Source organism: Anoplophora glabripennis, unplaced genomic scaffold (assembly GCF_000390285.2).
Source record: "Anoplophora glabripennis isolate ALB-LARVAE unplaced genomic scaffold, Agla_2.0 scaffold1341, whole genome shotgun sequence".
Classification (NCBI taxonomy): domain Eukaryota; kingdom Metazoa; phylum Arthropoda; class Insecta; order Coleoptera; family Cerambycidae; genus Anoplophora; species Anoplophora glabripennis.
The window spans coordinates 1-51,201 of NW_019417421.1; the positions used below are offsets into that span (position 1 = coordinate 1).

Below are 51,201 nucleotides of genomic sequence, written 5' to 3' on the forward strand. Positions count from 1 at the left end.
GGAATAAATGGAACGGAGGAGAATCTGACTGTCTCAGAACGAGTTAATGGCAGAAAACAACGAGAAAGTCTAGTTCCAGTTCAGCAGGCCTGCCAACTTCAAGATCGTCTGAGAACTTTGAAATTTCAAAATACAAGGTAGACCATTTTATTTAACTGCAGTTAAGGGGTGTATTTTATTGGCCACATATTTAAAAAAACGATGATCAATGAAAGAAAGATATTTAAAACAAATTTTAACAAATTTAAAAACAAAAGTTTCATTTAACCAATCAAAATTGAAAAGTAATATAAATAAAGAGATCTCAAATTCTAATTCTAATATAAGTCTAGATTAAGAAAATTTGTATAACTGTATATCTGAACATCCATTGTAGTAAATATAGCTGACACTTGTTAAAATTATCCGATTTATTTATTATTCCATGTGTGATATTTGAGGAAAATCTATATAATGAGATAAACTAAATTTATGCCAAAGAAATAAGTAGATTCTTGTTTGAATGAAATATTGAACCCGCCTCCTGCTTGAGGGAGTTGCTCACATAAAAATAAAATAAAAATAAAGTGTATAATAGAGGCCATTTAAGCATTAACAGGTAAATATAAGACTTGTGAATTGTATTTACTTCTTTAACATATATACTACACTACACATAACATACTTTATTGACACACATATACAGGGGCTATTCAAAACGTACTCAAAACATTAATTTCCAAAATTGGACATTCATACATAAAATTTTAACTAACACATAAAACAACATTCAACACAACAATATATATATATATATATAATAACTTGAAAACAAAAAAAATCTATATCGTTTCATTTAATTTTCTTAGTAAACGGAGACAATTACAAACATTTCTGATTAGCGTCGTCTACCGTTGCACAGAAAAGTAATATTTTTATACAGGGTGTCCCGAAATTCATGCAACAAAATTTGGTCATATATTCTTAAGGCAAATTTAGGAGACCCGTATTTTTTCTTTTTGCCAACTGGACCCCTCTTTCGGAGTTACAGCCCCCTGAAATCTGCCCGTAAGAAGTCTATTTTATGTCTCAAAACCATGTTGTACGAGAATCACTTAATTTGGTACACAGAGGTTTTATGACGTGGAATCTCACAGTGCTACGTTTTTTGGCGAGAAACCCCCTTAAGACACTTTTTGTGGGCCCCCTTTGTCTTTGGAAACAAAAAAATTTGGTCGCAAATTAGATTTTTTTTTAATTTATTAGTTAGCTAGAAAGCCATTGAATTTAAAAACTATTTTCTCTCTTGATATTTGTTTCGTAAAACGCAATGTTTTTGAGGAAAATGGCGAATCATGATATATATTTGATCGCATTTTGACTTTTTTCTCGAAAACATTGCGTTTAAGAAAAAAGTATAAAGAGACAAAAAGTTTCTAAATTGAATGGCTTTCTAGTGGACTGATAATTTTTACGAAATTTAAATATGCAACCAAATTTTTTTGGCTCCAAAGACGAAGGGGCCCACGAAAAATTGTCTTAAGGGGGTTCCCCGCCAAAAAACGTAGCACCATCAGATTCCACAAGTCATAAAATCCCTGTGTACCAAATTTAGTTATTCTCGTACAATAGAATTCTGAGATATGAAAAAAAGATTAGTCTTAGAGGCGGACTTCAGGGGGCTGTAACTCCGAAAGAGGGGGCCACTTGGCAAAAATAAGAAATACGGGTCCCCTAAATTCGTCTTAAGAATCTATGACCAAATTTTGTTGCACGAATTTCGGGAAACCCTGTATATACCCATATCATAAAAATAAATTTTATTAATAGTTCTTTAAAATGAGATGTCATTTCTTGAAATCATTAAGGCGTTTAGAAGTTGTTACATTTAAGACTTTCAAGATGGCGTCCTTTATACTGGGGTTGATATGGTAATAACAAGTGAAAAGTTCAAACAAAACTTATGAAGGGTATAACAAGTTACAAACTTGAAAATATTTTAAATCAATTTTTTTTGGCCGTATTTTTTAATAGATTTTTTACTCCATAATCGTAGCACATCGAGTTTCCTATATACAGCCGCTCCGTACTGTTAATGGATCACCCTGTATATATATTTTGTGAATAGACTGTCTATGTTAAGGAACAAAATCTTAAAGTATAATCGGGTATGCCAAAGCCAACACAAAAATGTAATTTCATTTTTATTGCTCGAGTTTTCAGAATAGATTATTCCTTCTTTAGGAGAAACTACAATAGAACATGTTTAGGTAACACAAAAATATTATTGATTTAAACCTACAACAAAAATTATCAAGTCTAGAACAGACTTTCTTAAAAAAAAAACATGAATTAAAAGCTTTAATGAAAATTATTTAAATTAACAATATTTAAATTTTTTGACACGTAACACATAATTTACGTACATATCTCAAAGTTGAAATTTATTGTTCGCACTGCCCGACGCGCGGTTGCACTCCTGCAATTTATAGACACCATTTTATTTAGCTAACTTAATTTTAATGTAATTTTAAAAAGATGCAGAAAAATTGAGAAATTACAATTTTAAAGGATTTGCATTTCGTAAAATTTTTACAAAGTGTTATTCCAATGCTTGGTGACCTATCGACCTAATTACATTACCATGAGCCACCACTGCCAACAAATATGGCCGTCAACCAAGCTGTCGATTTTTAATAAGATATTATATAATATTGCTTATTTTTGAAACAACAATACTTTACACTTATCTTATTTGTTAGCTAACAATTTAATACGTAGTAAAATAAACACAAAAATTCACATAAGTAAATATTTGTGCGTGAGGGAAGTAACAACATATAAAAAAACAAGAGAATACTAATAATTAAAAAAAAAATACAATTCACATTCATAAAATTTTAATCCTCTGCGTCTTACACATTTCGGAAAAATTGATGGACTGACTATCTATTCCTCTATACTTACAAACTTATAATAAGTCATCATAGTGTTAACATGTATTTTTATTATCCAGATCAACTCAAGAAAAACCATCAAATGCAATGGTAGATTTGTTAGATATTAACTTAGCAGATCTTCCTGCGACAGATCCTTGGGGAATATCACAGCCACAGGTGAGTTTATGAATATTTTCTGTAATAAATAAAAGCTAAGTTGAGCCTATTTTAATGAATCTTAAGTGTAGAAATATTGAAAAGAAAAGAAAATTTGTAAGAATGATCTCTTATTATTTTGCAAACCATGCGAGAGAGAAGAAAACTATGCTTTTTGGCTCCAGTTTTATAAAAAAAAAAAAAATAATACCACAAACCATAGCTACCCGTCTCTCCATTTTATGGGTATATAGTGATGAATGATACCTGTAGTAGAGTAGTTATTAATGTGATAACTTCAATAGTTACTCTCTAACTTGGACAGTTTCCAAGTTTACTCATTAAGTTTGTTTTGTCTCATTAGTTTATTATCTCTTATTAGTTTATATGGTGTCCTAAATAGATAAAAAAAAATTAAGTTGGTCCTTAGGTTAAATAAAAAAAAACTAACATCAATAATAGTAAAATTGTACTGAATTTGGATACAATTATGCAAAAAGAACCCCAGAATGGATTCCTAGTGGTATTTCAAAGAAAAAAGCTTTCTATGCACAGAAAAAAGTTATTAGTTTTTCGAGATATTCCAATGTCGTATAATTTCAGACAATTGACATATTGACACATTTCAGACAATTGAATATGATATACACTAAGAAATATAAACAAATGGGGTTTAACAAAACAATAAAAGAGAAAAACAAGTAAATAACAAAATTTAAAATATAGGTCAAAAAGGTCATGCAAATAATAGAGTTCAGTTTTATTTTAATTTCACGTAATTTTCTTAAGATGAGGAAAAAATATCAGTAAAAGTACATTAATCATTATGTGTAAACCTCTTTGTAGTATTCTTGTGTGAAATTTCTATCATTCTACTTGGCTTGACAAACCCATATTTTTCAAATTTTTACTGTAATATAATTTGTAGTACTAAAGAGGTAGGTACCTACAAGGATACAGGTAAAATGGTTATTACAAAAATATTACCATCTACTGACTGTGTAGATACCAACCAGTGGAAATTTGACTGAAGTTCTTGTAGATTGTTTGCCTACTTCATACTTTACAAACATAAAGTGGTAAAATGTTGTCAAGTGAAAGTTCAAAAAATTCGTTAGAAACTTCAACAAATGCTAATATTTGATATAGTTACCTCTGATTATAGTTATCTCTTCGGTTTAAGGTTTGTTTATAAAATCAGATTTCACATGCACAGTATGCATTCAGTCACACCAGTTGAGGCAGCCCACCAGACAACCAGTTGTAATGCAAATGTGTGTTTTCTCATAGTTTGTCCCTTCTTCAAGTTAGGTATAAACAAAACATGTTTTTTTCTTTATTTTTTGAAATTTTGCCACCTGTTAAAAAATTTTCACCAAACAGATAAGTCAAGGGTTATCTTTATGAAAAAGTTTTGCCTTACCAAAAAATTTCACTGAAAAAACAGACAAATTGAAAAACCTATCACTTTATTTTTTTTATTTGTTTTTTTTTTCAGTGAGATTTTTTGGTTAGGTAAAACGTTTTTCATTAAAATAACCCTTGACTGATCCTTTTGAAGGGTTTTACTTCACTAATTTTTAAAATTCTTGCACAGGTGGCAAAATGCCTAAAAAATAAAGAAAATAATGAAAACTATGTCGCAAATAAATAACTTCAGACATAAACATATGTAATCTAATGTTTTACAAACATTTTAATAATTGTCTACCGTATTTGTATTATTTTATGAAGGAAGAAAATATTACAAACATTTTCATTCAAGCGCTACCAGTATAATGAAGTAGACAAGTTTGTAATCTTAAAAGTCAATGTTTTTTCCAATGACATTTCTCATTTTTGGATCAAACAATAAAATTTTGAAATTTCATTTTTAGCCTCACCTTCAAAACCTAATTATAATATTCATTGTTTAATTTTATAAAAAAACTATATATATATATATATATATATAAACCAAGGTGTCAAATTACAAATCACGGTGTCAAATTTCAAAACAAAGGTGTCAAATTACAAAACACGGTGTCAAATTACAAAACACGGTGTCAAATTTCAAAACAAAGGTGTCAAATTACAAAACACGGTGTCAAATTACAAAACACGGTGTCAAATTTCAAAACAAAGGTGTCAAATTACAAAACACGGTGTCAAATTACAAAACACGGTGTCAAATTTCAAAACAAAGGTGTCAAATTACAAAACACGGTGTCAAATTACAAAACACGGTGTCAAATTTCAAAACAAAGGTGTCAAATTACAAAACACGGTGTCAAATTACAAAACACGGTGTCAAATTTCAAAACAAAGGTGTCAAATTACAAAACACGGTGTCAAATTACAAAACACGGTGTCAAATTTCAAAACAAAGGTGTCAAATTACAAAACACGGTGTCAAATTACAAAACACGGTGTCAAATTTCAAAACAAAGGTGTCAAATTACAAAACACGGTGTCAAATTACAAAACACGGTGTCAAATTTCAAAACAAAGGTGTCAAATTACAAAACACGGTGTCAAATTACAAAACACGGTGTCAAATTTCAAAACAAAGGTGTCAAATTACAAAACACGGTGTCAAATTACAAAACACGGTGTCAAATTTCAAAACAAAGGTGTCAAATTACAAAACACGGTGTCAAATTACAAAACACGGTGTCAAATTTCAAAACAAAGGTGTCAAATTACAAAANATCATTCATTAAATATGTTAATCGTTACCTTACTGCTTTTATACCTCTGATTTCGCCAATATTAAAACGGTCGTCTCTTTTTAAAAATTCAATTCATGATCATAAAAATATAAATTTTCCGTAAAATTTGCGAGGTAGCTTTCACAAATTCTGTTTCACACATACTGCTTTAATTCGAAGGGAAGGAAGATATTAAATGATTATTACTAAATAATAATTTTACTTAATAAAGGAATTCGATGATTAAGGAATATAACTCGTAGACTTGAAAATATTTTATGCGACGATGTCACTGACAGACTCACACTACTGACAGTGTTGACAGAGCATCTTCTTCCTCCAATTTTATTCCTTTACACAATCATCTACACATAATTTCACTACAAGGTGCCCCTTATGGCGTCACAGCCGTTTTGAAATATTATAAAAAAATCAGTTTTAAATAATTATTTTAAAACTGTTCTGACGCATTTCTTAATCACTAATTGTGCATACACACTAATTGGTACCTACGTGTAGAATTATATGATCTACTTTTTGAAATTTGGTCAACAACCCTATTGTGTTGACCTAACTGCTAACGAAGTTAAAGTGCTTAACTCGAGTAAAAGGTTAAGATGGACATGTGACAACTGTTTGGAGTTGGGAGTTGATTTACATTCATTGCAGGTGACTATAATTAATGGAGCTAAAGAGTGAGATTTTGTAACTGAAGAAATCATCTACTGAGATGATTTTTTCTACTTTGGATAACAACCAGTATGAAGAAATAATTCAGGAAATCAGCGAGAGACAAAAAAGGAAATCAAATGTTGTGGTGTATGGCATAGTTGAACAAGGTACTGCAACTGCGGAATTGCAGACTAGAGCTGCACAGGACAAAGAGCAAGTACTTATTCTTAGAGCCATCTCTGCACCAGAGGATCGAAATTTGAAAGCAACTCGCATTGGACGGTATAATTCTGCTATCGGCTCTCTGCGTCCGATTAAAATTTCTTTAAGGGATGAATGTTTAGTTCACGAAATCATTCGTAAAGCTAGGAACCTAAGGAATATGCCTGAATTTAGGGATGTTCGCATTTGCTTCGATCAAATACCCAGACATATAGCGTATTACCGTTTGGTCAAACAGAAGTTGGATGAACATTTAACATCAGGCGAAACCAATCTGAGAATCAAATACGGGGTGGTCCCGCGGTAATGGGCCAAAATTTATGGGTTGATTCCCCAAGCAAAAATATTGCGATTTAGCCGAACTTACCATAGTCCAAAAGTTGATATTTAAAGAGATACAGGGTGTTAAATGTAAAATATCATTTCAGTTTTTTTTAATTTATTAACAAATGCAAATATCCTCACAAAATTTTGGGGATTGGAGTTCTTTGAGTAGAGGAATTGAAATCTGTTCACATTTTGTTTAAAGTTCATAGAGGGCGCTAGCTGCAATAGATTGAATGTGTTAAAAACGACAACTTTTTTGTACTTTAAGGTATCTCATCTTTGGTATAGTTTTTCCGAAGTCAATTGAAGAACCAATAACTTCAATGTATGTACCAGGCTCGGTCTCTAAGTAGCAACTCGGCATTGAAATATTTGAAAAACTTGTTCCCACATTTATTTAGCCATAACCATATACAGGTCTGGTCGAATGAAACGTGCAGGTGGTAGAAATGTATACGCTCAGTTGAATAATGAGCGTGTGGGCAAAGAGCAATACGCACTGTTGCTCTCCATTGCGTCATTAAATTCAGTTGTCGACAAGTCGCCTGGCAGTGGCAGTGCGGCAATGCGGAATTTGATGTGATTCACATAATTTTAATTTATTATAGGCACCGTTCTATTAATCATTCATATTACAATTGCGAAAGGGAAAAATAAGAGGGATATTTGGTTTACTAATATTATTACATGGCATTTTGGAGACCAACCAATTTACACTTGGAGAAAAAAAAATTGTTACCTGTACTTTTATAAGTGGAAATGGTAAAAGGGCTTATAATAAACCTAAAAAAAATAAATGCGTGAGCAGGGGCGGCGGAGGGTTGATTTGGGGGGTTGAAAAGTTATGAAAAATTGTATCATTGCTATTTCTAGCAAAAGTTGACGTCAAACAAAAAAGTATCCAATACAAAAGTTGTAGATCATCCGTGGACTCGAAATAGTCAGATTTAGGCTAATTTACTTATATCCGAATTCGCTTTATTTGACAGCTAGATGGCCTCAAAGTTCGTGAAATTTTTTAAATTTTGTATATAACTCAAATAGGTATTAATCGATTTTAATTATTTTTGGGGTGTGTACTCTTGTTTTCAATATATGACAAATTAGTGGTAGAAATAATTTATTAATTTTTGTGTTACTTAAAAACTAGTCTGACGTCATAAGGGCAATTGAACAAGAAGCTAGTAGCGATCCTATTGCATAATTTTGAAGAAGAAGAAAATATATCAAAATTGTCCATCAAACCCTGTTTCCTGTTCTTTAAACAAAAGTGACAGTAGTGACACTAGTGACAGCAGTCTATCAATTGAGAGTAGTTGTGATAGTTATTATTAATTTCCTGATTGTAATGGATTTAACAAGAAAAGTGCCCATTTTTTAATTTGTTTATAACTATCGCATTTATTGTTAAAATTTTATAAAACCTATGACAAGTTGAGGGTTTTGTCATACTTCAAAAGTGTGCCAAAAGTGGGCGGTGTAGGTGCAATAGTTTTCGCACAATTCTGTTTGTTTTTAACCACATTCCACATTCCACATAGCCAATTACATTATCTCCATAAGATTCCCGAACTGGACTATAATTTTCCGTAAATAAATAGGTAAGTATTTATATTTTTTATTATTTATTATAAATAAACACAATAAAATCATTCATTAAATATGTTAATCGTTACCTTACTGCTTTTATACCTCTGATTTCGCCAATATTAAAACGGTCGTCTCTTTTTAAAAATTCAATTCATGATCATAAAAATATAAATTTTCCGTAAAATTTGCGAGGTAGCTTTCACAAATTCTGTTTCACACATACTGCTTTAATTCGAAGGGAAGGAAGATATTAAATGATTATTACTAAATAATAATTTTACTTAATAAAGGAATTCGATGATTAAGGAATATAACTCGTAGACTTGAAAATATTTTATGCGACGATGTCACTGACAGACTCACACTACTGACAGTGTTGACAGAGCATCTTCTTCCTCCAATTTTTTTTCCTTTACACAATCATCTACACATAATATCACTACAAGGTGCCCCTTATGGCGTCACAGCCGTTTTGAAATATTATAAAAAAATCAGTTTTAAATAATTATTTTAAAACTGTTCTGACGCATTTCTTAATCACTAATTGTGCATACACACTAATTGGTACCTACGTGTAGAATTATATGATCTACTTTTTGAAATTTGGTCAACAACCCTATTGTGTTGACCTAACTGCTAACGAAGTTAAAGTGCTTAACTCGAGTAAAAGGTTAAGATGGACATGTGACAACTGTTTGGAGTTGGGAGTTGATTTACATTCATTGCAGGTGACTATAATTAATGGAGCTAAAGAGTGAGATTTTGTAACTGAAGAAATCATCTACTGAGATGATTTTTTCTACTTTGGATAACAACCAGTATGAAGAAATAATTCAGGAAATCAGCGAGAGACAAAAAAGGAAATCAAATGTTGTGGTGTATGGCATAGTTGAACAAGGTACTGCAACTGCGGAATTGCAGACTAGAGCTGCACAGGACAAAGAGCAAGTACTTATTCTTAGAGCCATCTCTGCACCAGAGGATCGAAATTTGAAAGCAACTCGCATTGGACGGTATAATTCTGCTATCGGCTCTCTGCGTCCGATTAAAATTTCTTTAAGGGATGAATGTTTAGTTCACGAAATCATTCGTAAAGCTAGGAACCTAAGGAATATGCCTGAATTTAGGGATGTTCGCATTTGCTTCGATCAAATACCCAGACATATAGCGTATTACCGTTTGGTCAAACAGAAGTTGGATGAACATTTAACATCAGGCGAAACCAATCTGAGAATCAAATACGGGGTGGTCCCGCGGTAATGGGCCAAAATTTATGGGTTGATTCCCCAAGCAAAAATATTGCGATTTAGCCGAACTTACCATAGTCCAAAAGTTGATATTTAAAGAGATACAGGGTGTTAAATGTAAAATATCATTTCAGTTTTTTTTAATTTATTAACAAATGCAAATATCCTCACAAAATTTTGGGGATTGGAGTTCTTTGAGTAGAGGAATTGAAATCTGTTCACATTTTGTTTAAAGTTCATAGAGGGCGCTAGCTGCAATAGATTGAATGTGTTAAAAACGACAACTTTTTTGTACTTTAAGGTATCTCATCTTTGGTATAGTTTTTCCGAAGTCAATTGAAGAACCAATAACTTCAATGTATGTACCAGGCTCGGTCTCTAAGTAGCAACTCGGCATTGAAATATTTGAAAAACTTGTTCCCACATTTATTTAGCCATAACCATATACAGGTCTGGTCGAATGAAACGTGCAGGTGGTAGAAATGTATACGCTCAGTTGAATAATGAGCGTGTGGGCAAAGAGCAATACGCACTGTTGCTCTCCATTGCGTCATTAAATTCAGTTGTCGACAAGTCGCCTGGCAGTGGCAGTGCGGCAATGCGGAATTTGATGTGATTCACATAATTTTAATTTATTATAGGCACCGTTCTATTAATCATTCATATTACAATTGCGAAAGGGAAAAATAAGAGGGATATTTGGTTTACTAATATTATTACATGGCATTTTGGAGACCAACCAATTTACACTTGGAGAAAAAAAAATTGTTACCTGTACTTTTATAAGTGGAAATGGTAAAAGGGCTTATAATAAACCTAAAAAAAATAAATGCGTGAGCAGGGGCGGCGGAGGGTTGATTTGGGGGGTTGAAAAGTTATGAAAAATTGTATCATTGCTATTTCTAGCAAAAGTTGACGTCAAACAAAAAAGTATCCAATACAAAAGTTGTAGATCATGCAAAAATCTACAACTTTTGTAGAGGTCACTTTTTAACATAACCTTAAAATTTCCGAGAAAAATGCGAAAAACAGGTTCTTTTCTGATTTTTCGTTATTTATTTCTCATTTCCATAAAAATGATTTAATTTTGACGAAACTTGGTGAAAGTATACCTTTCTCTGTCTTAAATTACCTCAATTTTTTTAGATAAAAAATCAAGAAGTTTCTGAGATATTAATTTTTTCGGCCCGACACTTTTTCAAAGAAAAATTCTACTTAAAAAAATCATCGTACAAAGTTCTGCCCGTAATCATTTTTTTCGTTTTGTCATATACTTTTTGGTTAAATAAAAAAAATCTGTAATAACATTTCAAAAACATGCAAAAATGCAAAAAAATAAAAAATGACGCAACAATGAATTTTCCAGTTATTGATAATTTGTTTAAATTAAAAAACATTCAAAAACTGATTACACCATTCAATTCTACAGAAAAAAAAATAAAACAAAAACTGTCTCATTGTTTGACCCAAAACTTTATTTTTGTACAGTATTGCTATAAACATCTAAGTCGAATTACAAATGCACAAATGATAAATTATCTCAGGATGATTTGAGATTTCAGCAATATAAAGTATTAACTGCAAAGTCTACTGTTGACGCGAATTCCGACAACCCGAAATTTTGCAAAATCGTTTACTTTCTTCTGGCTTTATTTGAAAACGAATTCTAAATGAATTGCATATTTACATTGCCATTGCCACTTTTTTCGCTCTATCCAATGACGTCAACATTTTTGTAATCCCACGTTTGGTCTTCGACGGGCCATCATCAGATTAATTTTTTTAAATATATCGCTGCTATTTTTATGACAAAATCTAGTCATTTTTAATTCTGTATTAGATGATATGATGTAATCAAAAAGGTTTTTAGTTATCATTAAAAATTTTTCCAGAGTACGGCTCTGAACGCTTTCAAAATACCTGTATCTATTAGAGGAGAGAGAGAGAGAGAGAGAGAGAGAGAGAGAGAGAGAGAGAGAGAGAGAGAGAGAGATAGGAGAGAATAAAAGTCAATACAGCACAAAATATCCAACAATTTTTTTAATCCATAATTTAAAAAGTTGTACCTAATAAAAAAAAATAATACGAATTTATGAAATATTTTATTATTTCTAATTTGTATTGCTAACAGTAGTAAAAAATTGTTGGATATAAATAGCAGCGACGTATTTAAAAAAATTATCCCGATGATGGCCCCTCGAAGACGAAACGTCGGATTGCAAAAATGTAGATGTATAGAACGAAAAAAGTGGCATTGTAAATATGTAATTTATTTTAAAATTCGTTTTCAAATAAAGACAGAAAAAATTAAACAATTTAGCAAAATTTCAGGTTCTTCCGGAAGTTGTTTATGGAGAAACTATAAACACTTGAGAAGAACTGCAGCTGCAAAGTCATTTCACATTAAGGATTTATACTTTAAAGTAAGACAATCTTTTAATAAACGCATTGATAAGTGTATTGAAGTTAGAGGTGGATATTTTGAACAATTATTTACAAAAAGGCATATGTTTTACTAATGTTTACTATTTTACTGTTGAATTTGATATCAAATATGAGATACCTTAAAGTACAAAAAAGTTATGTCGTTTCCATCACAATCAACCTACGGTAGCTGGCGCCCTCTATGAACTATAACCAAAATGTGAACAAATTTTAATTCCTCTATCCAAAGAACCCCAAACCCCAAAATTTTGTGTAGATATTTACATTTATTAAGAAATAAATTAGAGATGGGTAACGCAGCAAAATTTCCTACGTTGATGCACTAATTCAAGCGCACACTTGTGCGTTAACCCACTGCGTTAACTCAATTGCGTTATAACGCAATATCGGTTCAACTGGCGGATGACGCACCTAGCGAGAAACGCAGCGGTGTCATCGTATCACCACTACACCACCCGACGCGTGACTCGCTACACAGCTTCATCAGCTCAGCTCACTGCTCAGTTTAGTGACGCTGGACAATCTTGAAAAAATATCTCAAATAGTATTCCTAAATTATAATTTAAATAACAAAAACTGATTTAAATAACAAGAACACTATATTTTTACATAATTTATATTTATCTTTTTTATAGTTAGTATTTTGAGAATTACCTATATTTTTTGCTATGTTTTTATGTGTTTTAAATTTTATTCTGAACCAAAGAAGGTTTAAGTTAATTATTTTTGTATAAAAGAATTATTATTTTGTTTCTGTTTTTCAATAAAAGTTAAAAATTAAAATGCATAATTTTTCACATAACTGCAATTAAAAATTTTAAATAACGCAGGCGTCATCTACCCCCCTCGTACTCGCTTTTATATTTTACACAACACGCAGAGACAGTGACAAACATGATGACAATCCCAACCCCCAAGTATACAGGGTGTATTTAAATGGAGGGGTACAAATGATACCAGAGATTCCTTTGGTGAAAATAAGTCGATTTAACCTAACATACCTATATCCCAAGTCGCATAAAAAAAAATATACAGGGTGTCAAAGTGAAAAATAAAAAATGGTTTTTTCCTTAATAATTTTAGTCAGAAATGGTTCAAATTTTCAACCGAGAGGTTTTTTAATAATGGGAAAAATAATATAAAAATGATTTTTGAGTATCGAGTATGAGGCGCCCTCTGCAGGCAACGTTATGCATTGAATATGTAGTAATTTTTTTGTTAACCCCCGCATACAGCTTTTAGTAGGAAAATATGAAATATATGACTATTTTGAACAAAAAAGGTATACTCATTGAAAATGGATAAAGCCAACTGTTTAGCAGATATTTTGAATTTCATAAATTAGTGTTACAGATTTATACCTCCACGAATACCAAGATACTTTTGTTAATAAATTCAAAACGCATTGCCTCACAGTAATTATTAGTTGTGGATCTGTATTTTAAAATTCGACCAAAAGGGGGCGCAGGAAACAATTGAGACAACATTATTTTTCCTGTTTTAAATTTACTCTACTATTTTTGTGTATTATTTTAGCATGTGTGAATACATTTGTTGCATAATTTCTATTTAATTGTTTTTTCGGTATCCTTATTAAAAAACCACATTTTCTTGTGCATGTGAAATTATTTAAACCCTGAATTAAAGAAATCTCATATAAAATAACAGTTCAGCTGAAAAAATATTGCAAAATACTTACCTGTTTATTGTTAGTTTAATAATAATTATTAGAAAAAAGAGCAAAACAACTAAAACCAAGATACACTTAACAGTCCATAGATAATTTAAAAGAAATAATTGGCTGGCAATAAAAAAAACAATATTTTTAAAGGATATTTTCGAAGTAATTTCGATTTTCCTGTAAGTATAGTCTAATTCTACGAATAAAATTATGACCAGCTCTTGAAAAAATATGTATGGCATTCTTTACTTCCTCAGCTGCTGCAAAAATTCTTTGACGTAGCGTCTCCACACTATCAATTGGGTTGGAATAAACAACATTTTTTAAGTGACCCCATAAAAAATAGTCCATGGGTGTGAGATCCGGTGATCGCGTAGGCCATTTAACTGGTGCATCGTTCCCTCGATCTCCCAGGAAAATTTAAATTTAACCATTGTCCAATAGCTAACAAACATTGTTTAACAGCTATGAGCAGGAGCTCCGTCACGTGCGTACCACATGTGTTCACAGATAGCTAGTGGCACGTCTTCAAGCAATATTGGGAGTTGCTCATTTAAAAATCTCAAATAATCGATTCCGCCGAGATGCCGAGAAAGAATACACAGACCAATAAGATAATCTCGATTCCTGCCAATACATTTAAACTAAAATTATGTTGAAATTTGGATGTACAAACTTGGTGAGGATTTTTGTCAGACCATGAGTGAATTGACGCTTAATTACCAAACAAAATACTGGATAAAATATTTCCGTTTTCCCTTGAAATGTTCATATACCATTGACAAAAATCTATCCTGTTAGGCAAATCCGCAGCAGTCAATTCCTGCACAGGTTGTAGATTGTAGGGTTATCATCATTTGCAATTTTCCAAATAGTAGTACCAATGTGAAACGTTATACTGTGTCGCCAATTTTCTGATACTAGTTTCAGAATTCTGATCTTGTAAATTGCCAAGGACAACTTCTTCAAGTTCTACATCGCGAATAAGACGTCTTCTGCCAGTACCTTCAGGATGAGGTTGAATGTGTCCGTTTCTTCGAAGTCTTCTTTCTACCGCCGCAAAAGTTTTTCTAGCAGGAACACGAAGATTGGGATATATGTCATGATAAAGTCGTACAGCAGCAGCATAGTTCTTGTAACATTTAAAAAATACTTGCAACATATCGACATACTCGTCATTAGTATACATGATTTGCTATTTTATTCAAATCCAAAACTATTTAATATCTAGGTTGCAGGTAAATAGTGACTAAAATAAATTTTTAACACTTTAAACTAATGCTTCAAAATTGCAGCTTACGAGTATTATCAACTGACATTTATCGACACGATTTTTATATTTATTTAAGCAACTCGAACCTTGGTATTCGTGGAGGTATAAATCCGTAACACTAATTTATGAAATTAAAAATATATTTTCAACGGTTGGCTTTAGCCATTTTCAATAGTAAAGTAAATTTAAAACAGAAAAAATAGTGTTGACTCAGTTGATTCCTGTCCGACCGGGGGCTTTTGGTCAAATTTTAAAATACAGATCCACAACTAATAATTACTATGAGGCAATGCATTTTGAATTTATTAACAAAAGTGTTTGTTTATATCTTGGTATTCGTGGAGGTATAAATCCGTAACACTAATTTATGAAATTCAAAATATCTGCTAAACGGTTGGCTTTAGCCATTTTCGATAAGTATACCTTTTTCGTTGAAAAATGTCCAATACTTCATATTTTGTTACTAAAAGCTGTATACGGGGGTTGGCAAAAAAGTTACTACGTATTTAATGCATAATGTTGCCAGCAGAGGGCGCCTTGTACTCGACACTGAAAAATCATTATTATATTATTTTTTCCATTATTAAAAAATCTCTCTGTTGAAAATTTGAAACATTTCTGACTAAAATTATAGAAATTATTAAGGAAGAACCATTTTTTATTTTCCACTTTGACACCCTGTATCTTTTTTATTATGCGACTTGGGATATAGATATGTTAGGTTAAATCGACTTATTTTCACCCAAGGAATCTGGTATCATTTGTGCCCCTCCATTTAAATACACCCTGTATATTCCATTTTATCATAGTCATGTCATAGTCATAGTCATGTTATTTCATACGTCACGCAATTTTTCGTCCTATAATATTATTTTCAAAGATATTACTCCTAATATAACGTTTTTACATTATTTTGGTAGATTGGATATACATATTACACTGTGTTCTTTTCTTCTCAAATTCTTGGTTTTGTAAATAGCCAATAGAGAGTTGAATCTTTTGACGTGATGACGTGATGACGTGTTTCGTTCGGCTTTGTCTGTCGGGGCACAGCGCATGACTCCGAGTTTGACTCAAAAGTGTAAGTGTGCCGTGTGGTGTCGCGGTGCCGATGTAACTCAATTGCGTTAACGCAATAATAATTTTGGTATCAGCGCAATAACGCAACGCAGTACTGAGTTACCCATCTCTAAAATAAATGGAAATAAACTAAAATAATATTTTACACTTAACACCCTGTATCTCTTTAACTATTTACTTTTGGATTAAGGTAAGTTCGGCTAAATCACAATATTTTTGCTTCGGGAATCTATCCATGAATTTTGGCTCATCGGGACCACCCTGTATATACGTGATGTACCCAAAATAATTCATTTAAACTAAATAAGCAAAGCAGTAATAAATTATCCACGCAAGTATGAGGATACTTTCAGAATGTGAGACGTTTAAGGACTATGGTCGATGAATTCTACGCTTCAGTTTCTGCCGCCGAGTTTAAAATCATTGGATTTTCTGAAACGTGGTTTATGGAGAGTATATTTAGCTCTGAATATTTTCCGGATAATTATACTTTCTTTAAATCAGATAGGCGGGTTGAGATTACAGGCCGTAACTATGAAGGTGGTTTATTATTGGCATTTGACAGATTATTGAAGGTCACCACACTCAACTTGGACTCGTTTGTCAATGTTGCACCGGATGTTGATATTGTTGGCTGTAAGTGTCTTATTAATGCCTGTATTTTTTGTATTTGAAATTTATGTTTCTCCGAGTACTGTTGTAGTAGAATTTGAAAGTTTTCTTGATCACTTTGAGCAATTATTAGTTTCTACTGTAGATGAGACTGGACATATTTTAATTTTTGGTGATTTTGCTAACGTTTCGAAAATCTTTTGTAATTCAAAAAATAGGTGTAATAATTAACAATTTTAACGAAATTTAACAACAGATAGGATTTTAACTTTTTTTATCAATTTGGCGAGTAAAATTTACAGAAACTGTTCAAAATTACGTTCGTTGGCTTGAATGCACGCATTACATCTTCTAATCATGTTTCTTTCTGCCGCTGCGGCTTCACCTCTATCGGTCAACTTTTCGACAGTATTGACATGGAACGTTAGCAAAAATGTTTGCTTTTGTTCATAAAAAGTTATTTTTCTTGAAAACGGTTGACTTTAGAGCAATGAACCAAGAGAACTTTTATTGTGTAAAATTCATTGGCGCTTTAGAATTTGATGACAAAAGTCAATTTTTTCAGTGGCGTAAAATTTAGGGGGGGGGGGGTTTGGGTAAACCCTTATGATACCTTAAAATCTCCACCACTGGCACGTCCAATGAATTCGAGAAGGGTGCGAAAAAGTAGCTATTAATAGTGGTAATGTGTGTACAAAAGCTCAGTCCTGTAGTTCAAACGATTTCTAAGATATTGGCGAAAAACTAAAAACAAATTAAAGTTTTGACACCGTGTATCTCGAAAATGAAAGCCCGGAGAGAAAAATGGAAGAGGAAAATAATGTTTCTTTTTTCAAGAGGAATTTAAGTTTTCCGTTGCGACACTTATTTATGAACACCCTGTATTGTAGGTATGTTTTATAATATGTATAAGTATTAGTCCAGGCTGTATCGTTGCTCCCGCTAGGAACATGATTCTCATTCGATTTTTTTTTCATAATCTTACTAAAAAAATGACCCTTGAATCATATCCGCATGTTGCCAGACGTTACTAATGGTTAAAAATTGTTTAAACAATTTTTTTTAAACAAATTCGTAATTTTCGATTTTTTCGCTCGAAACACATATTTATACGCTTTTTGGGGTATCCTGAACAAAAATGTTCATATGCAACTTTTCTCTAAAATCTACCGTTTTCGAGATATTAACGATTTTTTGTTCGAAAAAACCACGATTTTAACCATTTTCTTCTCTAAGGATTACGTCAGTAAACAGGAACTTACAACAAGGAATTTTAATTACTCTTCAAGTTTTTTTTTAATAATCCGTATTAACTCCAAGTACAAAACCTATTACCTATCTAAAATACCTATTTTCTACTTTTACTGTCATACCACGTAATATTCTAATTCAAATTTCATATTATTAAAATTTCCTACTATGGTACTGTCAGGTAGAAACTAAATATTTTATTTCAATAAAAATTATTTTAATCCAGCGCCGACAATTCCGCTTAATCTGAGAGAGCACGATTCCGTCTCGCTTGGTTCTCGACCGCCACATCAAAGGCGCCGACACGGACTCTTCCAGCTGTATTAAGCTGTGGCAGCCGTTGCCACCCTGCTGTGTTGCAGGTTACACTGTATCACACTTACCTTATTGGCAACCATTTTGACTGCAATAGGGTTGTTGACTATAAAAACAAACCATATACAAATTGTTGTTGATACAAAGATTTTATATAAAAGAACCTGCCTGAATAGTAAAATTTTAAATATATGATAAATTAGTGGTATAAATCATTTATGAATTTTTGTGATACTTAAAAACTAATTGACGTCTTCTTCTTTTTTTTTGGCCTTCACCCAGAGGGTATTTAGCCAGCTTAGTCTGACGTCATAAGGGGCAATTGAACAAGAAGCTAGTAGCGATCCTATTGCATAATTTTGAAGAAGAAGAAAATATATCAAAATTATTCATCAAACCCTGTTGCCCTGTTTCCTGTTTTTTAAACAAAAGTGACAGTAGTGACACAGTGACAGCAGTCTATCAATTAAGAGTATTTGTGATAGTTATTATTAATTTCCTGATGGTAATGGATTCAACAAAATTTAAGTGGTGTTTTGTTCCACATTCCACATAGCCAATTGCATTATCTCCATAAGACTCCCGAACTGCACTATAATTTTCCGTAAATAAATAGGTATTTATATTTATTATTTATATTATAAATAAACACAATAAAATCATTCATTAAATATGTTAATCCTTACCTGACTGCTTTTATACCTCTGATTTCGCCAATATTAAAACGGTTGGTCGTTTAAAAATTCAATTCATGATCATAAAAATTTCAATTTTCGGTAAAATTTGCGAATAGCTTTCACAAATCCCCATTCACACATTCTACTTCAATTCTAAGGGAAGGAAGGTATTAAATGCTTATTACTAAATAATAAATTTACTTAATAATGGAATTCGAAGATTAAGGAAAATAACTCGTAGACTTGAAAATATTTTATGCGAAGGTATCATTGACAGACTGTCACTACTGACAGTGTTGACAGAGCATCTTCTTCCTCCAATTTTTTTCCTTTATGCAATCATCTACACATAATTTCACTACAAGGTGCCCCTTATGACGTCACAGCCGTTTTGAAATATTATATAAAAATCAGTTTTAAATAATTATTTTAAAACTATTCCGACGCATTTCTCAATCTCTAATTGTCCATACACACTAATTAGTAAGTGTAGAATTATATTATCTACTTTTTGAAATTTGGTCAACAACCCTATTGTGGTTGCTATTGGTAGTCATCCTCACATCCTCCTGCGGGAAGGAGAGGATTCCTCCTTTTTCTGCACCAGAAATGGAGGAGTTGAGGCTATCCTTATGGGGCATCACTGACAGTGGTCTGTTTAACCTTCTTATATTTCATCGAAGTCACCTCTGATAAAGTACCCGACCTGTTTCTTTTCTTAGAGGGTGGTACCTCTTGAGGGTACCTTCTCCTTTGGTGCAGTTCCGCCTTTCGTTAAGGTGGCACACCGTGCAGGTACTCTGCCTTCCTTAAGGACGGTCCCGTTCCCTTTGAGCGGTGTTGACCCTATGCAGATGGTGGCAGACCTTTGGGTTGCTCAACCTTCCGCACTGGGTTACACTTCCCAGACGTTGTGGGTGGCACCTGAGGCGTAGGTGCGCATTCTATATATTTGTTTGCCCCTATGAGGCTTCTGTGTGTCCCCAATTGGGGTGACATTTCGAGATGGTCCCAGTTGTGGTGAGTGTTGTCGCTGGGTTGGCAATTTTTTCATCCCTGTAGAATTTGTTATGTTCGTCCACTTGATAGTGCACGGCAAACACGTGCAGTCACCAGGGCTGCCAAGTGGATATAGTTCCCGAAGGCAGGGCAACGACGTGAGAGGGTTGTGCATCCCTGAATGACGAAGCCAACCGACGCCCAGTTCTGCAGCCCACTATGCGCTCTCTGTCCTAGGAGCTCACCCTGCCGGTCCTTTAACAGGATGGCGCAGCCGATTGGCTGGGAGTGGGTTAGTTTCCAGCCGCCCGTCTAGTCGAATCCCAGACTGAAGTGGCGTGTTGCAGGCTCAACCACCAAGCACCCTTCTTCCAACAACACGGATCACCACGCACGTCACAAACACGTGGGAGCTGGTCCGCAGGGTGTCTTCAAGAAGAGCGTCAGAAGAAAGGGCCCTAGCCGGCGGGGCCCAGCCAGGACAAAAGGAGGTCCCACAAAGCGCCTACACCGGCCGCATTTGCGGTCGGGGTAGACGACGGATGGGGCCCACCTACGAAGGCTGTCCAGGCCTACACGAGATGAGGCAGGATAAAGAGGGATAATCCCCCTCGATCCCAAATCATTGAGGCCAATTTCTAGCCATAGAATAATGGCGCGGGTGTTTTCGCTAAAGTCCAAGCCAGGGGTTTAGCCCCAGAGGACCTGCTTATGACAACCCTAGCCACAGAACTGAGATCCTATGGCTCCTTCTATCCGCCACCCAGGGATGCGCCTGGTAAATAGCTCAACCCTCAGGTTATTTGATACCATTTGGAAGTTTTTGGGCCTCTTGTAGAATTTTGATTAAATGAACGGTTTAGGTACAAAAAAAATATATTTTGTAAATGTCTGCATTATCTTGCCACCCATATTACAATACTTAACAAAGTGCTAGTAGTCACTGAATTTGTAGGTTGACTGTAATTTCAGTTTGATGTTTAAGTCATTGTACAGTTGACTCCACCCAAATGTGAATGCATTTCAGTAGTTATGGAAATTTCATCTGGATTTTATCATAGTAAATCAGACTTTTTTAGTGGCGTAACACAGAGAGGGTATTCTTATGGATAAATTCGACCAAGGCATTGTCTTCCGCGTCGCTGGAAACCTTTCCGACACCTTGCCTGATAGATCTTTGTAATTATTGTTCTCGCCAGCGTTGTTTAATATAAAATATATAATATAATATATAACTATTACTGACATTTAAATCAGCAGCCACTTCACTTGAAGACCAATTATCTTCTAATTTAGCTATAGCCCTTGCTCTATGCGCTTCAGTTAAATGCTCCGGCATATTTCACGTTACTTGTTTACATTTAATTACGTTTGCTCTAAATGACATATGTGTATATTTGACAACTATTGAATTTTACGACTATGATTTGAAGTTTAAATTACACGGTACAATATTGCCGTTCACATTTGGGTGGCGCCGATTGTACCTGCCAATTCTTAATGAGTGTTTAATTTGATAAGATATACCATGTTACTTCATTTTTCGATATGGATACACACAAATAAAAAGAATCAAAGTTATTTACAACGTGCCTAATTTTATAAAATAATTCGTAAAAACAATCAAATACAATAAAAAATGCTGGAGATAAAAGTAATAAAGCTGATTAAATTTAGTACAACTTATTATAAAAACTGTTCTAAATCACCACCCTTTTTCTACAAAAAGGTTAATTCGGCGAATAAAGTTAAGGAAACCCTTTGCAGTTGTTAAGGGCTATTTATGGCATTTAGGATATGCCTCCACAATTCTTCAGTGTTAGATGTGGAAACATACACTGTTGTTTTCAGTGCCTGAAGATAATAGTCGCAAGGTGTTAAGTTCTGGTTAACAGGAACATTATCCCCTCTACCAATCCGTCAATGAGGGAATCTTTGGTTCAGAGACTGCCGGACATTTACAGTGAAAGTTAGTAAAAGATCAAACCGAAATTACAGTCAACCTACAAAATCAGAGCCTACCAGCACCTTGTTAAGTATTGTAATATGGGTGGCAAATAATGTAAACATTTAAAAAATATTTTTTTGTACCAAAACCGCTTATTTAATTAAAATTCTACAAGAGGCCTAAAAACTTCCAAATGGTATCACCCTATCAAATAAAAAATAGTTGTCATTATCGAAAGAGCAAAAAGTTATGAACAGATATTATCACCATCCCTCAATTCTGTAGGAGGAAATAATCAAAATCGAATAATACATATTCATGTTATTTACAAAATTCAAAAAATTTTTACAAACTGAGGCCATCTAGCGGCCAAACGTAAGCGATTTCGGATATAGGTGAATTAGCCTAAATCTGCCTATTTTGAGTCCTCGAATCTGTGGTCTTCGTTGTACACGTTATTCTCAGACACCCTGTATAATAATACAATACACTGATAAAATATTGCATGACAACTTCGGGACAACTTATACGTATACAGGGTGTTCTGTTTTAATCGATGACCCCGAATAACTTTGTAGGATGACCTCCAATTGAAAAACTTCCAGTACAAAAGTTGTAAGATTTTGAGGGGGCCATATGATAATGAATTTGGTTTTCCGCAAGAGGTCAAACTTAGGGGTCATTTGGAGGTCCACTTCAGAATTTAATAATTTTAGTAGTAAATGGATACAAAATATTAATGTTTTCTTATACAGCAAACATCGCCATGGAAGGCGCCCTCATTGATGTCTCCTCATGAACAATCTCGTAACGTAGATCCTTGGACCCCTGCAGCTGCAGGCCAGCAACCTGATCTTTGGACGGCTCCAACTAATTTACACACCTCACCAATGCCTCTATCACATGGTACATCTGCAAAGCATGACCCGTGGTCTCCAGCTAGTCAAAGCTCTTCAACTGATTTAGATGAATTTGATGTTATAACGAACAGGAATAAATCAACTTCTCCAAAAGCTAATGGTACTAATGATAGTACCACCAATGATCCATTCGAGTTGAATCTGCTGGGTGATGCATTGAGCTTAGGAGAACCAGAGCCTGCCACGAGTGCAACAAAAAAGACACCATTGAGTTTTCTGGGAGAGAATTCATCACTTGTTAATTTGGATAATTTAGTTACAAGTAAGATGTTGCTATATATATATTAGAAAAACAGCTAGGATTGCTCGTCAGTTTAACCCACCAGACACAGACCGGTTTCAGACTTATTGGTCCTCATCAGTGTGCCATAGGTGAGACAACCGACGACCGACCCAGTTGTTCTAGTGTCGTAAAATCACGATAAAGAAGTACAAAGTACGCGGAGCACCAATGGCTCTATCTGTCGTGCTGACTTCCTACTAAGCAGTTCGATGGCTACTATGGTAGGAAGCGACCTGTTTCCAGGCACTTTGTTGCACAACTAGTCGCCTAGATGGCGAAAACAAGTGTTACCTAGTAGAAAAACAGCTAGGATCGCTCGTCAGTTTAACCCACCAGACACAGACCTTCCTACCATAGTAGCCATCGAACTGCTTGGTAGGAAGTCAGCACGACAGATAGAGCCATTGGTGCTCCGCGTACTTTGTACTTCTTTATCGTGATTTCACGACACTAGAACAGCTGGGTCGGTCGTCGGTTGTCTCACCTATGGCACACTGATGAGAACCAATAAGTCCGAATCCGGTCTGTGGTAAGGTAACACTTGTTTTCGCCATCTAGGCGACTAGTCGTGCAACAAAGTGCCTGGAAACACGTCACTTCCTACCATAGTAGACATCGAACTGCTTGATAGGAAGTCAGCACTACAGATGGAGCCATTGGTGCTTCGCGTACTTTGTTTATATATACAGGCTGATTTAAAATTCAGTACAAAGAATTTAGGCGCATATTTTTGAGGTCAAAATAGGACTTTTTTTCATATAAATGTGGATCCACAAATGCTTAGTTTTCGATATGTGTTAGTTTTTTATTTTGTTTGATTTTTTTAGGAATAATTTCGAAACAGATTGAATGTTGGAATAAAACGGGCTACGTTGATTTTTTAGGATGCTAAATTTAAATATGTCGTTACTAATTGCGCTGCTTGTAGAGGATGCCACCTATAAGGGCACGCTTTAATTAAATTGGACCTAACTTTCTTGCTACCCTGTGTATTGTGTTTATTCCCTTATCAATTTTAAGCAAAAGAGATATACTTGGTCGAAATCTCTCAGACTAACCATTTCTGAGATTTGACTGATAAGAGTTAAATGCACACCATATTTTCAAATTTTATTGACTATTACGGTGAAAAATTTAAAAATGTATTTTGATCTAATCAGTAAAGCAGAGATCTCGAATTTTAGTTCTTTACATTTTTTTGATACAGCTAACCATGTTTGAGAAAATCGTTGCTGACTAGTGACAATACTACCATTTAGTCAGCAGTGATTTTCTTGAAAAAACTATAAAAGCTAAAATTCAAGATCGTTGCATTACTGATTAGATGGTGAAAATAAATTTTAAAATTTTTCATCGTAAATACATAGTTAATAAAATTTGAAAATATGGTGTGTATTTAACTCTTCATTGACCAATATCGGTTGGTCTGAGAGATTTCAACCTAGTATACCTTTTTTGCTTAAAATTGATAGGGGAATAAACATGCTAATACGAAAGGTCAATGTACAGAGTAGTAAAAAAGTGTGGGCTAATTTAATTCAAGCGTACCCTTATAAGTGGCGCCCTCTATAAGCAGCGTCAAAAGCAATTATATATTTAAATTTACCATCCTAAAAAACCCCCTACCCCAAGTTCAAATCTTTTTGTAAAGTATTCCTAAAAAATCAAAAATTTTAACATCTTTATCGAAAACTAAGCATCTGTAGACTCACGTTTATAGGAAAAAAAAGTCTTGTTTTGACCTCAAAAATACACCCCTAAATTCTTTTTACTAAATTTTGAATCAGCCTGTATATAAAGGGCGACTGGTAAGTCGACGTATTCCTTTGAAGATATGTTAGTACAGACAATTTGCAGTCAAATGAACCATAATATGCATTATCTAAAAGTTGATAGTTTTCGAAATATTTAAATTTTAGTGTTTTCTTAGGAATGTACTTCCTAATACTACTAATTGTAAAATAAAAAAAAAAAAAGATAACTTTTTTGAACTTTTTTTTCCTTCTACCATTAATATGCATAGTAATTCAGGTTATGCAAATTATGTTAAATACTTTGATACGACAAAAATACAGGAACTAAAATCTACAGAGGTTAGAAGCTTCATAGTCCAGTCATTATAGACATGGAACAGCCTGTTTCGGGAAAAAAATACTATTAGAAGTTTTTCTGCGGAATATTGTTCGGAAATGTGTTATAAATAAAATATCAAAAAATCAACTCGAGACTAGTTGGGTAACTTTATTTAAACAATGGTCAAAGTTATGGAAAAGTGGTTTTTTAACTCGCGTAAAAAAACTATTATTCTTAGCGAAAAGAGGTTTATACAAAAAAGGTAGGTATTAAATAAACCTTTAAGGGGGCGATTTAGCATGTATATTTTTACCATGTAACAGAGCTTCAGATGAGGAAACAAATCGTCGAAGAAACTAATATAATTGAATATTATTATATATCAATGTATTCACAATGGTTCCTGCTAGTGAGTGGAATAAATTTCAATGCTCATGAGAACAGAAGAATAATTTAAATAAATGCCAAAGTACCTCAATTTTAACCATACTGTTAGTCTGACAATATATTGCATTTACGACGGAACTAGGTCAGGCACAATAACCAAACTACTTCACTCACTAGAACGGACACAGGATCATTTGTATTTAATTTTCAGATTAATATTTATTAACAATTCTATAATTTGTGTCCTCAAGTAAAATGACAACATTTTACACATGACTCCATGTTTTTTCTATACTTAAACCAGAATTTTAGTGATTTCTATCTCAAACAAGAATTTGTAGGTATAATTAGTTTGTATACTTTGTCACAGGTGTCGCTACCTTTGAAAATGAAGGCAAAAACACAGAGTTGGCTTATTACAAAATGCGTGCTAAAATAAAGCATAAGGTGGCCATATTCTTAAAAGTAGAACGTGTAGAACAAAAGTAAACACAAAAATAAAATGTTATAAGAATATTTACATGTGGAATTATATATAAAAAAGATAGTATTTTCGTAGATTTCAGCACCTAAAACCTTAATGATATGATCGTTTTTTGCACCTGTTTATTCGTTTTACTGCGGCGTCTTTGAAAATACTCAGGTGGTATGACATAACATTCCTATTATTTGATAAGCTTTAGATTATTCAGTTATTAAATGTTTGAAATTATTTGTTTTTGCGGAAAACACTATTTAAAGAATATGGGGCCCATAATGGTCTGATATTATCTTTGATTTATAAATATGGGTAATTTTTTAAAAGTACCTAAGTAATAAGATTTTGTAAAGCTTAAGTAGTACGAAAATATAACGCATAAAAAACCAATAATATGTACGAATGTTTCTTTATTAGAATAAGATTAAATTTTACGTACAGGGTGTCCCACATAAAATCGTTATTTATGTTGTAGCCTTGGTAGTTTCAAAATAAATTTACAGCTTAAAAATTGGTCTGGCTCAGGTAGATTTCTTTTTCAATCTACAAATCAGTAGCTACTTACCGATAAGAAGGAAACCACTAGTCTAGTCGAGAAGTGAGTTTTCTGCGAAAAATAGTTATTGTAATCCTAAAAATATGGTTGTTAGTACATTGGATTCGGAATTAAATTCTGAGAAAGAAGTATTTTTTAATTTATCCGCAATTAAAAATAGCAATTGTTATAAACAAAAAACGAAGAGAAAAAAGGGAGTCTCCTTTTTTAGCTATAACTAAAAAAATATTGAAGATAGCTGAAATTTCAATAAAGATCCTGAAAGAGGAGAAAATTTCAGCACAATAAGTCGAGACTCCCGGAATTGTAGCTCCATTATTTATAATTTTAATTTGACGTTGAAAATATGGCTCCGCGCGGCGGTTTCCGCGTCCTCGCGTCGCCTCCAAGCAAAGTGTGCAACACAAAATAATTTTTTTATAGTATTCGATATTAATTTAAAAATCTAAATAAATTATAGTGTCATCTAGACACTTTAAGGAACACAGCCCAGTTGGAAAATAATTTTTAACTTACTTTTCTTAGTTATTCAATTGTTAATGAACTAATTTTTCGTGGACTTAATCTTTCATAAAACTTGTAAAAGTTTAAATAATGTATCTACAAATTTTTTTCTTTCTGGGAGGTCTTTTTATATACATAATAAACAAGATTCCGTTGTAAAAGTTTATAAAAGGTTTTTCATTTGTTTATAATGATTTTTTAAAGTTAACAAAAAGTGAAAAATCCGAGAAATGTTATAAAAAAATTTGTTTTACCAAATGTTTGATTTTACTTGTTTTTCTATTAATATATTGCGTTTATTAACTTAGCTAAANTGTGATGTTACATCAGTATACCTTTCGTTGTCATGAAAACGAGAAAACAAAAATTAATTTGTAACTGTATTGGCACATAAGATTAATTGCTGTCACCACAGTTATTACTAGTTGTATATTGTTTAAAAATGACTTCTAACATTGATTACTTAAATAGTAAAGCAGAATCGCGATTAATACCGCAAAAATCGCTTATAGAATAGAATACGACAAGTTCATCAAATGATGGAAGAGCAAAAGGTAACAAATACAGATGAACGAGTTGTGCTTGCTTATCTTCGGAAAATGTCAAATGTATTAATTTGAACAGCATTTCATCTGATTTAAAAAACCGAAGCATTAATATTTCAAACAATACCGACTGCACATTTCACATTTATTTAAATAATTAACATGTTAAATATTTGAATAAAGCTTTTCAAACATTTGTTAGTAATATTTTATTTGACGTTACAAGGTACTTCTGTCAGATCAATAATTAAAAAGGTGACATTTAGACTTGACGTTTCTTGGGTTCTTGATGTTGCCATGGTAACTTTAAAACGCGCGTTTTAAAAAGTTGGATTTAAACAGTCTGGGGCGTGCTTTAAATAAGCAAAATTGGGTACCAATAAAAAAAAATACTTTATCACATCAAAGCTGAAACGGTCACCTATTTTATAAACTTATAAATTGTTATAACTTCTAAACTATTGATGATACGGTCTTTGACATTCAGGTAGATCTTTTAGATAATTTATTGATCTATAACATGAATTTTTTTACCTGCTTCATATCTACAATGGTTCTATTTTTATAAACATTTGTTTATAAAAAAATGCATTATCTAATTCTTTAAATGACTAAAACTTTTAAACTATTGAAGTTACGAATTCCACTATTTAAGACAATTTTATAGAGTAACTACTGGACTACTCAATAAAATTTTTTTTATATTTTTTATTCCATTTGTTTACGATGTTTTTTTATTTGTTTAAATTATCACACGATTAAGGGTACATTTTCTGGGTTTTCTGTACTTTTTTCTAACTAATGTCAATATTGTGAAATGAAAAAACTGTTATAAACTTTTACAACGGAATCTTGTTTATTATGTATATAAAAAGACCTCCGAGAAAAAAAAAATTTAGATACATTATTTAAACTTTTACAACAAATTTTATGAAAGATTAAGTCCACGAAAAATTAGTTCATTAACAATTGAATAACTTTAACAAAAGTCAAGTTAAAAATTATTTTCCAAATTTTCCTGTGTTCCTTCAAGTGTCTAGATGACACTAAAATTTATTTAGATTAGATTTAGGCCCGATTTTTGAAAAAAAACCTAATTCGCCCGGACTACTAGGCTTATTTTATTCATTATTCAATTCCTCAAAAGTCTTCAAAATTTAGAAATAAAAAGTTGTCATTCTGGGAACAATTGTTTATACAAATTTTGACTTTTTTATGAACAAGTATTTGTAGAATAAGCTTTACAAGTCGATTTTTCAGAGCACTATATTTCATTTTTGCAATAAGTATTTCGTTCTAAAAAAGTTTTTTTTCTGTTCTTCATTAGTATTATTTTTGGTTTTCCATTTAAAAATTAAAGTAAGTAGCAAAAAAAATAGTGTATCTGGCAATTGAATTCAGATCCACTATAACTGCAGGCTAATTATATTTGAAATCGCATTATATTGCTTGGTAATTGTCCAAAACATGACATAAATTTATTTAATTTTAATAAGCAATAGCATAAAATCGATGTAAAATTTCCCTGGGAACACGATGGTGCAATTATTTTTTTGCTACTTGCCGTAGTTTACGAGATATTTGCGAAAAACCTTATTTTTACGGGTTTTTGACCTTTTGACCCCTTGCCTGATCACCTAGGTCAAAAATTTTTGCGTATTCGGATTCCTGAGGGTCGAAAACATATTTGCGCCCAGGTTTGATCGACAGAGGAAAAAATGGAGGTTCAGCCTTCATTTCAATGGACTAAATACATACAGTAATATTATATATATATTTTATGCCTATACATATTATTCTCCAAACGCAATTAATAGCAAGATTCTATATATTTTAGTAATTAAGCAGTGTTTTTAAGTTAATACGACTCGCCAAAGTAAAAAAATATTTCAGGTTAGGTATATATTTTTTTACTGAAAATAGCAGTTAATTTACATTATCGGATTGTTAATGTGAAAATATAAACATTAGTCTGTTGACTATTCCATGTTATACGTGTTTTAACGTCAATTTTGAAGAAGAAACTACATGTAATTTTAAAAACCGTATTTCTGTTTTTATAATGAAGGAATAGTAATTATAAGATTGTTTAAGCTTATTAACTAAAAATTATTGCCTACTCAATAAAAAAATATTATTGTCCTCGATAATCTATTACTGATTAATAAAATATTTACTCTCTTTCCTTATAAGATTGTATGTACACAAATTGGAGCCGTTCCTGAAAAATCGGGCGAATATGGTTGCAGTGTAAATTATTAGACTTGAAGCGTTGGCCGCTAGAGCAGCACCTGCCGGGGTCCCGTTTCGTGACTCACGCTGGGCGATATTTTTTGTACAAAATCCCGTCCTTAAAATGAGACAAGTCCGATTAAATTCGAATAATTTGTTTATGCGCAAGAGCTCAAAAATGGTCGAAAATGGCCGTTTTTTTCAATTGCTAATAATCACAGGTCAACATTTGATCTAAGCGGGAACACCGTAATCGGTATAGGCTACTAGGGGTTTTTGGGGTCGCTGATTACAATGAGAGGGTCAGTTCAAGGTCATTTGAAAAAATCTGAAAAAAATCATGGATATGTTTTTGAGGTCGGACAATCCGAATCTGAGGTCAGCTAAGCTCCACAAGGTCAAGGTCATTTGAAGGTCAAATGCGGAAAAAGCCATGGAAAAGTCTGAAAAAAATCATGGATATGTTTTTGAGGTCGGAGAATCCAAATCTGAGGTCAGCTAAGCTCCACAAGGTCAAGGTCAAGGTATTAGAAGGTCAAGTTCAAAAGAAAATTTTTAACATAACATTTTTTAGTTGTTATTCTTCATGTTTTTTTATATAAACCCTTACTTCTTACTTGTGTATATATTTGCATATATAAGCAACTGTTCTACAAGATTTATACTCATTTAACGCACTTTCGCTTGAAATGTGGAACTCGCTCACTCATATATCACAGATAAGTAACAAAACTGCCTAAAGTACTTTTGCTTGAATCATCGCGCTTATTCAGTTATATATCACTGATCCGATAATAATACCGTAAAGTCAGTATATCGAAGAACATTTTCTGCGGGTTATATGTGGCTACCGTTCTATCTCCTATGAGGTTTACTAGCAGAAGAGGCATCTATATAGCTACTAGTAAAAGAAATAACAAACAATTTCCGTTGAAAGCAACCAGTATTGATTGCAAAGCATTCTTTATATTTTTTTTTCAATGTTTCCGAGAATCTGGCTTTACTTCCCACAGTATACTGCCCGCAAACAACACAAAAGTTGTTTGGATTGTTTTTGCATGAAATTTGACTTGTAGCTTTTGACTCTACATCGGCCAAGTTTCCCACCGATGTAGAGCTACGGTCGTATGATGACGACGCCTGCGAGCCCGCTTTCCCACCCTGACCAGCCGTCGATTCTGGGTCTAAGCCCTGTCTCGTAATTTGTTTATGTGCGGTTGCCATGACGGCATGAAAGCCATCACCCAGGTACTTCGCCGGATAGTGAAACAACTCCGTTGCCCACCGTCACAGCGTGGAGGTGCCCTGGGTGCAACCACACATAAATTTTCATGTACGAAACCGAAATTTTATGAGCTTTGCTACTTTGCCTTACTAGGGTTTAATAAAAAAAGTACCATATTGCAAAAAAGTAACATTTCAGATCACACTACAAATCAAGTTTAAGCTCACAAGTGAAGCATAAAAGGTAGTAAAAGTATAAAAGTAAAAAAGAATTGACACAGCTCCCAATAAGTATCCTCAGAAGTAACTTGTATATTCTAGACATAAAAACGTCTGGATTCACCTTAATCCACCATCATTTTTTCAGATTTTTTCAAAAATTACTTCATCCCTTAACCTTGACCTTTTGGAACTTCAAAGACCTCAGATTCAGATTTCCTGACCCCAAAAACATAAAGATGAATTTGTTCACATTTTATCAAGGCTTTTTCTGCATTTCACCTCTAAATAACCTTGACCTTGTGGAGCTTAGCTGACCTTAGATTCGGATTCCTCGACCTCAAAAACGTATCCATGATTTTTTTCAGACTTTTCCACGGCTTTTTCTGCATTTGACCTTCTAATGACCTTGACCTTGTGGAGCTTAGTTGACCTCAGATTCGGATTGTCCGACCTCAAAAACATCCATGATTTTTTCAGATTTTTTATGGCTTTTTCTGCATTTGACCTTCAAATGACCTTGACCTTGTGGAGCTTAGCTGACCTCAGATTCGGATTGTCCGACCTCAAAAACATATCCATGATTTTTTTCAGATTTTGTATGGCTTTCTGCATTTGACCTTCAAATGACCTTGAACCTGACGTGATGGAGGTTAACTGACCCTCATCGTAATCAGCGACCCCAAAAACCCCTAGTAGCCTATACCGATTACGGTGTTCCCGCTTAGATCAAATGTTTACCTGTGAATTAGTGCAATTTTCATCGTAGACACTTGTAATTCAGGATTTTTGAGGCTTTTTACACCCTTAATAAGTGATAAAAATTTCAGCCCGAAAGCTTCATTGGTTTGGCGTTGGCGGAATTTGTTATCTAAGAAGATGCTATTTTCAATTCATTTTTCCCAAGCTCACAGGCGTTGTAGAGTTTCGATCATTAGTTGTTTTTGTACCTAAATAGTTGTATTGACATATGCATTTACTGAGAATTTAGTTTTTCAAATTTAATTTGTTTAAACATTACTTTGAAAAAATGTTAATATTTATTAAATTGTTAAGATAAGTAATTATTATAAAATAAAATAATAACCTCTATACTTTAATTTTCTTCGAATTTAAAAAAAACATCGTAAGTTGATTAGAAGCTGAGATATATTTTTTTTTTATTTAATCGCAGTGACCTTAATTATTAATATTAAGAGCCGAAATTTGGAAAGGGTATACATTAAGAGCTATATTTTCATATCCTACATTAACATTAAGGTGAATTCAACTATTTAATTGTGAAAAAGAAGATAGCGGTGATGCGTTCTATTACTTGGTCTAGCGAACGAGTGGGGAGAGCGAGGCGGAGCATGCGCGCTTAACAATTTAATAAATATTAACATTTTTTCAGTCATTTTTAAACAAATTAAATTTGAAAAATTAAATTATCAGTAAATGCATAATGTCAATACAACTATTTAGATACAAAAATAACTAATGATTGAAACCCTACTACGCCTGTGAGCTTGGCATGGGCGAAGTTAAGTCATCGGATCTGGGGGGGCTAAAGCCCTAATATGAAAAAATATATATATTTTTTTCATTCTATTTTTGTGTATGTATCAAAGTAAGGTAAGCATATTTTTCTACCAATCCATAAATACTAAAAGTAAATGAAAAAAAAAATTTTTTTTGTCATAATTTTATTTTAAAAGTTATAAATTCTTCCAGAATATCGTCTAGAATCAGGGATTTTGAAATGTCACTTTCAATGTTAGCAAGTGCTAAAGAACTGAACTGCTTGACCCACGGTTGACCTTAAAATTTGGAAATGTGTCTTTTCTGACAACATATGTAATATCAGATATACTAATATTTTCGTCCCGTTTCCTGACACAGTTCTTAATTACGGTCGTTTCCGCCTTTAAAACCTCATTATCAATTCCGACTTCTGTTGGGCAGTGACGCCGACTTGGATTCAATTGAAACAACTATCAAATATGAAGTTATACAATTATTTTTTTTTTTGTCAAAAAAGTATGTTTTTTATTTTCTGTTCTGATGTGTACGTGTAATAATGTTTTTGGGGGGGCTAATTCGGATTTTGCCACCCCCTTAACTTCGCCCATGGAGCTTGGGAAAAGTGAATTGAAAATAGCATCTTCTTAGATAATAAATTCCGTCAACGCCAAGCTAATGAAGTTTTTGGGATGAAATTTTTACCACTTATTAAGGGTGCAAAAAGCCTCAAACATTCTGAATTACAAGTGTCTGTGATGAAAATTGCATTAATTATTAGCAATTGAAAAAAGCGGACATTTTCGACAATTTTTGAGCGCTTGCGCATAAACAAATTATCGGAATTTAATCGGACTTGTTTTATTTCACAGATTTATGTAATATCTACCTTTTTTGTATAAACCTTTTTTCTCTATGAATAACAGTTTTTTTACGCGAGTCAAAAACCACTTTTCCATAATTTTGACTATTGTTTTAACAAAGTTTCCCAACTAGTCTCGAGTTGATTTTTTGATATTTTGTTTATAACACGTTTCGGAACAATATTCCGCAGAGAAACTTCTAATAGTATTTTTTTCCCGAAAAAAAGCTATAATGACTGGCCTATCAATACAATTGTACATTCCCGACAATTTATTTCCAAAATTTGTGAATACATTAAACGTACAAATTACACAGAACTTCCAAAGTGAAATAAGGAAACGGGCTCCTGCCTGCATAAGGAGTCAAGGTACTCACTTCGAAAACCAGTTGTAAAATAAATTTATTTTCTTTCCCAATTTTTTATGAGGACTAAATTATGTGTCCGCGTCTATGATTTTTGTGTTGTTCCAGGAATTAAATGAAAATTTCTTAAAACTTTATACCTCGATTCTAAAGATATTAAAGGAGAGATTTTAAAATAATTTGTAAGTTTAATGTATTCACAAATTTTGGAAATAAATCGTCGTGAATGTACAATTGTATTGAAGTTTCTAACAACCTCTGTAGGTTTTAGCACCTATATTTTTGTCATATCAAAGTATTTAACATAATTTTTGTTGCATAACTTGAATTATTATGCATATTAACGGTAGAAGGAAACAAAAATGCAAAAAGTTATATCTTTTTGTTTATTTTACAATTAGTAGTATTAGGAAGTACACTCCTATGAAAACACTAAAATTTAAATAATAATAATTTATATTAATAAATAAATACCTTTATTTTCGGTACAACATACAGAATATTCAACAGAAAAAACAACATCGTATGTATGTATGTACCTAAAAACCTTAAGGGGAAGTTCACAAACGTGCTCCACCACTTAACCCTTGAATTGCAATAGCTAATTATTCGTCGCATTAATGACAAATTAAGGTTCTTTTGAAATATCCAAAACTATCAACTTTTGCTATAAATTTCATTTTATAGAGATGTGAACATATGAAGCAAAATATAATTATTTTTTCAAGAATATTTTTTCCTGCACCAAATCATAAAATATTCGTCATCTAAGTGATCAAGAAACCACTGTAACGATGACAAATAATTATTTATAATTATACTTAGAACCAGTTTTTCCAACCATCAAATAAAGTTATTTGTCAATTATATGTTTATCACTTATGGCTGATTTACATTTTGTTAAGTAGCAAGTGCAAATCAAAGTGTGTGAACATTTTGTTTACACTTAACACTTGACACCATAAAAACATGTTAACTAATCATTTCTCACCTGCACTTGTTACTTCACAAAATGTAAATCAGCCATTACGTAAAATAAAATTTTTATAACATACATACATGCAGGGCATGATTAAAAGGTGGAGTTTTTTACATTAAAAAACATTTTATCTTTAAAAAGTTAAACATTTTTACAAGATTTATTAAAGGACAACCAATATTGGTATTCAGATAGAAATAATTATTTTTGTTGTTTTAAAAAAGTACATAATACAAGATAAAAATAATAATCTAATTGATATGAAATATTTTTTTAAAATCATTTCAAGTTTATAAAAACAGTTGAATTATTATTCTGTCAGTGACCCCTGACATTGGGCTAGAGTAGCTGAGCCATACTACGGTCACTATGTAAAGTAGATAGGGAACATATTTAGGAAAGTTGAAACATGAAGTATTAAAAAGTTTTAAAATTTTAAACAAAATACGGGTTGTTTTTACTATTTTCTTCTTCGGTATATTCTGCAGAGTTTATATTTAAGCAGAATCCAATCCTGATCTGAACGCTTATGAAGCACAATGACTAGCCTTCTCTACTGAGGTCTTATGCATCTGGTGAAGTCACAGCAAATCGATTTGTGTGGCTCTTATATACAAGGTATTTAGTGTCTGTAGAGTACCATAACCTTAGTGTGCAAATTTGCTTTTTAATAAAATTCTCCACCTTTTATTTAAATTATGAAATTTGACAATAGCATATACCACAATTCCCAAATGTGTTCCTACAGGAACTTATGCAGCAACGGAGTATGATTATGAAAATTATGAAAAAAAGGGTTTTAAGAAAAATTCAGTTTTCTGACCGAATTCAAAGTTACACTATATATTTATTACCAGCATAGTTGTTATGAAATAATAATAATTAGAATAATCACAGCAATGATTGACATAAGATATTATTAGAGACGGAGATTATTGATTTACATAACATTTTGAAAAAGTATTATAGTATAATCTCTGGATTTTTGCTCATTTTTATATTATGCAGTTACTGAATTACATATATCCAAAATTGTTTGTTAAAACTCGCAGGTAAAGTGGCAAACCCAAGTTCAACAGCGAACCCCTTTTCAAATGCCTCCACGACAACACCCTCCAGACCAGTTTTCCATCCAACAGTAAACAAACCATCAATCAATGAAATCAAGCAGCAACCGTTTATACCGTTTAACCCACCTGGTGGATCATTTAGTTCTGTACCAGTTGGCCAGTCCCCTTATAATGTAAATTCTCAGTTTTCTTCTACTGGCATAGTGAATCAAGAATCAGGAAGTATACCACCAACTCAAGATCCTTGGACACCAGCTAATAGAAATGTGGCCACTAATTTGAACTCTTCTTGGGCGCAGAACAACGAATCACCAAATCCATTTTTATCTTAATTGTAAGTACGTTTTATTATGCTAAAACTAAAGTAGGTATGATTCATTTATCTCCCCGAAAATGAATGTATGTAACTTGTGCTTTCTTTGAAAGATGTGTAAAGTTAAACATCACCAAATCGCAAATATTTATTTTAAATTGTTCCCAAAATACAAGTTCTTTTACCATTATCGTGATTTTAAAAAATGTGTGTTATTCAATTAAATTGGTTTCAAAACCAGGTTTAATCCTAGTTTTGGTCTCGTTACAAGTGTTTGCTACAATTTTTTATTAGTTCAAGCATTCTGTCACGGATTAATGTTAAATTTGCGGTAATTATTACCTGGACAAAAAAAAAATATGACCATATAAAAAATTAAATTTTAAATTGAGTTTCTTTAAACTCGATCCAAAATGGCGAAAATGATTTAAAAAAAACAAAACAAAAAACGGTTTTTTAAAATAACTAAAAAAATGTAGCACCGATTGAAAAATTTTAAATGAGAAGGGTGTAGGTTTTAAAAAGATCTATCGACAAATTTTTTGTAAGTATCGATTGCTTTGTTACTTTTCGAGATAGTGAAAAAACCGTTAAAAATCTTCTCTTTTCTCTTCTTCTATAACTCGTTTACATTTACGTTCCCATATTTGCTATTTACTGCAAGCATAGCCCGCGGCAAGCCAAAAAAGTACATTTTTGAAAAATTTAAAAATATTAATTATTTTTTATATCGATTTTTTGAAAAAAAGGCACTCTCGAAAATTGGCTAGATCTTCTCAGCGGATAGCCCTACAGTAACGATTTTCGGTTTATTTTCTTCGTAAAGAGTTATATTATCATGCTGTTAAAAAATGTTGACGATTTTATTAATTTTAAGGATAAAAAAATGACTGAAAAAGTTGCGCTTTTTTTGGGTGTTTTTTTTTCAAATAACTAATTCAATTTTTATTTTATGAAAATGACTTTTAAAGAAAGAAACTGCTGATATTTTTTCACGAATTTAAAAAAAAATGTTTTTCCACGTCCTTCTGGAGCCGAGATAATTTTTTTATTTAAAAAAATTTTGAAGACACAATTTCACATTTTACAGCGATGCGCTTGATGGAGGTTAATATTAAATATATTTTCAAAAAAAAATAAAAATAGGATATGTTTAATTGATTTTTAGTATCAGTAATTGAGTAATAAATTGAAGCGTGCAGGCACTTAGTGTACTCAATTGAAGCGTGCAAACACTGAGTGCGTCAGCTGGATGGGACGGAGAAGTAGGGGGAAGCGGCGCGCACTTGCTCAGAAAACTATGATGTGCAGTCTAAATGGCTCGCGCTTGCAAAATCTTTGATATCTCGGCTTCTGGACCCCGTACAAAAATTCTTTTATACTTAATCTGGGGTAGCTAAACACAAATATTATAGTCATTTTCGCCTTTGAAGCAAAATAGTCCTGTAAATATTTAGTTTTTATTTAATTTACATTTTTTTTATTTTATCGTCATTTTAATAATTAAGAATATTACAATATTTTTCGTTTAATACCTTAATTTTTTTGCTCCATTAATCATACTAACGTACTTGTTGCTGGCTTTTCAACAATTACTTCATCATTTCAATAATTAATTTTGGTGTAAAATAAGTTTAACACGTTAAGCGCCAAAGAAAATTTTGATATTTTCATCACTGGGCTATTACTATATCCTTACACGCCTTGCACGCTTAGTTTATTACTCAATTACTAATACTAAAAATCAAGTAAACATATCCTACTATTTTTTTTGAAAATATAAGTATTCAATATTAATCTCCATCAAGCGCAACACTGTAAAATGTTAATTGCATCCTCAAAATTTTTTTTAAATTCGTGAAAAAATGTCAGCAGTTTCTTTCTTTAAAAGTCATTTTCATAAAATAAAAATTGAAACAGTTATTTGAAAAAAACACCCAAAAAAAGTGCAACTTTTTCAATGCCATTTTTTGATCCTTAAAATTAATAAAATCATCAACATTTTTTAACAGCATGATAATATAACTTTACGAAGAAAATAAACCGAAAATCGTTACTGTAGGGCTATCCACTGAGAAGACCCAGCCAATTTTCGAGAACGCCTTTTTTTAAAAAAAATCGATATATCGAAAAATAATTAATATTTTTAAATTTTTCAAAAATGTCCTTTTTTGGCTTGCCGTGGGCTATGCTTGCAGTAAATAGCAAATATGGGAATGTAAATGTAAACGAGTTATAGAAGAAGAGAAAAGAGAAGATTTTAACGGTTTTTTCGATATATCTCGAAAAGTAACAAAGCAATCGATACTTACAAAAAATCAGTCGATAGATCTTTTTAAAACCTACAACCTTCTCATTTAAAATTTTTCAATCGGTGCTCAATTTTTTTAGTTATTTTAGAAAAACCGTTTTTTGCAACTTTGCGATTTTTTTTGACCATTTTGGATCGAGTTTAAAGAACAAGAAACTTAATTTAAAATTTAATTTTCTATATGGTCGTATTTTTTTTGTCAAGGTAATAATTTCTGTAAGCATTTCTCTATCATGCTTAGACTATATTAATTCCTATGAAAATACCAACTTGAAGCCAGATAAATGCATCTTTTAATTTGTTGCTTTTTCAACAAAAGTTTATTTTGTCACTTTTGCGATATTCATTTATTTGTTTAATTTGATTCAAAATTTTTTTACAAATAACAGCTGCAAAATATGAGGAAACATTAAATCAAGTTGAAGTGTAATACTTACAATAAAAAGATACAGAAAAAATAAAACAACCAACTTTTCAGTTTTCAATGTTTCAAGAAATGATACATGTCTTATTTTTCTTAAAATTGTTCAATATTTTTATATACTTCATATAAATCTGCTTGAGAATTTAATGACTTTTGCATCATCCTTAGCAGTAATTCTCTATTTCACATTTAATAACAAAAACTTTGTTCATATAAATTAATGCTATACCTAGCCACAAAATTTATGTTATGAAAAAGCATGCCCAAATAATCATAATATTGTCATATTTGTCCTTCCTTTATAAACAAGTTTATGTGAGAGATGGGTTGATACATATGCCTTGTCTTACAACAAGGATAAACATCACCTGTTTGAAGATCTATTACAGCTATGCCACTTGTTACATTGATAAACAGCAAATGTTTAAACTGATACACTTTCTAATTAAAAGGAACATTTTGGAACTAAAGGGTGTCCAAAATTCACGTAAGAAGTAATTTTGATAGAAAACAGATATTTAATTAAAAATTGTTAATTTTTTATTGATTCATAAAGTATACAGTACAAGGTAATATATATGGAATAGGATATCGGGTAAATAGCCGCTTTTGTTGAAATTTTCCATAACCATTTTGCATAAATTTGACTGAATTTTATTAATACAGTGCTCAATTTCCTCCTTCAAGGTGTGGGACCTTAACTTCAAGAAACTGTAAAGAGAAAAGTCCAATGGCTTTAAATTTTATGATATGGGCGGCCAATTCTGATAATCAAAACGAGAAATTACACGACCAGGAAATAACTCGTGCAGTACTTAAATAGACTCTTTTAGTCTGACGTCACATATTTAGGCAACCCACAACAAGTTATCAGTTGAAATTGTACAGACCGAATCTGACCCATGTGCTGTACAGGGTGATCCGAATTTTATGCAGGAAACTTCGAGGGTAGATAGATCTCTTTAAAATAATATGTGTTTGCCTTATAAACATAGGTCTGGAATGTCCCCGTTTTAGAGATACAGGGTGTTGAGGTTTAAAAAAAAAATTGATTTTTTGTTTATATCGCACACTACCTCACAGATGGTGTAGAAAGGAGCGTAAATAATTTTGTAAATGTGCTTTCAAATTGCACTTACTTTTAAACATAAACAAATATTCTTGTAATATTATCGTTAGAAGTGTCTGCCACAAGGGGATTGTATTGGTATGAATAACTTGAGAACGGCGAATCTTCGGGAAAAAATTAAAGTCACCTTTTTTACGTATTTTGTGCATTAAAATATAAATAAGTTACAATAACATGTAAAAAATGCAGTGGCATAGGTTTTTTGGAAAAAAAGGGGGTAACCCCTGTCCAGTTGTACACTACTGGTTGAACCTTTAAAGCTCATATTTCAGGGAATATAAGGCCTATACATTATATGTACCAAATTTTATTGAGATCGGTTAATAGATTCCGGAGATATAAACAAAAAATCAATTTTTTTGACAACTTCAATGCGCATGCTCGAAAAGAATATTCTCATACGCAGGTGAATTTTTTTGAACTGTCATTGTTGTCATCTTTAGCGGTTTGTGGTTGATTTTCTGAACTACTCTGGTTTGTTCCATTTACAGACCATGTCTGTAGTAGACAAATTGGTGTGACCAAAGATGGCAAGAGTTGTCATGTATCTAATCCTTTAGGATTAGATACATGCATGATTAGGACAAGTGCATTTGGATATTTGTCCATAGGTTAGGAAAACCTAAAAGTGCGATATGTTTAGATGAATATTCCCCACAGGTTTATTGTAGGTAAACTAGCACTTTATCTCGACTATATACAGGGTGATATGAGGGAAAAACGGGAAAAAAATTCCTACTTCAATGCCCTCTATCTCCGAAACGGTGCGATTTAGGAAATAAGTTAATATCATGAATGAACATTATTTTAATCTGAAGTTATCCAGATTAAACCTGAATCACCCTGTATATTTTCCTCCTCATACTTTCTTGAACTTCTCTGATAACTGGAAGTTCATCATCGTAAAGCATTTTTTTGTCAATAACCAGAGGAAACAGAATTTTCTCCCTTTTCGATGAGCTTCTTTTTCTTTAAAGTTCAAAGTACACACGCGCCATTATTCCATGGCTAGAAATTGGCCTCAATGATTTGGGATCGAGGGGGATTATCCCCTCTTTATCCTGCCTCATCTCGTGTAGGCCTGGACAGCCTTTGTAGGTGGACTCCATCCGTCGTCTACCCCGACCGCAAATGCGGCCGGTGTAGGCACTTTGTGGGACCTCTTGTCCTGCTGGGCCCCGCCGTCTAGGGCCCTTTCTTCTGGCGCTCTTCTTGCTTCGCCGGCTCGTCTGTGTAAACCCCGGGGGTGGTGTCATGTTTATGTGTGGTATGGTTGGGTAGGCTAGTGCGGCTATGTAGCCTGGGATGCGCTTTGCTGTGGCCCTTAGCCTAGCGCGGGAGGGGAGGGGTAAGGAGGATATGGGGGGGTGTGTGTACACAGCGACACCGTTGTCCTCGTTTCTTGATCCTGGCGGTCTCTGAAACAGAAAAGGTTAGCGGGCAGGGAGGGGATGTCGTTAGGGTGGTCACCCAGGGTCAAAAAGTTGGTGTCTAGGTATTTTGTGTTTGTCGGTCACGTCGGGTACATAGTCAACGGCTTGCCTGAGGAAGAGATTGTCACGTCTAGCGGCTACAGTTCAAAGTACACCAAAATTGCACTCATACTAACTGGTATATTAGACATGATAATATATCAAAAAATATTACAAAACTTAGGAAAATGAAAGCAAGAAACCGCAAAGCTGACATACACGTAACCATAACCAAACTTGTCTTGTATGATATCCTGTTATGAGTCTACTTCGCTTACATGAAATTATCGTTAATGTGCATGCTCAATAACATTGATATAATTTTAATTCATTAATTAATTCTAATTTAAAAGTCAATATTGTTCTACAAATTTAAATAAGTAAATTTTATAATTCTAGTTTGTCACTTGCGGTTTGACATTTCTTAAATATTTCTAATATTGCCAGAATATCGCGACAAAGAAGAAATTTTTTTGGCACTTATGTCCAAAGTACATAATGTCAAAAATTGATCTTGTAAAAAAAATTGAGTAATTCTTCACAACAATGTGCACTATGAGGTTGGCATATATGATTGTCTCTACTAAAAAGGGTTATTCTTTCTCATGCTATGTGGCACCGTCTTGTTGAAACCACACCACGCCTACATCTATATCTTGCAATTTAGGCCCAAAAAACTGGATTATCACATCATGATAGTGAATACCATTGGTCAGACAATAATAGGCCAGCTGTATTTTTGAAGAAGAATGGTTCCATGAAGCCATCAAGATGAAAATGAGCCTCATCGCTGAAGATGAGTTTGTTCGAAAAATCAGCATCCACTTGTTCTATAATCCATTCAACGAACTCTCTTCAGTAGCTTCAGTTGAATTTTATAAGCATAAAGATGCAAATCTTTTGTGAGAATATGCTGTAGAAAATACGACCACAGTGCCGAAGTGATGTTCATGCACTCTCAGCGACACTCACAAACTGCTTCAATGTTTTGTGTGGAATGACTTGTTGAAGGATGACCAGACTGTTTAAGATCATTAATTGATCCAGTCTCCCTGAATTGTCAGCTGACATACTCTCTTTTTTTTTCATTTCCAACACTTTACTGCACAAATGGCGCAAAATTCAAATCTTGCATGAATTTTGGACACCCGATAGATATGACTTTATTGCCCTGCTAAACAGATAGATGGCTCAACTCTCAAGTAATTTTAGATAGACAATTCTGTATCTCCTCTAGTTTAGAAGATGTTATGAACCTTGAAAGTGATGATAGTTTTTATCAGTGATTTATTGACTATTGAAATAATCTGCAATAACTGCTAGGTATAGGGAATATTTAATAGTGACCCTCAAATTTCATCTAGAATCCGAAAATGCAATTAATATATAGGGTGTCCCATTTAAAATAAAAAAGTTAGTCGATTTCCAGTATAACCGGAAATGCCATAAAAATAGTTCCAAATATTTTATCTGTGTTGGTCATACTGCCTTTGCTAGGTTGCCAAATTTTCAGATTTATCGGATCAGTACTTTCCCAGATATTGATAGTCGCGATTTCTGGTGGGACACCCTGTATATTAAAAAGGGCCTTGTAATAGTAGGCACTAAACAAAGATTTGAAAATGCTTTCACATCATTGGCAGTGAGTAATATAAAATGTTTGTTACAGGTTTTCTTTTGGTAATATCATCAGATTTTAATTTCATTGGACAGTACAAGTGCAAAAATGGTATATTTTTATATATTTATTATTATAATGAAAATATTATTTGATTTTTGGACACTTCTTTTTTCTTCATTTAAAACTTTGTTAAATATTTTATATACTCCCATATTTCACATTTTAATCAGTCAGACATTTAAATACGAAATATAATTTCATTGATATTCAACTAATTTATTATTGTTGTTTTATTTTTCTGTAGGATATAACGTAATAATTTAAAAAATATTTAAAAAAATAAATCTTAAATCGTTTTTTTAAATAAATAAAAAAAATGTGCTTTATCATTTAATTCTAATTTTTCACATCTTACCAAATATTATTTCCCATACAGTATTTTAAGTTTAGTTTTATATATCTCTGCTACTTACACTACTGCAAAGGCCGAAACCCACTAGCAGCTATGCACCCCATGCCATGCCACGCCTCGCCATGTGATAAGAGTACGTGTATATAATTTCCATTTGATTTTAAATATGCTTAAAACATATTTGCACACGCTGCACCATACCATGTTACCCGACATGTGATGATACTAAATTTGTAGATGTATCCGAAGCTTATTACTGCATATTAAACCTCCTTACCTCCAAGATCTAGCAAATAATAAGAGGTGACAAACACCATAATTGTCTTGACTTCTAGGAATTTTGTTGACCCAATATTTTCTTTTTTGTTTGTAATAAAGCTGCATAATTTTCTAAAAATTCTGTCACTGCTTCCAAACTCTAAATTATATACGAAGCTACTATTGCCATTTTCCTTCAATGTAAAAAAAAAATTGTTGTAAATGTCCACACAACTGAACCCACGTAATCCCACATCAAGTGGTGTGGCATTGTGTGGAATGGTATGCTACTAGTGGGCTTTGACCTTAATTTTATTCAAATTTGTTTTATATAAATATAATTTTAAATTTAAATTATTAAAGAGTTTATGTGTATGGTTTATTGTAATTATGAATATATTTGTATATATTTACTCAAAATAGTTGTTTATTGTTATTATTTTCTTTGAAATGCAACGTGTATATATAATTAATTATATTTTTTTAGAATAAGAATTTTATATCTTGGCAAAATGGGTTGATAAAAAGGGATATAATGGATTTTATTATATCATGATAATTATTTTCACTTACATTCGTAAAATAAAAGAACTGCAAAAATTGTTTTTTTTTTTATTGTAACAATTTTGTACACAGACATCACCTTATTCAAAGTAGATATGAAATGTGTTCATACATTTCAAGTTTACTGTGTATAATATGTAATTAATAGTTTTTTAATTGGGAATAAAAAAGTCAAATTTAAAATAAATATGCATGATTTACTTGTTGAGAATTACTGACTTTACAGTGGTATTTACTCTTGAAATATTTAAAATACAATGGTTTTTCAGGATGTTTTACTGTGGCCTATATACCTGGTCGCTACCAGTTACAGACTTAATTGCACTTCCTCCACCTTACAAGGAGAAGGTAAGGTAGTCGGATTTTTGTAATTTTTGATATTCATGGTACGTGTAGTTTGGACCTTCAATAAGAATTTTCCGATGTAGTTCGACGCAACGTTTATAAATTACCAAGATAATCGATTTTGAAGTTTTACGTGACGGCTAAATCCATTAAATGTGACACATTGTTCAACTGGGAGCGTGGCCTAATTGGTAGCGTTCGGGACTGACAGTCATGAGATCGCTGGTTCGAGTCCGTCGCGTAACATTTCTTTTTTTTTTCAAAACGCACCATATGGTTTTTTATTATTTTTCTCATCTTGAAAATTATGAACAAACGAAATATTATAATAAGTACTTATGTATATGTAGGAATATCCTTCAAATATTTCGTTAAAATGCACAATTGGTTGATAAACGATATTTATTATGAATTAACAATAAGATTTCATTAAAAAAAAAACAAACGATGTCAGGTAGGATGTTCTTTTATTTTATATTTATGTTAGTATTTGACATTTTACGCAGTGTGGCATGAGCCAGAATGGTAGCTATCATAAAAAAATGGGAAGCAGACATTTATTAAGCATCTAGCTTCCTTTCTTTTTGTGTTTAAAATAACCGCTTACAGAACACACCTGCTCGGGCATAAAAAGTTTCAGTAAATTCCACAAAGGGTAGAGAAGCATCGAAACTGTAATGAAAGAACAATCTTTCAAAATGTTAACGAAATTTGCTTCGACGTCGATATTTTGAAAACAAAATGCGCCTGTAAAAACAACATTTACACGGCATGCTAGACGCTTAAAAAATTTCTGCTTCCCATGTTTCTATGATAACTTATCATTCTGACTTATGCCACACTGCGTAAAATGTCAAATACTAAAAATAAAATAAAAAACCTACCTGACCTCGTTTGTTTTTTTTTTTAAAGAAACTTTATTGTTAATTCATAATAAATATTGTTTATCAACCAATTGTGCATTTTAATGAAATATATGAAGAATATTGCTACATATACATGTTAACGGTGGTGTACTTTAGGGGTTCTTAAACCCTTACATGATCCCTACTGCGGACTATCTTCCTACTTAAGGCATCTGCGATCTGCGACTACGCAACTGCTTCGAAACCACTCGATGGCAGGCGGACGAGATCAACGAGAAAAGTGGGGAGAAACACCAGTCGACGTAGAGAGACGTAATGGGGCGGAGTAAATTAAATGTGACGTAGTTGTAAAATAAAATAGGTATTGTAAAAGGACCTAAGTGGTATTTATTTGGGGTAGAAACCCTCTCTCATTTAACATCAGAAGTGGGATGAACTTATAAACTATTTAAAGTAGTGTAAGTGAAATAAAAGAACAATTAATGTGAAGTTGTAAAAATGGCGGAGGAGCATCCAGAACTTGATGTAGAAGTGCCGGAGATCGATGACTTTCAGGATGAACAGCCCTCACCTGGTCCCGCACAGAAAAAGAAAAAGATTAACTGGCCAGAAGCGCTGCTATCTATTTTGGCATCGCAACAAGAGCAGCTCACCAAGCTATCAAATATGGCGACCGCATCAACGCCAACGCCCAGCGCCTCCGAGTCGGAGAGCTTAAACGCGCAGGCGACAACATCAGCCGGACATGCGAACTCGGCATTCAAATTGACCAGTTACGATCCCGACCAAAGTACGTATTCCATCAAGGAATGGTTAGACGACACTACGAAATTAAAAAAGGAATTAAATGTTAGCGACATTCTTATGATAGCCAAGGCTGGTGAGGCATTGAAAAACCGAGGCTATCAATATTATTGTGATTGGCGACCTCTTTCTCGAAGCTGGACAAATTTCTGCAATGATTTTACGATTGCGTTCCCTGATCGCGAAACACCTGGAGCGCGCGCATATAAGGCCGCGGTCTTACGGAGCCATTATTGCGAATCTTTGTGTGAATATGGACTTCAAAAATTGCGCTGCATTAGCAGGTTTTACGTGCAGTTACCGTGGAATATAATCTTAAGTATGGTGGAATACGGTCTAGATTGTGATGAAGCACGCTCTGCCGTACAAATTCAAAAACCGGCATCAGAACGTGAGTTAATGAAGTTATTAAGTGACTTTGATGCACGGCGAGTTAGGACCTCAAGGCTACCCAAACATTCGGACATTGCAGGATCATCTAGACGGAAATATGAACGCCAAAGAGAACACCGAGATCGGAATACCAGATTTAGGAAGCCATACGGAACCTTTCAAGGAACATGTTACCAATGTGGGCAGCAGGGACATCAAAAAGATGTCTGTCATCAAGTATGCAAAGATCAGTTACATAAAGAAGACGTTCATGATAAATCTGCAGTCACTGGTATCCCTCAGTGTAATCATTGCAAAAAGCCAGGACATTTAGAAAAAAATTGCTGGTCGAAGCATGGGAAACCCAAAACTGTAATGTTAATTAGACGAGGACGTGATCTTGACACATCTCCGATTGCAACTTTAATATACAATAACAAAGCAATCAGTTTTACGTATCTTATCGACAGCGGTGCAGATCTGTCGATTTTAAGTGAATCGGCTGCCCTACGACTCAACGCCATTGTTCATAAAGACGGACGCTTTCTAACCGGATTTGGAACAAAACTTGTGCGTAGTATCGGGACATGTGAAATCATCGCGGTGTTGCCTGCAATAACTTTGGAAATTGTGTTTACGATAGTGCCCGATGATGTAATCCCAGGAACAGTTGACGCTATTATCGGTTGGGATGTTGTTGGACAAAGTCACGTACGTGTCGATAAAAGTTCCAATGGACTAGAATTGTACCATGACCTATCCAACGCGCCTCAAATTATGACTGTTTCGACATTCAGCAACATTACTGACGCTAATATGTCAGGATTGGACGAGCACACAAAACTGAAATTAAAGCAACTTCTGTTAGATGCCCAAGAAAAGACTGCTACTAATATAACGACAGGTGAATTGAAAATTCGTTTAAAGGACGATGTGCCAGTCGCATTTCGACCTCGGCGGTTAGCACATGCTGAAAGAATAAAAGTACAAGAAATTGTCCACGAATTATTGGTCAGTGGAATAATTCGAGAGAGTCTTCTTATGCCAGCCCAATTGTGCTTGTAAGAAAGAAAACTGGCGATTTACGAATGTGCGTCGATTATAGGGAAATTAATAAAAAAGCTATTAGAGAACGCTACCCCTTGCCTTTCATTTTGGACCAAATTGATGCACTATGTCATGCCAGCTTCTTTACAACTCTGGACATGAAGTCCGGATTCCACCAAATGGAAATTGAAGAAAACTCGAAACACTTTACTGCATTTATCACCCCTGATGGCTTGTTTGAATATAATAAAATGCCGTTTGGTTTTGTTAACTCTCCGGCCGTCTATCAGCGCGCTATTGATAAAGCCTTAGAAGGACTAAAAGGTAATATGGCTTTCGTGTACATGGATGACGTTTTGGTTCCCTCAAAAACTGTACAAGAAGGATTCCAGCATCTTAAAGTGGTATTAGATGCCTTAGCGAGTGCGGGTTTTAGATTAAATTATGCGAAATGTGTCTTCTTTGCCACTGAAATAGAATACCTTGGAGTTATTATTGCCAACGGAACGGTACGGCCTAGTACTAGAAAAGTTATAGCTCTTAAAGAAGCGCCTGCTCCCAAAGATGTGAAAGGTGTACGACAGTTTCTGGGTCTCGCCAGTTATTTTCGCCGCTTTATAGAACGTTTTTCGGTTATTACGGCTCCAATCACTAAACTGTTGCGAAAAAGTGAACCATTTGAATGGTCTGACGAGTGCGAGTGTGCAAGACAATTAATCATTGAGAAATTGACTGATAAACCTGTTCTAAGAATTTTTAATCCGAAGCTGCAAAGCGAATTACATACAGACTCTAGTTCGATTGGTATAGGTGCAGTTTTGTTCCAAAAAGAGAATAATCTTACTTATCCTATCGCATATTATAGCAGACGAACAACAAACTATGAATCCAAGTATCATTCTTATGATTTGGAAACCATGGCTATTGTCGATGCGGTGGAACATTTTCGCGTGTACCTGTATGGAACACATTTTACCATATACACTGACTGTAATTCTGTTCGAGCTACTGCTCTTAAAAAGAATTTACATCCACGAGTAGCTAGGTGGTGGATGATAATGCAAGATTATGACTTCAACATCGAATATCGACCTGGACCCAAATTAGCGCATGTAGACTATCTTAGCCGAAATCCAGTTAAAAGTGTTAGCGTTTTAAAGGACATAACTAAATCGTGCACAACTTTAAAAGACTTTCAACAATATGACCAATTTTGTAAAAATGTAAAGGAAAATCCGTCGGAGTATACTGACTATACAGTAAATGATGGACTAATAATGACAAAAACTGAACCATTTAAGTGTTTTGTCCCAATGGCGGCTCGTTTGAAAACAATGCAGCTGTACCATGATCAATCTTCACATATTGGATGGGACAAATGCATTGCAAAAATGCGTGAAGATCTGCAATGGCCAAGGATGGGACAATGTCTAAAAAAATACATAAGAAATTGTAAGGCCTGTGTCCTAGGAAAATCTCACACTGGACGACGAAGTGGTTTCTGGCAAAAAGGAGAAAAACCTAGGGATATATTAGATACGTGGCACATAGATCATGCAGGGCCACTTGTCAAATCTAATGGGTGTACACAAATATTAGTAATTGTGGATGCCTTTTCAAAATACTCTCTTTTGAAACCAATCACGAAAAAGACCTCTGAATATACAATAAAAGCTTTGCACTCAGCATTTACTGACCTCGGAAAACCCCACCGCATTATTGCTGATAGAGGTGCAGCCTTCACTTCGACAATGTTTAAAAATTTCCTAAGCGAACAAAATGTGCAGCTCCATCATATTGCTACTGGGATGCCGCGAGGCAACGGTCAAGTTGAACGAATAATGAGAACTTTATTCAATTTGCTCCGCGCTACTTTGACCGCCGAGAAAGAAAAGACATGGGTAGCCGCGTTATCAGATATAGAAGTTACACTAAATACAACGGTTCATTCAACTACTGGAGTTTCTCCCATGACCTTGCACTGTGGCTTAAATCCGAAACTACCGGCAACTCAGCAGTTTCTTCCAGATGTGTTGATCAATAGAAATGACGTTGACCCTGATAATGCCGTCTCACAAGCACGAATGCGAATGAATAAAATTAGAGATCAGCGGGCTCGACACTTTGATGTGTCCCGCTATGCGGCAAAACTATTCGGAAAAAATGATCTAGTCGCTGTTGAAGATTCTCAAACAGGCGGAGGAAAACTGAAACCCAGATACCATGGACCATTCAAAGTACGTGAAATTCTCCCCAATGAAAGATACCTACTGCAGAAGGGAAAGCGAACAACAGTAACAGCGCACGAGCAGCTGAGGCGTTGGCCTCTAGAAGTCCAGAATAACTACCAGACAATATGATATAACATGTGAGTACATTTTTTTGTTTGGCTTTCTGTTTATTTAAAATTATTATTATACAAAATAATAAAGATTATGATTATAAATAAGAAGAGCAACAGTAGTAAGAATAGTTCTAATAAATTAAATACCAACTCGGCAGTACCGTAGTTGGGGAAGTACGGTAGCATCGTACTAGTACTTTGTGATAATAAAACATTGACTAAAGCCCATTACAGCAACACTGTTTTGAAAAAAATACAGACTTGAACTGAAAATAAATGAACATTGACTGAATGATTGTATGATGAGTGAGTGAATTAAGATGGCGCCTATGAATAGGTGAATGAGCGTGTGTCTGATGAAAAAAAATGAATGGAAAACGGAAAAGACAACGACTCGGAATATAACAGGGATCTGTATTTCTGGATTTTGTATGACGAATGATTATGTAATTTTCAAGAAGGGTAGTGGCAGTACCACTATGCCTAAAAGGTGGCAGTACCACCTGGTGTTTGTCTAAGAGGTGTTTGTCTAAGAAGAAGGGTAGTGGCAGTACCACTATGCCTAAAAGGTGGCAGTACCACCTGGTGTTTGTCTAAGAGGTGTTTGTCTAAGAAGAAG

General features: G+C 33.4%; 1 protein-coding gene across 2 annotated transcripts; it reads left to right on the forward strand.

The window, feature by feature from the left end:
• Nucleotides 1-2,995: 2,995 nt before the first annotated feature.
• LOC108914765 (epsin-2-like) lies at nucleotides 2,996-44,829 on the forward strand (the record flags this gene model as incomplete). Of its 2 annotated transcripts, none has more annotated exon segments than XM_023456271.1 (4): nucleotides 2,996-3,095; nucleotides 22,859-23,285; nucleotides 36,283-36,634; nucleotides 43,619-44,829. In XM_023456271.1, coding segments are annotated over 3 exon segments (877 nt in total), but the record flags the coding sequence as incomplete, so codon positions are not given.
• Between the last annotated feature and the right edge of the window lie 6,372 nt (nucleotides 44,830-51,201).